A 52,015-nucleotide genomic window follows, 5' to 3' on the forward strand; every position below is an offset into this window, starting at 1 on the left:
GAAGTTGTAAAAGTTTAGAGACTAATTTGATACTTTCTCTTTTCCACGTTTATCTTCGGATTCCCGATCTATAATATAAATTTTTCCATTCATTAGCATCTAATTCAATACTAATTCACTTCACAATTTATGCCCTTCAATTTTCGAAATTATACTTTTACCCTAAAATTTACAATTTAGTCCCTACTCAATTAACACTTTAATTGATCTAATTTTTCTCAATTTACACCTTGTCCAACCATTTTAGACTACTATATTACCTTTGATATTCAAAACCACAACACCAAACCCTAATTCTAAACTTTTTTACAATTAAGTCCCTAAAATCAATTTCTATCAAAATTACTTAATAAGATCATCATATAATAAAATTAAAGCTTTAATTCCATATTAACTCATCATAAAAATCCAGCACTCATCAATGGTAACTTTAAAAATCAGCCATGAAATCAATAACTAATGAAATAATTAGTTGGACCTAATTGTAAAAGTGTCAAAATCATAAAAATTACAAGAAATAATCAAGAATTAAATTTACATGGTTCAAATATATAAAAAATCAGCTTGGAGGGACTCTTCAATGGCGTTTTTGGCTGAGAAATATGAAGAATTGCCTAGAAACTCTTTTAATTAAGATTTTTATTTGTTAACTTTTACAAAATTTCCAATTTTGCCCTTATTACATCACTTTTACAGATTTTTCTTTTCTTATGCCGTCTCAACTATCCTTTATTGGCATATTTATGCCTTAAGTCCCTCCTTATATATCACTTAAGCTATTTAATCACAATTTAACAAATTTTGCACTATTTTCAATTTAGTTTTTTTAATTAATTGACTATCCAAACGTTAAAATTTTCTAACGAAACTTTTATACTAACTCAATGACGCTCCATAAATATTTATAAAAAGATTTATGGCTCGGTTTATGAACTTGAGGTCTCGATACCTCATTTTAGACCCAATTTACCTATTAAATTCTTTTTAAATCACAAAATTCAATAAATCACAAAATTCACTAATTCAAAAATTCTTCTAAATTCACACTTGACCCATAATTATTAGTTTATTAAATTTTAAGACTCATTGGTCGGATTTAGTGATCTCAAATCACTGTTTCCGACACCACTGAAAATTAGGTTGTTACAAAAAGAGCCTCCATTTGGATGGGCAATGAGATTGGCTTCGGTGAGATTGAAAATGTCAGTGGCGATGAGATCGAAAATCACAGTGGCAGACTCAATGTCGAGATAGGAGTTTGGATTCAAATGTTGTGATAGTGATGAGATAAAAATAGAGAATAACCATTAGAGATATTAAATTAAAAGTTGTTAAAAATAATTATCAATATATAATAATTAAATTAATATTAATATTAATTAATAATTATTAATATATAATAAAAATCTAGGTTAAATGATAAATCTATATTATATTTATATTTATGTTAACTAATAATAATTAAGAATTACATAAATAACATTTATATTAAAATTTTAAAATAATAATAAAATAAAATATAGATAAGAGGGGCAAAATAGAAAATTTTCCTCTCACTGGAAGTCCAGTACCTCAATTGCAGCCCTCCCCTTCAGTGAAAATAGAAGGGTGCAGTAAGTTTGAAATTCTCACGGAGATCATCCAAAGGCAGACCAATCTCTACTGCAATTGAATTTTCCATCATTTTAAACAGCAGATGCCAACGCACTGAAAGCTTTGTAACATCAAAGGGACCCTTAGTTTGCCACTTCATTCGATGTTATGTTAGAGTAAGCACTCTAAATACATAAAACTTCTTTTCATTACAAACCACAAGGACAAGATTCATTGAACAGGCTTCTAAATGCACACAACTTCCTAGGAGATTGATTTTGACATTTTTCTAATGTTTAAGGGCTTATTCCACTTCTTTTGCTTGCATATAAGGTATATTCATGGTGTGGTTTTATGTACTTTGTATGATCATCAACGTCAGTTTAAATGCCTTCAATTATTACTAGCTTACCAGAATATCGCATTCCAATTTGGTGCGTTAGTCTAAACATATTGTAAGGCACACAGAGTAGTAGCGAGTCTAATCAAAGCACTACTGAAGTGGGGATATAGGATGATGACTGGAGAAAATGATGTCTATAAAACCCTCATAGCTCTTTTGATGTCAGTGCACCCATTGCAAATAGATTCATATTCAGTTATTTACTTCCATAATCATCGATAATCTTAGTGCAATGGCTACAAATGTATGCAAAAAAATGTGCTTGGCCTATCTCCTTGTTTTGTCCATCTGGATTTCACATGCCCGCTGTCGCCTCTCAATGAGGAACATATGCTGAAGAGGCATGAGGAATGGATGGCTATGCATGGCCACGTCTACACAGACTCAGCCGAGCACGAGAAACTCTTTGCAATATTTAAGGAAAATGTTGAACGTATCGATGCTTTTAATAACGGTGTGGAGAAAGGATATAAGCTAGGTGTAAACAAATTTGCAGACTTAACTAATGAGGAATTCCGTTCCCCACACATTAGTTACAGATGCCAGTCTTTTAAATTGATGTCAAATTCAAAACCCGTAAATTTCTACCATGGAAATGTAACCGCTGCGCCTACTATTGTGGACTGGAGGAAAAAGGGTGTCGTGACCTCTGTCAAGGATCAAAGCTCATGCGGTGAGTGAGAATTCATGGATTATAAGCTAGTCATTTGTTTTATTATCTTTTACTTCATGGCAGGTCAATATATGGTACTTGTTATATCTTGCGTCAAAATACAGGATGTTGTTGGGCGTTTTCAGCAGTAGCGGCTATAGAAGGCATAACAGCACTCAAGAAAGGGAAGTTAATTTCATTGTCAGAGCAGCAACTTGTAGACTATGATATCAATGGTGAAAATGAAGGATGTGAAGGTGGCTTTATGGACACTGCCTTTCAGTTCATCAAAAGTAACTATGGCCTAACATCAGAAGCCAACTACCCTTACTAGGGATCGGAAGGAGCTTGCAGAAAGGAGGAAGCAAATCCTGCAGCAACTATAACCGGCTACGAAGATGTACCGCCTAATAACGAAAAGGCCTTGTTACAAGCAGTGGCCAACCAACTAGTTTCTGTTGCTATAGAAGGAAGTGGATGGTCTTTCCAGTTTTACAAGAGCGGGGTCTTCTTAGGGGAGTGTGACACTTACCTTGACCATGCTGTCACGTTGGTTGGGTACGGAACCAACTCGGATGGTACCAAGTACTGGTTCGCGAAGAATTCGTGGGGCACTAACTGGGGTGAGAAAGGGTATATGAGGCTAGAGAGGGATGTTGCTGCCAAGGAAGGCCTTTGTGGCGTTGCCATGAAAGCTTCTTACCCACTTGCATGAAAGAAGAAAATATTATTGGAATACTGTTATATTAAGCTGCAACCTGTCAATACCAATATCATGTTATTTGTCTGAAGGTGTAAAACTATTGTAAAATTTGTGTTATGGTAGCTACGCTTGTGATAGCCCGAAATAGGGCCTAATTGGAATAGTGGTTTCGTAACCACAAATCCGAAGTGAAATAGTTTTATTTTATAAATTTTTATTAGTTACTGATTGATTGAAATATTGTGTGAAAATATGGATAGAAAATTTTAATGATTTAGTGCCTAATTGAATTTTTAGGACTAAATCGAGAAAAATGCAAAGTGTGTCTAATTAGTGATTAAATGACTTAATTGAATTATTGCATGAAATTGGAAGTGTTTATGTGGCAATTAGACCATAAATTAGTGTTATGGACACAAAAGGGTATTTCTAGAAAAATATTTAAGTAATGGGTCAAGGGCATTTTTGTCCAAATTGAATAAAAGACAAAATAAAGATGAAAACAAGTGTTCATCTTCTTAAAAAGTTGAAGCTTGCTGCCGAAATTTTCATGTTATCATAGCTAGGGTTCTTGGTTTTTCTAAACTCAATTGTAAGTGATTTATTGCCCCGTTTTTAATTATTTTCGTATTTCTATGCTTATTGATGCTTGAATTTCATGTTTCTACTATTTAATTTAAATGAAATTAAAGTTTAAAAATTGACCCATTCATGATATAATTGTAAATTGATTAGTGATGTTAGATAATGAATGTTTGAAGTGTTAATTACAAGTTTTACTAGATGAATTTCAATGAAAATGTTGAAAAAGGGCTAAATTGTGAAAGATGGTAAAGTGTGCATAAAGTTGTGATTTTGTGAAATTGAAGGCTGTTATGAGCATGAAATATGATTTAGTGAAGTTTGAAATTTAAGAATTTAGTGAATTTTATTTTTACGAGCTTAGGGACAAAAGTGAAATTTTTGAAAAGTTTTGGGGAAATGTAAATTTTCCAAAATGTTGTGTATGAATTGTATTTGAATGAAATGTTGATAAAATGTATTAAATTGTGTTAATATAGATCAAGAAAGAAGAAATAGTGCAAGTGATCGGGGAAAAGAGAAAGTTATCGACTAAATTACAAAAATAGTCGTTTTGCATCTGAGGTAAGTTATGTGTAAATAATAGTAATATATTTTATAAATTGTGAATTTTATTTGATATGTGAATCAATATTGAATGTGGAAGGAAAATTGTTCATGAATTATTCAAGTGATAAAGTGTTTAAAATAAAGTGTTAAGTGTAAATTCCCGATTAAACTTAGGAATAGAAGTGGATACAAGTGACATGTCACTAGAGATCAGTGTTACAGTGTTACAGTGAGTACCGGGTGCTAGGTGATCTAGCATGTGTTGCAGACACCTGACAGCTTGTGTGAGCAGGCCCGTGGACATTTCCAGTGTTATTGATCGGTGGTAGCTTCGGCTACGTTTCAGTGGTAGCTTCGCTACATAACAGTGGTACCTTCGACTACATTTCAGTGGTAGGTTTGGCTACATAACAGTGGTAGCTTCGGCTACATATCAGTGTTACACTTATGTGCTAAATCTCTACCTATCTGTGTATATTCCGAGTGTTCAATGGGATTAATAATGAGTTAAAGTGAATATGAAATGAAGTGTGTATGCAGGTACATTTGAAAAGAATGAGCATAGTGATAAAGGTTAAGTGTGAAAATGTATATGCAAGTGAATTGGTAAGATTGTGCATGTATAAGTGATTGAAATTGCTAAGAAATGTTTTGATTATTTATATGTTAAAAGTGTTAATTATTAAATGAGTAATTATTGTTTACATGTAACTTACTAAGCTATTAGTAGCTTACACCTTTCTTCTTTCCTTTGTTTTATAGTGATTTGAACTTGATCGAATTGGGAATCGTCGGAGCTCGTATCACACTATCATAATCATCTCGGTATTATGTGCTTTTCAAAATGTTTAAACTATGGCATGTATAGAGTCTTGATCATTTTGAGCATGTTCAAATGATATGGCTAAGATTAGCTATTGAAATAGGTAGTAAAGATTATGTTTTGGTATTATGTATGTGTAAATGGTAGCTAATACAAAGAAGCAGTTTCTTTGACAGCAGCAGTGACGTGAATGTGAAAAATCACCATAAATAGTAGAAATGGAATTAGAGAGTGAATTATATATGGAATTAAAGCTTATCAAGTCTATTTTTATATGAAAGAAACGGTGTAGGCCAAGGAATTCTGTATTTTGAGATATTTGAATTTTAGTGAGAATGGGTCAGAATGGTTTTTGAAGTCCCCTGTTCTGACTTTTGAAAATCATTATAAATTGTAAAGAAAGAATTATAGGTCATAATTTATATTTCTAGATTCCTTAGTGAGTCTATTTTCAAAAGAAATAAACGGTAACCTTATATGAATTCTGTACAAAGAGATAATTGATTTTTAGTGGCAAGAGGTCAGATCTGTCGAGCTGTGAAACAGGGGATACTTTAATAAATAAACTGTACTAATTGGCTAAGTCAAAAATTCTGAAAATTTTATGGTAAGTAGAAATATGAGTCTAGTTTCAGGGAAAATTTACGGATTTAAATTTCGAGTTTCGTAACTTGAGTTATAATTAAATTAGTGACAGTCGCGCAGGTGGACAGTTTTGTTGTAAACAGTGAAATTTAATTTTAAAAGCAAATTTTTATACTCCGAATTGGTAAGTTAAATTGGATAACATCTCGTACTCGATTCCGGCAACGGTCTCGGGTAAAGGTGGTTACAAACTGTAAAAAAAAAACAGCAATAAAGTGTTTGATTTGATGATCTGCTACTGTTGAGATTCCATTTGATTTTTTTGGTTTAAAAAAACCACTGTTTGCCTGTTGTCACCCTGTAAGTTACTGAAAGATATAGAAGCGACGTTTCTTTTCTTTCATTTGATGCGGGCGTAAAAATTGTTAAAAGCTGCTCCACATCTAATAATGAATATTACGTGTCCAATCAATAGATTCTCTCAAGGAATCTATTTTGCATTAAGGAGTAGCCGAAAAGTTCATAACATAGGATGGTCATTATTAAAGTAATCTCTGTCTTTCAAGGTACACCATGAAGTAACAAATGAGAATTGATCATGCAGATGTTGTTTTATTAGTTAAAACTTATTAGGGGGAAAAGAAAAATGAGATGGTCTGCTAGAATGGTCCTTGCTGATGCCATTAATCAATCTATATATGTGTAATGAGCTCTTTCCCCTCCAGGAAAACAATTGTGACCATTTCTTCTAACTAAATGCTGGTTATATATATATGAGTAGAAAGATCAAAGGAAAGTGAAAGCTTTTCTTTCTGTTTCAAGGCATTTGGTAATAAGTACAGAACAATAATCTTGATGAAACTGTGCACATATACCCTTGTTTCATATAGGTTTGTATGAATAAGCTGATACGAACATAACTTTCTGTCTTTTTTTCCTGAGGATAGCTAATTGGACTTCTAGAATACTTAAAAGAGGACTGTTCACTATACATGCTGCATAGACAGCTTCATAATATATTATGTGTTTATCTTCAAGCAGTTGGGTAAGAGGCTTCCATTGCGATACCGCAAAGACCTTCTGCAGCATCAATGTCTCTCTGCATTCTAATGTATCCATCCTCACCCCAGCTAGTGCCCCATGAATTCTTCACCAACCAATACTTGGTCCCGTCTTCAGCTTCTCCATAGCCAACTGCTGTAACCCCATGGTCAAGGAAGGTGGTGCATTCGCCAGTGAAGACACCACTTTTGTAGTGTTGGAAGTCAGACCCACCAGCATCAATGGCAACTGAAACCGGCTGGTTGGCCACAGCTTTTAACAGTGCTGACTCGCTGTTTGAAGGTACGTCTTCATAACCAGTGATCTTGACAGCATGGTTGGCTGATTTTTTCTTGTTGCAGCTTCCATCAACTCCTTCATAGGGGTAATTGGTTTCGGTAGTAAGTCCTTTATTTAAAATGATAAATTCAAAAGCATCATCCATGAGACCACCATTGCAGCCTTGGTCTTCGCCATTGACATCACAATCAACTAACTCTTGCTCTGATAGTGAGATCAATGTACCAGTTTTGAGCTTGTTAATACCTTCCATGGCGGCCACAGCTGAGAACGCCCAGCAGCATCCTATATCATCCAAAAGAAACAATTAGCATTATGGAATCATAATCATTTAAAGTTGTTTCACAAATTGTTGTTACTTACCACATTGGCCTTGGTCCTTGATGCCGGTCACAGCTCCTTTCTTTCTCCAATCCATTATAGATGGAACTGCACTAACATTTTCATACCTGAAAGAAGTTGTTTTCAAAGCTGCAACAGTGTTGGAAGATCGCATTTTGTACCCATTTCTCATGGCTTTAAACTCTTCATTGGTCAAGTCCGTAAATTCATTAACACCTAGCTTGTACTTTTTGTTGGTATCAGTATTGTGGGATTCGATATACTCCATATTTTCCTTGAATATCTGGAAACGTTTCTCCTTCTCTGCTGCATCCTGATAAAGTCTGCTATAGCTAGACACCCATTGTTCAAACCTGTCAGACATAGATACCTCAGGAACAGAACGGGACGAGGCCTGAGAAGCCCAAATTCCCAAAACAAAGATTAAGGCCAAACATTGACTTATCGAAGCCATTGTTAGGGAGGAGTAAATTTCAGGAATGCTACAGTGAAAGAATGTGAGCTGTGAGGGATGCCAATCCTAAGATTGTATGTAGTTTATATAGAGAGGAGTTCTCGAGCCACACTTCTCCCATACTAGCAACAGACAAAAAAAAACCTCAATCTACGTGCCCTGCAAAATATTCTGACGAGGACTCCATGCTAATTTCGTTACCCGATAAGATTCTAATTCGTATCTAACTTAAATTCTTGGATTTTAAAACTTCTGGCAATAAATTCAATAATAGATTCCAGACATCTTCAGATTGCATTTACATGTACCGTTCATCGTAGTGAAACTAAGAGTCACCCAAGAATAAAGAAATAAATATAGGAATATATTCCTTTTAAACCTGTTTGTTTTTCTGCAGAGTTTTAACATAATTCAATACTTCTTATTTTGATGGAATTATTAGTAGTTATGTTCGTGACAAAATTAGGATCCGAAATATTCAATTTTCATTAAACAATCTTCTAATATGAAACGGAAGAAGTGATGGCTAAATTGTGATAATATAACATCCCTACCTAGTCATAATCAAAGTGCCATTTTTGGCTGTACACCTAGGAGTAGTGTTTTGTCCTGCTTCCTCTACGATGGTGCCGAGGGGAATACTAGTTTGTGCCTTGAAAGAAAAGCATATTTCAAGACAGATGCAGTAGCGAAGCCCTTAGTTTAACTTTTACAACTAGTCGTTTATAGGTTATGATTTGGCTTTAATGAGGCTCCCTATTTCTATTCATATCCCGCATAGGACGAGGTTCGTGTTCGCATTATCCAAAGGGAAGATGGATTAGTGTTCTTGTGAAGCCTGCTAAAAGAGGGTAGAAAATTGAGTGTTTAATCAAAGTTTAGTTTAAACAATTCGTGCAATTTGAGTTTCAACATTAACAACTTCTTTTGCAGAAAAACAAATGAAGAGCTAGCTAAAATATAAATTATTCTCCATATCTATCAAAATTGAAGAGTCATAAGATGTTTTTTTTATGCTCTTGGAGTCTTAGTACCATAATTTAAGCAAAACATTCTAGTTTATATTTAATAACTTTTTCCAAAAAAAAATATTTTTTATTTGAATGGACGGTGAGATTAACATTAAAATTAAAAATAATGATGACAATAGAATTAATTAATATAGAGTTGGGATTGAATACAATAATGATGGAATATGTGTTTAAGTTTAAATACAACTATAGTAATAAGTCGAGGATAAAAAATATCATTAAATTAATATATGTGTAGATATACTAAAAATAAAAAAAAAATAATATTTCTACTAATATAACATAATTAAAATTTACTAGATTACAATAATATGGATAAAATAAAAACAAATAAATAAAAAATAAAATGGAGGGGACATAAGAATATATAATATTTTTGTATGTAGTTTAATGATAGTTGCCCTGTTAAAAAAACCTTAAGTTTTTACTCAATAAAGTATTTTTATAATAAAATTATTTAATAATTTATTATATAAAAAATTAAAAACCTAGAGATTAATGACATCCTAGTTCAAAAACAGTATCAAATAGTTTTACTGGAGCAAAAATTATGAAAGGAGCAACTGAGGTTGCAGACTTGCGGCACAGTTCATATTCTTTTAGGCATGGTTGCAAATGCATCCATATATGTCAAAAGTTAAGGGCTTATCTTGTTATCAGTTAAAGTTTAATGGTTTACTTCGATGTACAAAGTGAAAAGTTTTAAGAGTTTATTTAGATGTAACAAAAGTATAAGGGCTTATTTAAATAAAATAACAATGTTTAAGGATTTATATAATATATTAGCCATTTTTTAAATGAAGGAAATGATAGAATTGTGTTTGTTTCGCCTCGAATTTAAATATATATTTAATATTTTACCTTATGAATCGAAAATAAGAGAAAATTATATTTGGTATTTGAATTTTTTATAATTTAATTCCATTTGAATAATGTATTAGATATAATAATTTTAACAACACCTTTATTAATGTTAGCCTAATTCTCTCTGTTTTTCCCTTTCAGTCAATCAACGGATACATCTCAGCATTTAAATTTGGATTGGGCTCCTCAAAAACACTCTGAAGTTGGGTTTGCATAAATCAAACAAGTAGATATTTGCACCCACCAAATCCTCCAATCCAACCCACCACCACCTCCTCCCTTTGTAAATGCCTGGTTAAGACTTTAAAGCCTTCTATATAGCTTATATTTGCACCATTACCTACCTGACCCCATTCGTTCTAACAGGTAGATGCTCTAGGATAAACAAACAATGCATGATTTGTTGTTTCTACAACCACACCCTTTTTATTACATTTTGATGGAAAAATATTCCCCCCATTCAGAGCATGCCGCATGAAGTCCTTTACTTTTGGAGGTAACCGCAATTGTCACAATTGTAACACCCAAAAATTTGAGTGTTGTTTGTTGAATTTTATCTATAATTAAATTTTTGTATTTGTGGTCAAGTATCCTACTTGTGTGTTAGAGGGTAAGGGTTCAAACTGTAATAGCCTGAATATTCAGTGGTGTCGGAATGGTGATTCGAGATCACTAAATCTGACAAACGAGTAGAAAATATTATAAATTTAGTAAGTATAAGTTAAATGTGAAGTTAGAAAATTTTTTGAAATAGTGAATAGTGTACTAGGAATAAATATTAAAATAATTAAAATAAAAAAACGAGGTATCGAGACCTCGAAGATTTTAAACTGAGCCATAAATATTTTTAGAAATATTTATAGAGTGTCATTGAGTTGGTATTAAAGTTTCGTTAGAAAATTTTAACGTTTGGATAGTTAATTAACTAAAAAGGACTAAATTGAAAATAGTGTAAAATTTATTAAATTGTGATTAAATAGCTTAAGTGACTAATGAGGAGGGATTTAAAAGGCAATTAGGCCCAAATTTTATGGGCTGGACGGTTGGGTAAGAAAAATCAGCAGAATGTAAGTAGAAATAGGGGCAAAATTGGAAACTTAACAAATTAAACATTTAAAACAAAGACAAAAGTGAAAAATCTAGAGATCTCTTCACAATTTATCAGCAAAAACGCCATAGGAGGTCTGAAACAAGCTGGTTTTTCATATATTTGAATTATGTAAGTTTAATTCTTGATTTTTTTCTTCTAATTTTTGTGATTTTGATACTTTTACAATTAGACCCAACTAATTATTTCATTAGTTTTTGATTTCATGGCTGATTTTGAAAGTTTCTATGAATACATGCTGGAAGTATATGATGAATGAACATGGAATTAAAGCTTTAATTTTGTTATATGATGATTTTATTAAGTAATTTTGATAGAAATTGATTTTAGGGACTTAATTGTGAAAAAGTTGAGAATTAAGGTTTGGTGTTGCGGTTTTGAGTATGAAAGGCTATGTAGTAGTTTAAAATAGTTGGAAAAGGTGTTAATTGAGAAAAATTAGATCAATTGAGGGGTTAATTGAGTAGGGACCAAATTGTAAAAATTGTAAAGTTTGGGGTAAAAGGGTAATTTCGAAAAATTAAGGGCATAAATTGTGAAATGGATTAGAATAGAATTATATGCTGATGAATGAATAAATTTGTATTTTAGATCGAGAACCCGAAGCAAGCCGAGGAAAAGAAAAAGTAGTTGATTAGTCCCTGAACTTTTGCAAATTCTGCAAATCGACCCAGGTAAGTTCATATGGCTGAAATTTAATGATTAAATGTTAATTTCATGAATTATACAATGTATGATGAAATGCATTTATTGTTGAAGTGAGAATAAAATAAAAATGTGAAAATCGAATAAATGATCAAATTAAGTGGAACGCCGGATTTGAGTACTTCTGATCAAGTGACAAAGTGATAAGTGGTAGTTTTAGCTACACTTATCTGATCAAGTGACAAAGTGATAAGTGGTTACACTTATCTGATCAAGAGACAAAGTGATAAGTGGCTACACTTATCTGATCAAGTGATAAAGTGATAAGTGGTAGCTTTAGCTACACTTATCTGATCAAGTGGCAAAGTGATAAGTGGTCATATGTCAAAGTGAAAGTGAAGTACTCAATTTTCCGTAACCGTTCCTTAATTTTGATCAAGGATGGTAAGTGACAAATGGGCCCAAAGGAATTATGGTAAAAGAATAAGTAGTAGTGAGTTTATACCAAGGAACTCACCAAAGATTGTGGTTGACAGGTAAATTTAGTAATGGTGTATATTGTATAAGTGTACAAGTGTTTGGTAAGATTTATGTTTTATGCCTATGAACTTACTAAGCTTTTCTATAAGCTTGCATGTGTGTGTTTATTGTTTTTGTAGATTAACGTATTTATACATTCGGAGGATCGGATCTACATCAAGAATCACACTATCCATATATACTCCGGTAGTTTATGTTAAGCAACTTTTTGGATTTATATGGCATGTATAGGGAATTGAAGTGAAAAGTAAATTTGAATGTTATGGTTGCGTTAGATATCGAAATATATACATGTTTTTAGTTTGAAATGGTTGATTGGTTGAACTTCATTAGTATTTAAATGAAGTAGATGAAATACTGGAATTGGTTGTGATTTGAAATTTGCAGGGAAGGTTAGACAATTATAAAGGGGTTATATTGAATTTTTTTTTAAAAATTGCAATGGAGCAGTTCTTGGACAGCAGCATTGATGTAACTTTTAAAAATCACCAAAAATAGTGGAAATAGAATTAGAAGTTGAGTGAGATATGAAATTAAAGCTGAAAGAGTCTACTTTCATATAAAAGAAGTGGAGTAAGCAAAAGAATTATATACTTTTAGATATTTGAATTTTAGTGAAACAGGGCAAGAATGTTTTTGAAGTCCCCTGTTCTGACTTTAGAAATTCATTAAAAATTGTACAGAAGGAATTTTGAGTTATAATTTATATGTATAGACTCCTTAATGAGTCTATTTTCAGTAGAAATAAGTTTAATCACCATATGAAGCCTTTAATAAGAGATAATTAAATTTTAGTGATGAGTGGTTAGGATAGTAGATTAGTGAAACAGGGGAGACTTCAACTAATAAACTGTACTAATTGGCTAAAGAAAAAATTCTGAAAAATTTATGATGAATAGATATATGAGTCTAGTTTTATGGAAAATTTACGGATCTAAATTTTGAGTTTTGTAGCTTGAATTATAATTATTTTAGTGACTGCTGTACAGGAGGACAGCTTTATTATGAATGATGAAATTAAATTTGAAAGTAAATTTTTATGCCCGAACTTTTAAGTTAAGTCAAGTAACGCCTCATGCTCGACTCCGGCAACGGTATTGGGTAAGGGGTGTTACATTTTAGTGGTATCAGAGCCAGGTTTAGCCGGTCCTCGGAATATGTGTGAAGTGTAAAGTGTTTAGAAATACATGCCATATAAATTGTGATAGTGTGATGTGTATGATCCGATCTAATCTTTGTTATTTTTATAGATACTCTCCGATTATAAAGATGTCAAATTTACCTGAACGTACTGATCAAGAAGAAGTTAACAGTAGAGCACAGAATTCTGAACAAAGAGCAAGCAGTGATGTTCCGATTTCCCAAATACGAGAGCATGAATTAAAGAATATGATTTATGGGATTATGAATCAGTGGTATACTGAAATGAGGCAAGAAAGAAATCAGGCTGAACCACCTCCTCCCCCTACTGCTCCATCGATGGTACCCCCGGTTGCTCCTCCACCTCCTACAACGACTGAATCTAGTAAGCGTTCTCCATTGGAAAGGCTTAGAAAACTTGGAGCCGAAGAATTTCGGGGAAGGGCTGATGATGATCCCGTCAAAGCTGAATATTGGTTACAGAGTTTGATAAGAATTTTTAAAGAAATGGCTTGCTCACCAGATGACTATTTGAGATGTGCTGTGTCTCTGTTGAAAGAAGAAGCTTATAGTTGGTGGGAGACGATCGAGGCTGTGGTTCCGGCAGAGAAAATTTCTTGGGAATTCTTCCAAAATGAATTTAAGAAGAAATATGTGGGCAGACGGTATTTGGATAAAAAGAAAAGGGAATTTCTTGACCTACGGCAGGGAAATAAATCAGTAGCTGAATACGAAAGAGAATTTGTCTACCTCAGCAAATATGCCGGAGACATTATACCTACTGAAGAAGAAATGTGTATCCGGTTTGAAGAAGGGTTAAATGATGAAATTAGAATGATGATTGGGGGTAATGAAATACGAGAGTTCGTTGTTCTGTCAGACCGTGCTCAAAAGCTTGAAGAAGTATACAATAGAAAAATGCAGCGGGATCGAAAAAGTAAAGAGCCATTCAAAAGAGGTGCTTCTAAGTCATTTTCAGATTTTCCAGTGAAGAAATCTAGAGAAGAAATTAATCGAACTACATCAGTGTCGGGGAGATCGGGCAGAGATAGACCAAGACAATCTGATTTCAGGGTATTCGATAGACCTGTAGCAAGTGTGAGCAGTGTTCAGAATGCTTCACGACCTAAGTGTCAATATTGTGGAAGATATCATTTCGGAGAATGCAGGACTAAGATGGGGGCTTGTTATAAATGTGGGGCTACTGATCATCTTATTCGAGATTGTCCCCGGCTGCAAAAAGATGAAGTGGAACAGAAAGAGATACAGAGAACCATTCCTCAAAGAAGTAGACGTTCGGGCCAGAGCAGTGCTACAGGGACTACCCGTTCGGGTACGAGGGAATCAGTTGGTCGATCAGAGAATAGAGCACCAGCACGTACCTACGCCATTCGAGCAAGGGAAGAAGCTACGGCTCCTGATGTAATTGCTGGTACTTTCTATCTTTATGATGTTATTGTTTATGCATTGATAGACCCTGGATCTACTCATTCATATATTTGCACTATGTTAGCATCTGAAAAGAATTTATTTGTTGAATCCACTGAATTTGATATACAAGTTACAAATCCATTAGGTCATAGTGTGATGGTTAATTTGATATGTCGTAATTGTCCACTGAAAGTGAAAGGCTATGAATTCCCCGCTGATTTGATGTTGTTACCCTTTCGGGAATTTGAAATTATTCTGGGGATGGACTGGTTAATGAGACATGATGTGGTGGTGAATTGTCGTGATAAGAAATCAGTTTGAAATGTCAAACAGGAGATGTAATCTCAGTTGGGTCTGAAAATATGGATGATACAGTCAGAATTATTTCAGCTCTCTCTGCTCAGAGATTATTACGCAAAGGCAACGAAGCATTCTTGGCCTATATCCTAGATACTCGAGGTTCTGATTTAAAGCTCGAACAAGTGCCAGTGGTGAATGAATTTCCTGATGTGTTCCCTGAAGAGTTACCCGGTCTACCACCTGATAGAGAAGTTGAATTTGTAATTGATGTGATCCCCGGAACAACTCCTATATCAATGACACCGTACAGAATGGCTCCAGCGGAATTAAAAGAGTTGAAGGCGCAGTTGCAGGAGTTATTAGATAAAGGGTTCATCAGACCGAGTATGTCGCCCTGGGGTGCACCTGTCTTGTTTGTGAAAAAGAAGGACGGTTCTTTAAGACTGTGTATAGATTACAGGCAGTTGAATAAGGTAACGGTAAAGAATAAATATCCTTTGCCTCGTATTGATGATCTGTTTGATCAGTTGAAAGGTGCTGCAGTATTTTCCAAGATAGACCTTCGATCTGGGTATTATTAGTTGAAAGTTAAAGAGTGTGATGTGCCGAAAACTGCCTTCCGAACTCGATATGGTCATTATGAATTTTTGGTGATGCCATTTGGTTTAACCAATGCTCCTGCTGCTTTTATGGATTTGATGAATAGAATTTTTCAGTCATATTTGGATAGATTTGTGGTTGTGTTCATTGACGATATATTGATTTATTCAAAGACAGAGTCCGAACATGCACAACATCTAAGGATTGTATTACAGACTTTGCGGGAGAAACAGTTATATGTGAAATTCAGCAAATGTGAATTTTGGCTTCAGGAAGTTGCGTTTTTGGGTCATATTGTATCAGCTGATGGAATAAGAGTGGATCCAAGTAAGATAGCGGCAGTGGTAAATTGGAAAGTTCCGAAGAATGTTACTGAAGTGCGGAGTTTTCTAGGATTGGCAGGTTATTATCGCCGATTTGTCAAAGATTTCTCAATGATTACCTTACCGTTGACTCGATTACTACAAAAGAATGTTGAATTTATATGGTCAGACGAATGTCAGCAGAGTTTCGATCAGTTGAAAAAGATGTTGACAGAGGCTCCAGTGTTGACTCAACCAGAATCGGGCGTACCGTTTGTAGTATATAGTGATGCGTCTTTGAGTGGTTTGGGTTGTGTACTTATGCAGTCAGGAAAAGTGGTGGCATATGCTTCCCGACAACTGAAACCGCACGAGAAGAATTATCCTACACATGATTTGGAATTGGCAGCGATCGTGTTTGCTTTGAAGATATGGAGACACTACTTATATGGTGAGAAATGTTATGTGTATACTGATCATAAAAGCTTGAAGTATTTAATGACTCAGAAAGAGTTAAATTTGAGACAGAGACGATGGTTAGAGTTGCTGAAAGATTATGATCTTGTCATTGACTATCACCCAGGGAAAGCAAATGTCGTAGCAGATGCACTTAGTCGGAAATCATCATTATTTGCATTACGGGCATTGAGTGCTCATTTATCTATTAATGAGGATGGTTCTGTACTAGCGGAATTAAAAGCTAAACCTGTGTTCTTTCAACGGATTCGGGAATTACAAGATGAAGACCCAAAATTGATGCTAAAACGACAGATGGTTCAAAATGAGTTAAGCTCAGAATACTCCATTGATGAAAATGGTATGTTATATTATCGTAATAGAATATGTGTTCCAAATAATTTAGACTTGAAAAATGATATTTTATCAGAGGCTCACAGTAGTATGTGTTCTATTCACCCGGGAAGTACAAAAATGTAGTGTGATTTGAAGAAAATGTATTGGTGGCCTGGAATGAAACGAGAAATCTGTGAATATGTAGCAAGATGTTTGATTTGTCAACAAGTGAAAGCTGAGCATCAAGTGCCGACAGGGTTGTTATAGCCCATTATGATTCCAGAGTGGAAATGGGAACATGTCACGATGGATTTTGTATCCGGATTACCAGTAACTTCGAAGAAAAAGATTCGATATGGGTGATTGTTGATCGGTTAACTAAGTCAGCACATTTTATTCCAGTCAGAACAGATTATCCGCTCGAGAAGTTAGCGGAGTTATATGTGTCAGAGATAGTGAGGTTACACGGGGTACCGATATCTATTATTTCAGATCGAGATCCGAGATTTACCTCGAGATTTTGGAGTAAATTACAGGAGGCTCTGGGCACCAAATTAAATTTCAGCACAGCTTTTCATCCCCAGACAGATGGGCAGTCAGAGCGAGTGATTCAGATTTTAGAAGATATGTTAAGGTGTTGTATACTTGAGTTCGGCGGCAGCTGGGAAAGGTATTTACCTTTAGCCGAATTTGCTTATAATAATAGTTATCAAACTAGTATTAAAATGGCACCGTTTGAAGCTCTGTATGGAAGAAAGTGTAGAACTCCATTATATTGGACTGAATTAAGTGAATCGAAACTGGTGGGAGTGGACTTGATTCGGGAAACTGAAGAAAAAGTTCGTATTATTCGAGATTGTTTAAAAGCTGCCTCCGATCGGCAAAAATCATATGCAGATTTGAAGAGAAGGGATATAGAGTTTAGTGTGGGTGATCGTGTATTTTTGAAAGTGTCACCGTGGAAGAAAGTTTTGCGGTTCGGCAGAAAGGGAAAACTCAGCCCACGATTTATCGGGCCGTATGAAATCATTGAAAGAATCGGTCCGGTAGCTTATAGATTGGCTTTGCCCCCGGAACTTGAAAAGATTCATAATGTGTTTCATGTGTCTATGTTGAGACGGTACAGATCAGATCCATCACATGTAATTCCTCATATGGAAATAGAGCTCCAACCTGACATGACTTATTCAGAGGAACCGGTGAAAATTTTAGCTCGGGAGGTTAAAGAGTTGAGGAATAAACGTGTACCACTAGTTAAAGTGTTATGGAATCGACATGGATCTGAGGAGGCAACCTGGGAAACGGAGGAATTGATGAGATCTCAGTATCCTAATTTATTCACAGGTATGAAATTTCGAGGACGAAATTTCCTAAAAGGGGGAGAGAGTTGTAATAGCCTGAATATTCAGTGGTGTCGGAATGGTGATTCGAGATCACTAAATCTGACAAACGAGTAGAAAATATTATAAATTTAGTAAGTATAAGTTAAATGTGAAATTAGAAAATTTTTTGAAATAGTGAATAGTGTACTAGGAATAAATATTAAAATAATTAAAATAAAAAACGAGGTATCGAGACCTCGAAGATTTTAAACTGAGCCATAAATATTTTTAGAAATATTTATAGAGTGTCATTGAGTTGGTATTAAAGTTTCGTTAGAAATTTTAACGTTTGGATAGTTAATTAACTAAAAAGGACTAAATTGAAATAGTGTAAAATTTATTAAATTGTGATTAAATAGCTTAAGTGACTAATGAGGAGGGATTTAAAAGGCAATTAGGCCCAAATTTTATGGGCTGGACGGTTGGGTAAGAAAAATCAGCAGAATGTAAGTAGAAATAGGGGCAAAATTGGAAACTTAACAAATTAAACATTTAAAACAAAGACAAAAGTGAAAAATCTAGAGATCTCTTCACAATTTATCAGCAAAAACGCCATAGGAGGTCTGAAACAAGCTGGTTTTTCATATATTTGAATTATGTAAGTTTAATTCTTGATTTTTTCTTCTAATTTTTGTGATTTTGATACTTTTACAATTAGGCCCAACTAATTATTTCATTAGTTTTTGATTTCATGGCTGATTTTGAAAGTTTCTATGAATACATGCTGGAAGTATATGATGAATGAACATGGAATTAAAGCTTTAATTTTGTTATATGATGATTTTATTAAGTAATTTTGATAGAAATTGATTTTAGGGACTTAATTGTGAAAAAGTTGAGAATTAAGGTTTGGTGTTGCGGTTTTGAGTATGAAAGGCTATGTAGTAGTTTAAAATAGTTGGAAAAGGTGTTAATTGAGAAAAATTAGATCAATTGAGGGGTTAATTGAGTAGGGACCAAATTGTATAAACTGTAAAGTTTGGGGTAAAAGGGTAATTTCGAAAAATTAAGGGCATAAATTGTGAAATGGATTAGAATAGAATTATATGCTGATGAATGAATAAATTTGTATTTTAGATCGAGAACCCGAAGCAAGCCGAGGAAAAGAAAAAGTAGTTGATTAGTCCCTGAACTTTTGCAAATTCTGCAAATCGACCCAGGTAAGTTCATATGGCTGAAATTTAATGATTAAATGTTAATTTCATGAATTATACAATGTATGATGAAATGCATTTATTGTTGAAGTGAGAATAAAATAAAAATGTGAAAATCGAATAAATGATCAAATTAAGTGGAACGCTCTACAAAGGAAGTACTCAAATCCGGTGTTCCACTTAATTTGATCATTTATTCGATTTTCACATTTTTATTTTATTCTCATTTCAACAATAAATACATTTCATCATACATTGTATAATTCATGAAATTAACATTTAATCATTAAATTTCAGCCATATGAACTTACCTGGATCGATTTGCAGAATTTGTAAAAGTTCAGGGACTAATCGGCTACTTTTTCTTTTCCTCGACTTGTTTCAGGTTCTCGATCTAAAATGCAAATTTATTCATTCATCAGCATTTAATTCAATTCTAATTCATTTCACAATTTATGCCCTTTAATTTTCGAAGTTACACTTTTACCCCAAACTTTACAGTTTTTACAATTTGATCCCTACTCAATTAACCCTCAATTGATCTAATTTTTCTCAATTAACACCTTTTTCCAACTATTTTAGACTACTACATAGCCTTTCATACTCAAAACCGCAACACCAAACCTTAATTCCCAACTTTTTCACAATTAGGTCCCTAAAATCAATTTCTATCAAAATTACTTAATAAAATCATCATATAACAAAATTAAAGCTTCAATTTCATGTTTATTCATCATAAAAATCCAACACTAATCAATGGTAACTTTCAAAATCAGCCATGGAATCAAAAACTAATGAAATAATTAGTTGGACCTAATTGTAAAAGTATCAAAATCACAAAAATTAGAAGAAATAATCAAGAATTAAACTTACATGATTCAAAAATATGAAAAACCAGCTTATTCCAGACCTCCTATGGCGTTTTTGCTGATAAATTGTGAAGAGATCTCTAGATTTTTCACTTTTGTCTTTGTTTTAAATGTTTAATTTGTTAAGTTTCCAATTTTGCCCCTGTTTCTCCTTACATTCTGCTGATTTTTCTTACCCAACCGTCCAGCCCATATAATTTGGGTCTAATAGCCTTTTAAATCCCTCCACTTTAGTCACTTAAGCTATTTAATCACAATTTAACAAATTTTACACTATTCCCAATTTAGTCCTTTTTAGTTAATTAACTATCCAAACGTTAAAATTTTCTAACGAAACTTTAATACCAACTCAATGACACTCTATAAATATTTCTAAAAATATTTATGGCTCGGTTTAAAATCTTCGAGGTCTCGATACCTCGTTTTTTTTATTTTAATTATTTTAATATTTATTCCTAGTACACTATTCACTATTTCAAAAATTTTCCTAACTTCACATTTAACTTATACTTACTAAATTTATAATATTTTCTACTCGTTTGTCAGATTTAGTGATCTCGAATCACCATTCCGACACCACTAAAAATTCAGGCTATTACAACTCTCCCCCCATTTTAGGAAATTTCGTCCCCGAAATTTCGTACCTGGAAATAAATTCGGATACTGAAATCTCATCAATTCCTCCGTTTCCCAGGTTGCCTCCTCAGATCCATGTCGATTCCATAACACCTTAACTAGTGGTACACGTTTATTCCTCAACTCTTTAACCTCCCGAGCTAAAATTTTCACCGGTTCCTCTGAATAAGTCATGTCAGGTTGGAGCTCTATTTCCGTATGAGGAATTACATGTGATGGATCTGATCTATACCGTCTCAACATAGACACATGAAACACATTATGAATATTTTCAAGTTCCCGGGGCAAAGCCAATCTATAAGCTACCGGACCGATTCTTTCAATGATTTCATACGGCCCGATAAATCGTGGGCTGAGTTTTCCCTTTCTGCCGAACCGCAAAACTTTCTTCCACGGTGACACTTTCAAAAATACACGATCACCCACACTAAACTCTATATCCCTTCTCTTCAAATCTGCATATGATTTTTGCCGATCGGAGGCAGCTTTTAAACAATCTCGAATAATACGAACTTTTTCTTCAGTTTCCCGAATCAAGTCCACTCCCACCAGTTTCGATTCACTTAATTCAGTCCAATATAATGGAGTTCTACACTTTCTTCCATACAGAGCTTCAAACGGTGCCATTTTAATACTAGTTTGATAACTATTATTATAAGCAAATTCGGCTAAAGGTAAATACCTTCCCCAGCTGCCGCCGAACTCAAGTATACAACACCTTAACATATCTTCTAAAATCTGAATCACTCGCTCTGACTGCCCATCTGTCTGGGGATGAAAAGCTGTGCTGAAATTTAATTTGGTGCCCAGAGCCTCCTGTAATTTACTCCAAAATCTCGAGGTAAATCTCGGATCTCGATCCGAAATAATAGATATCGGTACCCCATGTAACCTCACTATTTCAGACACATATAACTCCGCTAACTTTTCAAGCTGATAATCTGTTCTGACTGGAATAAAATGTGCCGACTTAGTTAACCGATCAACAATCACCCATATCGAATCTTTCTTCTTCGGAGTTACTGGTAATCCAGATACAAAATCCATCGTGACATGTTCCCATTTCCACTCTGGAATCATAATGGGCTGTAACAACCCTGTCGGCACTTGATGCTCAGCTTTCACCTGTTGACAAATCAAACATCTTGCTACATATTCACAGATTTCTCGTTTCATTCCAGGCCACCAATACATTTTCTTCAAATCACAATACATTTTTGTACTCCCCGGGTGAATAGAACACATACTACTGTGAGCCTCTGATAAAATATCATTTTTCAAGTCTAAATTATTTGGAACACATATTCTATTACGATAATATAACATACCATTTTCATCAATGGAGTATTCTGAGCTTAACTCATTTTGAACCATCTGTCGTTTTAGCATCAATTTTGGGTCTTCATCTTGTAATTCCCGAATCCGTTGAAAGAACACAGGTTTAGCTTTTAATTCCGCTAGTACAGAACCATCCTCATTAATAGATAAATGAGCACTCAATGCCCGTAATGCAAATAATGATGATTTCTGACTAAGTGCATCTGCTACGACATTTGCTTTCCCTGGGTGATAGTCAATGACAAGATCATAACCTTTCAGCAACTCTAACCATCGTCTCTGTCTCAAATTTAACTCTTTCTGAGTCATTAAATACTTCAAGCTTTTATGATCAGTATACACATAACATTTCTCACCATATAAGTAGTGTCTCCATATCTTCAAAGCAAACACGATCGCTGCCAATTCCAAATCATGTGTAGGATAATTCTTCTCGTGCGGTTTCAGTTGTCGGGAAGCATATGCCACCACTTTTCCTGACTGCATAAGTACACAACCCAAACCACTCAGAGACGCATCACTATATACTACAAACGGTACGCCCGATTCTGGTTGAGTCAACACTGGAGCCTCTGTCAACATCTTTTTCAACTGATCGAAACTCTGCTGACATTCGTCTGACCATATAAATTCAACATTCTTTTGTAGTAATCGAGTCAACGGTAAGGTAATCATTGAGAAATCTTTGACAAATCGGCGATAATAACCTTCCAATCCTAGAAAGCTCCGTACTTCAGTAACATTCTTTGGAACTTTCCAATTTACCACTGCCGCTATCTTACTTGGATCCACTCTTATTCCATCAGTTGATACAATATGACCCAAAAACGCAACTTCCTGAAGCCAAAATTCACATTTGCTGAATTTCGCATATAACTGTTTCTCCCGCAAAGTCTGTAATACAATCCTTAGATGTTGTGCATGTTCGGACTCTGTCTTTGAATAAATCAATATATCGTCAGTGAACACAACCACAAATCTATCCAAATATGACTGAAAAATTCTATTCATCAAATCCATAAAAGCAGCAGGAGCATTGGTTAAACCAAATGGCATCACCAAAAATTCATAATGACCATATCGAGTTCGGAAGGCAGTTTTCGGTACATCACACTCTTTAACTTTCAACTGATAATACCCAGATCGAAGGTCTATCTTGGAAAATACTGCAGCACCTTTCAACTGATCAAACAGATCATCAATACGAGGCAAACGATATTTATTCTTTACCGTTACCTTATTCAACTGCCTGTAATCTATACACAGTCTTAAAGAACCGTCCTTCTTTTTCACAAACAAGACAGGTGCACCCCAGGGCGACATACTCGGTCTGATGAACCCTTTATCTAATAACTCCTGCAACTGCGCCTTCAACTCTTTTAATTCCGCTGGAGCCATTCTGTACGGTGTCATTGATATAGGAGTTGTTCCGGGGATCACATCAATTACAAATTCAACTTCTCTATCAGGTGGTAGACCGGGTAACTCTTCAGGGAACACATCAGGAAATTCATTCACCACTGGCACTTGTTCGTGCTTTAAATCAGAACCCCGAGTATCAAGGATATAAGCTAAGAATGCTTCATTGCCTTTGCGTAATAATCTCTGAGCAGAGAGAGCTGAAATAATTCTGACTGTATCGCCCATGTTTTCTGACCCAACTGAGATTACATCTCCTGTTTGACATTTCAAACTGATTTGCTTATCACGACAATTCACCACCGCATCATGTCTCATTAACCAGTCCATCCCCAGAATAATGTCAAATTCCCGAAAGGGTAACAACATCAAATCAGCGGGGAATTCATAGCCTTTCACTTTCAGTGGACAATTACGACATATCAAATTAACCATCACACTATGACCTAATGGATTTGTAACTTGTATATCAAATTCAGTGGATTCAACAAATAAATTCTTTTCAGATGCTAACATAGTGCAAATATATGAATGAGTAGATCCAGGGTCTATCAATGCATAAACAATAACATCATAAAGATAGAAAGTACCAGCAATTACATCAGGAGCCGTAGCTTCTTCCCTTGCTCGAATGGCGTAGGTACGTGCTGGTGCTCTATTCTCTGATCGACCAACTGATTCCCTCGTACCCGAACGGGTAGTCCCTGTAGCACTGCTCTGGCCCGAACGTCTACTTCTTTGAGGAATGGTTCTCTGTATCTCTTTCTGTTCCACTTCATCTTTTTGCAGCCGGGGACAATCTCGAATAAGATGATCAGTAGCCCCACATTTATAACAAGCCCCCATCTTAGTCCTGCATTCTCCGAAATGATATCTTCCACAATATTGACACTTAGGTCGTGAAGCATTCTGAACACTGCTCACACTTGCTACAGGTCTATCGAATACCCTGAAATCAGATTGTCTTGGTCTATCTCTGCCCGATCTCCCCGACACTGATGTAGTTCGATTAATTTCTTCTCTAGATTTCTTCACTGGAAAATCTGAAAATGACTTAGAAGCACCTCTTTTGAATGGCTCTTTACTTTTTCGATCCCGCTGCATTTTTCTATTGTATACTTCTTCAAGCTTTTGAGCACGGTCTGACAGAACAACGAACTCTCGTATTTCATTACCCCCAATCATCATTCTAATTTCATCATTTAACCCTTCTTCAAACCGGATACACATTTCTTCTTCAGTAGATACAATGTCTCGGGCATATTTGCTGAGGTAGACAAATTCTCTTTCATATTCAACTACTGATTTATTTCCCTGTCGTAGGTCGAGGAATTCCCTTTTCTTTTTATCCAAATATCGTCTGCCCACATATTTCTTCTTAAATTCATTTTGGAAAAATTCCCAAGAAATTTTCTCTGCCGGAACCACAGCCTCGATCGTCTCCCACCAACTATAAGCTTCTTCTTTCAACAGAGACACAGCACATCTCAAATAGTCATCTGGTGAGCAAGCCATTTCTTTAAAAATTCTTATCAAACTCTGTAACCAATATTCAGCTTTGACGGGATCATCATCAGTCCTTCCCCGAAATTCTTCGGCTCCAAGTTTTCTAAGCCTTTCCAATGGAGAACGCTTACTAGATTCAGTCGTTGTAGAAGGTGGAGGAGCAACCGGGGGTACCATCGATGGAGCAGTAGGGGGAGGAGGTGGTTCAGCCTGATTTCTTTCTTGCCTCATTTCAGTATACCACTGATTCATAATCCCATAAATCATATTCTTTAATTCATGCTCTCGCATTTGGGAAATCGGAACATCACTGCTTGCTCTTTGTTCAGAATTCTGTGCTCTACTGTTAACTTCTTCTTGATCAGTACGTTCAGGTAAATTTGACATCTTTATAATCGGAGAGTATCTATAAAAATAACAAAGATTAGATCGGATCATACACATCACACTATCACAGATTTATATGGCATGTATTTCTAAACACTTTACACTTCACACATATTCCGAGGACCGGCTAAACCGGGCTCTGATACCACTAAAATGTAACACCCCTTACCCGAGACCATGGCCGGAGTCGAGCATGAGGCGTTACTTGACTTAACTTAAAAGTTCGGGGCATAAAAATTTACTTTCAAATTTAATTTCATCATTCATAATAAAGCTGTCCTCCTGTACAGCAGTCACTAAAATAATTATAATTCAAGCTACAAAACTCGAAATTTAGATCCGTAAATTTTCCATAAAACTAGACTCATATATCTATTCATCATAAATTTTTCAGAATTTTTTCTTTAGCCAATTAGTACAGTTTATTAGTTGAAGTCTCCCCTGTTTCACTAATCGACTATCCTAACCACTCATCACTAAAATTTAATTATCTCTTATTAAAGGCTTCATATGGTGATTAAACTTATTTCTACTGAAAATAGACTCATTAAGGAGTATATACATATAAATTATAACTCAAAATTCCTTCTGTACAATTTTTAATGAATTTCTAAAGTCAGAACAGGGGACTTCAAAAACATTCTTGCCCTGTTTCACTAAAATTCAAATATCTAAAAGTATATAATTCTTTTGCTTACTCCACTTCTTTTATATGAAAGTAGACTCTTTCAGCTTTAATTTCATATCTCACTCAACTTCTAATTCTATTTCCACTATTTTTGGTGATTTTTAAAAGTTACATCAATGCTGCTGTCCAAGAACTGCTCCATTGCAATTTTTAAAAAAAATTCAATATAACCCCTTTATAATTGTCTAACCTTCCCTGCAAATTTCAAATCACAACCAATTCCAGTATTTCATCTACTTCATTTAAATACTAATGAAGTTCAACCAATCAACCATTTCAAACTAAAAACATGTATATATTTCGATATCTAACGCAACCATAACATTCAAATTTACTTTTCACTTCAATTCCCTATACATGCCATATAAATCCAAAAAGTTGCTTAACATAAACTACCGGAGTATATCTGGATACTGTGATTCTTGATGTAGATCCGATCCTCCGAATGTATAAATACGTTAATCTACAAAAACAATAAACACACACATGTAAGCTTATAGAAAAGCTTAGTAAGTTCATAGGCATAAAACATAAATCTTACCAAACACTTGTACACTTATACAATATACACCATTACTAAATTTACCTGTCAACCACAATCTTTGGTGAGTTCCTTGGTATAAACTCACTACTACTTATTCTTTTACCATAATTCCTTTGGGCCCATTTGTCACTTACCATCCTTGATCAAAATTAAGGAACGGTTACGGAAAATTGAGTACTTCACTTTCACTTTGACATATGACCTCTTATCACTTGTCCTTGATCAGATAAGTGTAGCTAGGCTACCACTTATCACTTTGCCACTTGATCAGATAAGTGTAGCTGAAGCTACCACTTATCACTTTATCACTTGATCAGATAAGTGTAGCCACTTATCACTTTGTCTCTTGATCAGATAAGTGTAACCACTTATCACTTTGTTTCTTGATCAGATAAGTGTAACCACTTATCACTTTGTTTCTTGATCAGATAAGTGTAGCCACTTATCACTTTGTTTCTTGATCAGAAGTACTCAAATCCGGTGTTCCACTTAATTTGATCATTTATTCGATTTTCACATTTTTATTTTATTCTCATTTCAACAATAAATACATTTCATCATACATTGTATAATTCATGAAATTAACATTTAATCATTAAATTTCAGCCATATGAACTTACCTGGATCGATTTGCAGAATTTGTAAAAGTTCAGGGACTAATCGGCTACTTTTTCTTTTCCTCGACTTGTTTCAGGTTCTCGATCTAAAATGCAAATTTATTCATTCATCAGCATTTAATTCAATTCTAATTCATTTCACAATTTATGCCCTTTAATTTTCGAAGTTACACTTTTACCCCAAACTTTACAATTTTTACAATTTGATCCCTACTCAATTAACCCCTCAATTGATCTAATTTTTCTCAATTAACACCTTTTTCCAACTATTTTAGACTACTACATAGCCTTTCATACTCAAAACCGCAACACCAAACCTTAATTCCCAACTTTTTCACAATTAGGTCCCTAAAATCAATTTCTATCAAAATTACTTAATAAAATCATCATATAACAAAATTAAAGCTTCAATTTCATGTTTATTCATCATAAAAATCCAACACTAATCAATGGTAACTTTCAAAATCAGCCATGGAATCAAAAACTAATGAAATAATTAGTTGGACCTAATTGTAAAAGTATCAAAATCACAAAAATTAGAAGAAATAATCAAGAATTAAACTTACATGATTCAAAAATATGAAAAACCAGCTTATTCCAGACCTCCTATGGCGTTTTTGCTGATAAATTGTGAAGAGATCTCTAGATTTTTCACTTTTGTCTTTGTTTTAAATGTTTAATTTGTTAAGTTTCCAATTTTGCCCCTGTTTCTCCTTACATTCTGCTGATTTTTCTTACCCAACCGTCCAGCCCATATAATTTGGGTCTAATAGCCTTTTAAATCCCTCCACTTTAGTCACTTAAGCTATTTAATCACAATTTAACAAATTTTACACTATTCCCAATTTAGTCCTTTTTAGTTAATTAACTATCCAAACGTTAAAATTTTCTAACGAAACTTTAATACCAACTCAATGACACTCTATAAATATTTCTAAAAATATTTATGGCTCGGTTTAAAATCTTCGAGGTCTCGATACCTCGTTTTTTTTATTTTAATTATTTTAATATTTATTCCTAGTACACTATTCACTATTTCAAAAATTTTCCTAACTTCACATTTAACTTATACTTACTAAATTTATAATATTTTCTACTCGTTTGTCAGATTTAGTGATCTCGAATCACCATTCCGACACCACTAAAAATTCAGGCTATTACACAAACACCCAAGCTGTGTGAATCCACATGGGCGTGTGGGCCAAAATATTGAAATTTCCCTTAGGGTCGTAAGCATCGTTCGAATCGAACGTAGGCCTTTCGTAAGGTCCGTATGATCTGAATTAGACCATATAACTTGATATCCAATATTTTGAGGCTGAATAATCGATTATCTGTACGTATAATTAATGCGATAACTGTTAAACGATAATAATCTGTATTATCTAATTATGAATTGTATTTGGATAACTATATGTACATTCTTGATATTTGATATCTGTAATATGCATTTGTATTGGGTGGGAATGGTGTAAAGAAAGAAGTGCTGATAGTTTAATGATCTGTCAAATTGAGTGGCTAAGTCACAAATCTGTATCTGATTTTGGCGATTTATCATGCACTGATCTAACAGCTAGTCTGTAATCACTCCGAAATGTGTCACACCGACACTAATTGGTGTGTAGGGCTAGATGAGTACTTGATACCCTATCTGGTGTGTTGGAATGGTCAGAGATGGTGTGTAGTGGATAGGGGTAGGAAACTGCATCTGATTCTAATATGTTCTGCATCTTATCTGAACTATTACAATAATACTGAGTACCATCTGTTTATGATTCTGTATCTAAATTTGGGAAATTACTTTTATATTTATATTGTTTTATTGCCTTTACATCTGTTACACACATTGAGTTATAAACTCATTCTATTTGTTACTGAATTGCAGGTAACCCATAGACTTAGGAGGCTCGATGTGTCAGGAGCTCTGTCATCTTTCTTTTCTAGATATTTTATTGTTTGTTTAAAATTGAACTAATGTATGTTTTATTTCGGACTACAGTTTGTAAGCTCGGATTTCCGCATTGGTTTAATTGGTTAAATGGTTTCTGTATGACGGATTTTAAAATACTTAAAAGGTTGGTTTTCCCCTTAAACGTTTTAATGTGGCCTTCAAAACTTGGTCTTAACGTCTAGGCTGGGTATAGGGTTTTACAACAGTAGCTTCCAATCCAACTCCTTTTTGCCACAATATTTTCTGATGCGATAACACCTTTTGTCGTCTCACTTCGAAAGCAATGCCGACGTCTCAATGGTAAAAGCAAAGGCCCCAAAAAACTAAGGGAAAAGAGACAACAAAAAAATGGAAATAAATAGCAAGTGGTAAAGACAAAGGTGGTCAATGGAAGAGAGAACAGGGGAATTCCATATCTTCCAAGTAAAACCAATAAATTAAAGTTTTATTTTGATATTTTTATACATTTTAATTTTATTGTGTATATTTTATTATATACATCAATTTTATATCTATACTATTATTTAAATCCCTGGTTGAGTTGGTGTCACGAGTCAACCGGACACCAATTTGGTTAGAAAAATTATGAAAATATCCTTCTGTAATTAAAATAAATTATATTATATGAGGGTACTTTAGTCTTTTATTTTAACAAAAATCAATAAAAACACAAGTGTGGTGGGATTTGAACCAACACCAGTTAAATTGGTAAAATATTAAAATTACCACTCAACCAAAATTTTATTTTATTATATTATATACATTTTTTAATATGCACAATTTATTATCTCTACCAATTATATATATTAATAATGAAGTTAACTGAGTTAGTGTCATAAGTCAATTGGACACTAACTCACGATTGATGATAACACCATGATAAACAATTGTAGTGCATTTAGTATTGTTAATATTGTAACACCCCTTACCCGTATTCGACGCCGGAATAGGGTACGAGGCATTACCAGAACACATACACTTGTAAATGTATTAAACCGAGACATGAAACTTCATCCAAATTAAAAATTTTCAAATTTTTATCTTTGAGTCCCTAAATAGGGCCTACGAGGCCCAATACATACTCATTCAACCAAGTCATGCAAGCTTGTACATCCACAAAATACAAAATCATAAACATATAACTTAACTAATATTAGCCAACCTTAATGGCCTTATACAAAATGAACTATCAAATATTATAGGCCAACTCATAATAACATATACACATATAATCAAATCCCTATACATGCCATAGACTTAAAAATACTTAAAGATCGTTGATACAATACCAGTCAATAACTTGTTAGTGTGATAGAATCTCCAACGACCTCCAACTCGAGCTAGCATCTATGACACTATAGGAAAAAAGAAAGGAAGGGGGTAAGCATTATAGCTTAGTAAATAGGTCCGTAAATAATAAGTGATTTATTAACAGGCTTTTGTTAATCTTCACAATATGTTCTCAAGATAATACAATCATAATTGCACATAGTTCCACACTATTTATTCATGTTCATCTCAAGCTATCTACTCAAGTCATAGTCACTCAATTATTTATATCTTGAGCTATGAAACTCAAAATTAAGATCCGCTAATTTTACCTTAAACTAGACTCACATATATTCTTACCATAAAATTTTCAGAATTTTTGGTTTAGCCAATAAGTACATTTTATTCTTTAAAGTCATCCCTATTCTGTTGTCTGTCAGTTTCAACCCTTCTTCACTAAAAATGAATTATCTCCTCATACATGATTCGAATGATGTTCTCGTTTGTTTCTTTTCAAAATAGGATTTTAAACATATAAATTCTAACCCATAATTATTTTTGTACAATTTTTAATGATTTTCCCTAGTCAAAACAGGGGATTTCGAAATCATTCTGACCCTGTCTCACTAAAATTCAAATATCTCATAATATGAATTTCTTTTGCTTACACCGTTTCTTTCATATGAAAATAGACTCAATAAAATTTTATTTCATATCTTATTCAACTTCTAATTCAATTTCCACCATTTTTTTGATTTTTCAAATTCACACAACCACTGCTGTCCAAAACTATTTTATTTCTAAATTTCACTCTTTCATGTTTTCTTTATAGTAACTTTCATTGTAACACTTACTCCGTATCAATCTTACCAAAGTTCGATCATATATCGAGTACATTGCTCATAAGTTTACACACATATACCTGCACTTATTCATCACATGTCATATTCTTTTACACTTAGTCATTTCCCGTTGAACACATCACAATAATAACGGATATCCGGTGGTCTGCACATAGTACCACTTTTGTAGTCAAAGCTACCTTATTCACAAAGTAGCCCTTACATAGTACCACACTTGTGACCAAAGCTATCTCTTCTCAAAGTGGCCTTCATATAGTACTACGCTTGAGTCACTAGTGACATGTCACTTGTATCCTATTCTATTCCTAATGTTCAACCGATAAATTTCTCACTTTTCAATACTTGTCTATTTCATTCAATATACAACCACATTTCATAAAACATAATAAAATATGATAACGTAAGTAAAAACGATGCATTATTTACATGCAAACTTACCTCGATAGCACAATCGATAAAAAGGACTTATTTGTCATATTCTTTGTTTTTCCCCCGTTCTAAATTCGAATCTCGTTTTTCCTTGATTATTGAGCTTGGAAGCTTGAAAACCCTAACCATGGCTTCCCCTTTGCTACATTCGGCCAAGCAGGAAGATGGACAAGGGTTTTTAGCTTTTATTTTGTCTTTTAGTCCATTTAATTACTAATGTACCAAAATGCCCTTTTTACTCTTCTTTAAAATTTTACCCTTTCATGTCCATTTTTGTCCATTAGGACTAGAATGGTCTAATTACTATATAAGGACCTCTAATTTAAAAACCCATTCCAATCAAGTACCTTTATGAACTAGTGTAACACCTCTAACTCATATCCGTCGTCGGATTGGGATTACGATGCATTATCAAATAAGATACAACTTTCAAATAATTCCGAATGCATATATGTCATATTTGTAACACCCCTTACCCGAGACCGTCACCGGAATCGAGTACGAGATGTTATCCAATTTAACTTACCAATTCGGAGTATAAAAATTTGCTTTTAAAATTAAATTCACTGTTTACAACAAAACTGTCCACCTGCGTGACTGTCACTAATTTAATTATAACTTAAGTTAAGAAACTCAAAATTTAAATCCGTAAATTTTCCCTGAAACTAGACTCATATTCCTACTTACCATAAAATTTTCAGAATTTTTTACTTACCAAATTAGTACAGTTTATTCATTAAAGTATCCCTTGTTTCATAGCTCGACAGGTCTGACCTCTTGGCACTAAAAATAAATTATCTCATTGCACAGAATTCATATAAGGTTATCGTTTGTTTCTTTTGAAAATAAACTCACTAAGAAATCTATACATATAAATTATAACCCATAATTCTTTCTGTAAAATTTATAATTATTTTCCAAATTCAGAACAGGGGACTTCAAAAACCATTCTGACCCTGTCTCACTAAAATTCAAACATCTCAAAATACAGAATTCCTTTGCCTACAGTGTTTCTTTCTTATAAAAATAGACTTGATAAGCTTTAATTTCATTTATAATTCACTCTCTAATTCCATTTTTACTATTTATGGTGATTTTTCACATTCACGTCACTGCTGCTGTTAAAGAAACTGCTTCTTTGAATTAGTTACCATTTAACATACATAACACCCAAAACATAGTTTTTACTAACTATTTCAATAGCTAATCTTAGCCATATCATTTGAACATGCTCAAAATGATTAAGACTCTATACTTGCCATAGTTTAAACATTTTGAAAAGCACATAATACCGAGATGATTATGATAGTGTGATACGAGCTCCGACGATCCCCAATTCGATCAAGTTCAAATCACTATAAAACAAAGAAAAGAAAGAAAGGTGTAAGCTATAAATAGCTTAGTAAGTTACATGTAAACAATAATTACTCATTTAATAATTAACACTTTTAACATATAACTAATCAAAACATTTCTTAGCAATTTCAATCACTTACACATGCACAATCTTACCAATTCACTTGCATATACATTTTCACACTTAACATTTATCACATATGCTCAATTCTTTCAATTGTACCTGCATACACACTTCATTTCATATTCACTTTAACCCATCATTAATCCTGTTGAACACTCGGAATATACACAGATACGTAGAGATTTAGCACATAAGTGCAACACTGATATGTAGCCGAAGCTACCACTGAAACGTAGCCGAAGCTACCACTGATCAATAACACTGGAAATGTCCATGGGCTTGCTCACACAAGCTGTCAGGTGTCTGCAACACATGCTAGATCACCTAGCACCCGGGACTCACTGTAACACTGTAACACTGATCTCTAGTGACATGTCACTTGTATCCACTTCTATTCCTAAGTTCATCCGGGAATTTACACTTAACACTTTATTTTAAACACTTTATCACTTGAATAATTCACGAACAATTTTCCTTCCACATTCAATATTGATCCACATTTCAAATAAAATTCACAATTTATAAAATATATTACTATTATTTACACATAACTTACCTCGGATGCAAAACGACTATTTTTGTAATTTAGTCGATAACTTTCTCTTTTCCCCGATCACTTGCACTATTTCTTCTTTCTTGATCTATATTAACACAATTTAATACATTTTATCAACATTTCATTCAAATACAATTCATACACAACATTTTGGAAAATTTACATTTTTCCCCAAAACTTTTCAAAAATTCCACTTTTGTCCCTAAGCTCGTAAAAATAAAATTCACTAAATTCTTAAATTTCAAACTTCAATAAATCATATTTCGTGCTCATAACAGCCTTCGATTTCACAAAATCACAACTTTATGCACACTTTACCATCTTTCACAATTTAGCCCTTTTTCAACATTTTCATTGAAATTCATCTAGTAAAACTTGTAATTAACACTTCAAACATTCATTATCTAACATCACTAATCAATTTACAATTATATCATGAATGGGTCAATTTTTAAACTTTAATTTCATTTAAATTAAATAGTAGAAACATGAAATTCAAGCATCAATAAGCATAGAAATACGAAAATAATTAAAAACGGGGCAATAAATCACTTACAATTGAGTTTAGAAAAACCAAGAACCCTAGCTATGATAACATGAAAATTTCGGCAGCAAGCTTCAACTTTTTAAGAAGATGAACACTTGTTTTCATCTTTATTTTGTCTTTTATTCAATTTGGACAAAAATGCCCTTGACCCATTACTTAAATATTTTTCTAAAAATACCCTTTTGTGTCCATAACACTAATTTATGGTCTAATTGCCACATAAACACTTCCAATTTCATGCAATAATTCAATTAAGTCATTTAATCACTAATTAGACACACTTTGCATTTTCTCGATTTAGTCCTAAAAATTCAATTAGGCACTAAATCATTAAAATTTTCTATCCATATTTTCACACGATATTTCAATCAATCAGTAACTAATAAAAATTTACAAAATAAAACTATTTCACTTCGGATTTGTGGTTACGAAACCACTATTCTGATTAGGCCCTATTTCGGGCTATCACAATATTTGCATAAATAAAACTAATGGCTTATTAAAATTTAACATACATTATTATTCATAAAAAAAACATACATTTCACTTGCATATAATCATAATTATATTTAAACAAACATGTCACAAAGCCATACAAAGAAAATGTACATTAAAAATATTAAGCAAGAATTATGTATTATCTCATCAATTCAATAAAAATCCCTGAGTAATTAAAATCCTTATCCACAGTTATTCACATCAATTTATACCCATACCTTGCCAGTTTCCATGTACTCAATTCGACTAACCTATTTAAGTATATAAAGTTAGGTCTAAAACATGCATCTTCCAATTAATTAACATTACCTAAATTTATCAAGTACATTACTTACTAACCTTAAGCTCATTTAAAAGACAAATATATGTCATTATATAAGACCAAAACAGGCTTATTTACCTATTTCAAGCTTGCGCATGAACTCCTAATGAGCCATTTCCAAATAACCATATTTCAATATCATTACCAAGCTAAGTAATACATGTTCAGTCATTATAACACATTACCCATAACATATTTATACTTTATTGACATTCATCAATTCACATGCTTATCAATATAAATATGAGCACCAAAACCGAATCATATAATCACTTATATTTCCAAATCAAACATATTTTAAATGCACCACATGAATACACAATATTTCTAAATATCTAATTATTACATAGCATAATAATTAAAATTCAACTAACATCCATATTAATCTTATTGCCGAAACTCATAATTAAATATCACCTTAATATTCAACTCATGTATCAAGATTTTAATACTTAGCTTAAACCAAAAATGTCATATACGTGTAACTTCATTCGATTGCAAGCTCAATTCATGCTCCAATATAATCAAATTCAAACATAAAAATTAGACACATCAAACATCCATTCAAAATCACATAAACTCAACTTAAACAAAATGATCATGGACAACTCATTTTTAAACCAAACCGAACCTGTATAACCAAGATACACCCAAATATATTATCAATACAACCCGAATCAATTTAACTATAACCAAGATACACCCAAATATATTATTAATACAACCCGAATCAAATTAACTTACACTTCCAAAATTATAATCATTCAACTCAATTAATTACCAACTCCATACATTCCACACATATTATATATATCAACTCATTCACCACATTATCAACAAAACATAGCTACCGTATACTACATATAAATAAGCCACAACCGAATTTATAAAATCAATCACTTGATCAAGAACCCATAAAACAAAAACCGAAACAAATACTAATGATCAAGGACAAGCCATTTTTCGCATGGCTATATATATATACAAGTCCCAAAATCAATTATTTCATCTAGACTATATATGCCATAAGCTCAAAATTCAACTTAGTAAAATACAGAAGAAAACAGTTGATAGTGTGATAGGCTTGCTGGCGATCCCCGAGCACGTAACAACCTCTAGAAAGAAAAATCTATAAAACAAAGACAAGTAAAAACACAAAGTAAGCTAACTTAGCTTAGGAAGTCATTAGCAAAACACATATATATGTTTAAATCATTTAATTCCTTAGGTAAATTTTTATTAAAACCGAATATGCATTATACAATATCACCAAAAAGTTCATTAATCTCAAGACATTTTAGTCATAACTAATTAACATTATATACTTCCAAACTTAATACGTATCATTAGCATAAGGTCGAAGATACTTACCTTATACATATGCACACATAAGTATCTTTTTGTTATAAATAATCAACCAATGTTCTTACCTAATCATCAAATAGATATGACATATCACATACCTAATTATTATAACTTCGCAATCCCATTTGATATCACATTGACATAGATCTTACTAAGCACATATCTTGAAATGATACACCGGCACGAAGCCTGCTAGGCCTGAAGCCTGATTCAGTACACCGACATGAAGCCTGCTAGACATAAAGTCTAAAATATTTCACCGGCATTAAGCTTGCTAGGCACAGAGCCTGAATATCTCAAATACGAAGTTGATCTTTCACATAATTCTTTATAAGAAATTTCTAAATGTTCTTTAAGATTTGTATAAAGCTTCTCAAATATTGTATCTCAGCAAAAATCAAATTCATACACAAATATTCATAGCAAACGTACATTCGACTAACAGATATATAATTCATATAATTACATTCAACTTATGAAACTCAACACATATATTCGGCTAAATATATATGATTTATACAACTTGTTTCAATTTATAGAACTCAAAACATACATTGACTAACACATATATATACAATTCATACATTTTATTTTAACTTATAGAATTTAAAACACATATATACATAATCGGCTAACATTTATATACAACTCATACCATTATATTTTTGCTTATAGAACATATATATACTAATTTAATGATGTGTATTTGCTATTAGACTTACCTCGGATGGTGAAAATCGGAATAGAGCGGTTAATCGATGATTTTGGTTTTTCCTCGATCCAGCTTCAATTTATTTTATTCTTGACCTAAATATATTCAAAATAAATTAGTTTAAATATTATTCCATTCAATTTGGTCCAAAAACACATAAATGGGAAAATTGCCATTTTGCCCCTGGCATTTTACACTTTTTGCAATTTAGTCCCTAATTCATAAAACACAAAATATACAAAATTTACACACACTATGCTAGGGCCGATTCTTCCTTGTCTTTATACAAGTCCACACATTTCATTTATTTCATATTTTAACCCCTCAAAATATTATTTTTGCAATTTAACCCTATTTACTCAATTTCATCAAAAATTCCAATACAAAACATATTAATCTAAAACATATATTTCATTATTCATCATCAAACATCACATAACACAAATTTTCATTAATGGCACAAATCAAAATATTCATCAAAATAAAAAATTCAAACATGAGTTGGATAGTATTCGAAGCAACGATCTCAAAAACGTAAAAATTATCAAAAACCGAAGCAATTTCATACTTTAATCAAGCTAGTAAAGTGCCGAACCCTAATAAGCTTTAATGGTTTTCTTCTTTGTTGATTTCGGCTAAGGAAGATGATGAAATGACCATTTTTTTTATGTTTTAATTTAACATATATTATTTATTTGTTGTTTTACTTCTTTAACATTTATTAATTAATTTAATAAACATATAATATAAGGGTAATGTTGACTATTGCCACCCACTATCTTAGTTTTGGTCTTATTGCACCTTTAAATCTCTCATTTTAAAAGACAACAACAATTAGGTGCTTTTAGATCTGACCCCTAAATTTTCATTTTACGCAATTAAGTCATTTTATTTAATCGGTCATTCAAACGATAAAATTTAAACACAGAAATTTCACACAATCAAATTCACACATAATAAACACATAAATAATATTAAAATATTTTTTTGACTCGAATTTGTGGTCCCGAAACTACTATGTCCGATTAGGGTCGAAATCGGGCTATTACAACTAGAACACACATTTTTATCTATTTCAATTTAGTCCTAAATATTAATTCGAATACCCAAACAATAAAATTTCGTAACAAAAATTCCACACAGTCGTTCAATCACACAATAAACATTAAAACTTAATCGGAATAAATTTTTCTTACTACGAATTTGTGGTTTCAAAACCACTATTCCGATTAGGCCCTAAATCGGGCTATTACAAATATGATGTATTTATGTGTTTAAATTTCGTTTTACTTACAATTTAATCTAATTTTTTATTTTAATATCGTATGTATTTAATGTATTATTATGATTAATAAGTTTCAAACCATACGTTTCATTATTTATTAGATGTTACTTTTAAACATACATCTGTGTTCTAAATCTATGGTTTTCACATGTATATGTATGTGATAGGATTTCTATTATTAATAATGTTGTTAATTGAGTTGGTGTCACAAGTTAACTTGAACTAACTCACGATTGATGACAACATTATGATAAGCAATTATAGTGTATTTAGTATTGATAATTTGATATATTTATGTGTTTAAATTTTGTTTTACTCATAATTTAATCTAACTTTTTAATTTTAATATCGTACATATTTCTTGTGTTATTATAATTAATAAGATTCAAACAACACATTTTATTATTTATTGGATGTTATTTTTAAATACACATCTATATTCTAAGTTTATGATTTCTACATATATACATGTGTGATAAGATTTTTAATATTTTTGAATCAAGTTAAATAAGGATATCAAACCCAAAATTAAAGCAACAAATGACATATATTATTATTACCACATATCCGAAATATACTGCTGGGAAGCTGGAAGGAAGAAGGGACGGAGATCATCTTGGGTAATGCGTGGGTTCAGATAGGCTGGTCGATGAAGATATGGACGGGGTATAACATACTTGGCGGCATTGCTGAATCATATAATAGGAATGCATGGCGGGCTGTCTCAAGAAGCGATACGATGTCGTATTGCCTTTTCTTTTTTATTTTGGTCATCTCCAGCTTAAAACGGTCCCTAATGTCCACCTTAAACTTTTTTGAAGTTGACAAATACTATACCTAACTTTTGAAATGTATGAATTATATTTAGTTGATAATAATAAGAAACTCATAAAACTATAGCTTAGGTTGGAAAACTTTTAAAAGTAGTCTCATTCAGCACGTGCATAAATCCCTCTATATTCTTACACTAATAAAGCAATACTTTTTTCTTCCTTGATGGTGGGTATTAGAAATTTAATTCTCAAACAAAAAGAACCAAATTAAGACGTAAATCATGGAGATGGAGGAGGTGTCGTTTGGGTGCTCTGAATAGCTACTTCAAGTCATGATAATTAAGACACCGACAAAAGGTATAATCACACCTATTTCTGCCTCTGCAACATGGTCGTTAAGCTACCCCCTTCTTAATGGCCCTGCATAAACACGACAGGTCTGATCCAAAACCCTTTTTTGGGAACCATTTGCTTCGTCAATCTTTATTTTATTTTAGCTCAGCTGCTTCGTCAAACCTGTTAACCAGTATTATAATAAATCTTGAGTTGTTTATAATTTTATATTCAAATAGGAAAGCCTTCATGGTCCAATTTATTTTTAAGCTTATCAATGACTATATTTTCATATGAAAAGATAAAACAGAAGAAAAGCAAAGTTGCTATATGTACAGTAGTTGTTTTTCAGCAAACTTTAACCATCAAGTATCAACAGCCATGAGTTTTGCAGTACTAGACTTTTTTAAGAGGTAAAGGGAGCCGTGGGGTTAAGATTTTTGTCTTTAATTACTTTTTGCATCGATCCTAGTTCCTTTTATCGACCACAATGGATGTAAATTGTGTGCAGAAATATATATATATAAATTGTCTGCAGTTTATTCTGTTCAATTGCATGATGTAAGAAACTTGAATAAAAAGCAGACAGCTGCTTTGTCATTATACTTTTTTTTCTCAGAGTATCTATTAAAGAACGAATTCTTCAAAGAAGATTACACATCATAAGGCACCAAAATCAGACCAAATGTTATGTACCACAAATTAAGACTAAACGTATAACAGCAAACCAAGTCCACCAAGCCATAATCAAAAGCTGCAACCAAATCCTGTAAGAGAAGATAAGCTCATCTTGTTCAAGATGTACCATGTCATAAAATTTAGTGGATCCACATCCACCTCTCCTAATTAGAATTCAAGTCACAAGCACTGATGCTAATTCCTTATAACCAAATACGAAACCAAAGCCACTCAAGCCAAAGGCCTTCTTTAACCATCCAACTTCCATGTTTAACTTCTTTTTAAAGTTTTGTTTTTCATAATAACTATATTTTGTATAATATATATATTTAAATATGTACTAGATGAAATTTTGAAAATGGATTTTCTAAAAAAAATGAAAATCTAGAAGAATTCCTGCAATTAAAAACTACAAACAAACAAGCCTCCTGCACCATTCTTATCTTTGCATTAATTATTCTGATTAACTTAAGTCATATAATTATTTTCAAATTTGGCATTTTATGGTTACATCATTTCAAACGCATCACGTCAACTAGAAGTTGCTTGATTTATGTTTTCACGTATCATATATATGTATAATTAAATGATCAATTCTTCACCAATATTCACGCATTTACATTATTAACCTATTTATGCCATCAATATTGCTTGAGGAAGGAGATCTCCTTCAAGAGTTAGATGACCAATGCAGTTTTAGGGTTAATATTAAGTACCAAGAAGGAAACTCGAGACCCATTTCAACATGACTTCCCATACCCTCAAAGAAGAACCTTAAATTTCCAATAAACTATTGGCAACTGGAAGCAAAGTATGTTGTTTTGCTTTTGTTATTTTTAATTTAATAAATAATACATTTATGGAATTATCTTTCATTTTTTAATGGAGAAATTAGTTGTTCAGACTTCGCCCTCTAACTTATTTGTTGTCGTTTGGCTCTACTTAACAATACATTTCCAAGATATTTATTTATTTATTTATGAAAACAAAAAGTCCATTTAAAGATAATGGGCTAGGTGGAAACTAAAAATTTTACAATAATAGATTCTTTAATATATTTTAAAATTTTCAAAAATAAATAAATAGGACTCGTATTACTATTTTAAATACTAATTGTGTGTGCCACAATAATTTATTGATAATATATAGTTAAGGAACATTTTATTTGAGTTTCTGGTGATTTATTTATTCAATTTGAGAAATAAAGGTGTATTTGAAAATAACATACAATAATTAGTGAAACGTATGGTTTGAAATTGATTAATAATTAATGCAGTGATGGAAGTAAACTAGAGGGCTCTGGTGATGGTTACATATGCAAAGAAGAGGAAATGTGTCTATGAACACAAAAGGGTTAGTGGTTTAGTTTTTAGGTTTCTTTAATTTTCTTAGGAATTAAGACTTTTTCATTTTGTCTTTAATTTTTTAGGAAAGCCCGAGGCACTGTCTCAGTTACCAGTGAGTTGGTGATAGTTGTTAGGACGGCTATTGCTAGCCGTTTATTTTGCGTGTATCACGTTTCCTCTTTTAATTAAACTGTGCATATTAAAATAAAAACTTGGTTGAGTGGTAAATTTAAAATTTTACTAATTTAATTGGTGTGGTTTCAAACCCTATAATATGTATATTTTTATTGGTTTTGTTAAAAAAAAAATCCTCCAATAGTATAATTACAAAAAAACATATATCCATAATTTTCATAAGTGAATTGATGTTCGATTGATTCATGACATTACCTTAATTAAAGATTTAGCATAAATAATTTGGGGTAGAGAAGAGATATGCAAATGGATGTAAATTCTAAGCTTAAATAGTACAAACTAAGTCTAAAGTTGATCTTTCTAGCTTTAGCCTACCAATTTTGACAATGCATAATAAAGAGAAAATTGGACATATTAAACTCTATTAAGAGTGGTTAATAAATCAATGAATAATTCAAATATAACATCAACGCATTATAAATTCAAATTTTCACCACAATATAATGATAATTTTATATGAAAGTTGCATTAAACAAGTTTGTTTCCATACCAAATAGATACTAATTTAACCTTTCATTAAATCACCTTCTCTTTTCACAGTAGTAAATATATGGATGGATCACTTTTTTTCAAAGTACAAAATAGATTAAAAATATCATTAATAAATATAAACGTAACACAAAAATTATAATTTTATTTTAGAAACAAAATAAAACAACTCTAACTATGTACATACACTTGGTGAACAAATAAAATAAGAAAATTAAATATATTTTGATATATGAGTTTAATTTTTATGTTTAATTTGATATTTAATTTTTATCTGTTCAATTTGATGCTTAAGTCAAATAATATCTTATAGTCCAATAAACATTTGACACATGTATTTAATGAAAATTGAAATCAAATTAATATACTTAACTTTAGAAAATAAAAAAAAAAACTCATCTGAAAAAACTGAAATACCTTCTGAATGTTAAAAAAAAATTTATGAAATAATATATTAATTAAAAAACACATCTCCACGTCGTACATTATTTATACAACCCCAGTTGGATGCTGAAGAAATCACTAAAGTATCACCACTAAACCCAGTTCTCTGTTACTTGGATTTGGAACCCGGATTATTTTTGACTCGTTTGTCCATTTCCTTTTGAATATTCATCGAGATCCCAAAAATCCCATCAACAACTTTGTTTTTCCTTTCGGTTTTATTCCGTTTTCTCCACGTTCAAACGTCTCAAAACGAATTACACATATCTCGAAGAATGCAGGAATTCAAGACCATCAAGAAAAAAATGTGGATGTTTTCTTGTTAACCTTTTCATTTGCTTCAACTATCTCCCCTACTCCTCTCGCGTAATGGAAGCTATCATCATAACAGCCATAGCACCGATCATCAGAAACAACGAGAAGAAAGTCGTTAACCAACACAAATTCCCTCTGCAAAAGCTCTCCTTCTGGTTTGCTCCCACCACTCGTCCACCTGGTCTACTCTCTTTCACTCCCGGCTCCTAAAATATAAAAAACGAAAAGGGAAAAAAAAAAAGAATCGTTGTTTTTGTATGGCTGCTTACTCTTTCAACAACAACTTTTCATCTGGGAATTGTTATTCTGGTATCTTTGATCCATTTTCACGCGATTTGGGTCTATGCAATGAAAGCTCCCATGGTGGGTCTTTGTCGGTGCCACAGTCTTTGGTTTTGGATCATGAGAAAGGAGAGCTGGTGAAGGCGCCGGTGAAAGTAAGAAAGAAAAGCGTTTCTGAAGAGAAAATTATAGCGGCTTTGAAGAATCATAGCGAGGCCGAGAGGAGGAGGAGAGAAAGGATCAATGCTCATCTTGATACGCTCCGCACCCTTTTGCCCTGCAGACAAAAGGTACTAATTAATTAAGTATTAGAACGATGTTATGTTAAATTTCGGTTTTATCATTGCTATATGACTACTATAATTGAGTTCATAGAACCTTTTGAACCAATTCCTGGGAACTAATTACGGGAAAGTTGGCTTACATACTGTATCCTGTTTCGATGCTTAATTTTCCTGGAACAGCTTTTTCAATAGTTCATAGATGTTAATAAGTGGTCCCATTAGACCATATGCAGTAAGCTTTTCCTTTTTAACTGATTAATTGCCAAGGTAGAGTGCATTAATTTGATTGCTTAGGAAAGTTGGGGAAAGTAAAGAACTTGAGGTGTTTCCTTAAAGCAACTTAGCTTATAGAATGATATTTTTTGGCCTAAATTTTGCTGAGGCATAACCTTATTGGTTTTCCTCTCCCAAATCTTCAATAATGATTATAACATCTTGAAAATTTAGGCTAATTTACTGGTGTAAAAGTTTCTTTTTCCCCAGTTTCTTTCATCAGTTAACATTTTGAAAACCTAGAGAGGTTGCATAGGACGACTTTGTTGATAGGAATGAATCAGGACATGAATGATGAAATATTAATTATTTTGTGGGATAAACTTAAATCAGAAACTCTTGTAAAATGATGATTAGAACTTTTTGCAATACAGAGTTTTTAATATAAAACTGGCTATCTTGAATGGTATCTGTGTGAAGAGAAAAAAAGAAGTTGCGAGCCGTGATGTCATGAAACTGAGTATTTAATGTTTTAATGTCATATCACTTATTGTGAGTCTAGTAATGCTCTTATTTTCTTGCATTATTCTTTGCACTAGGAAGGTCAATTCTCAATTTCAGAATGCTAGAGTCAACTAGGGGATGCATCAGCTAAGGATTATTTATGGTTGAGAGCATCTTTTTGGTCCCAATTGCAGACCTTCTGCTATATTTAAATCGTGGTACATGAGTTGAATCATGATGAATATTCAGAGTTGTGGATGAGTTATGTTCTGTATTTTCAAACAAAACCAATCATGAAAAGCTTGTTTCCAGGAGTGATCTGCATTGCTATATAAAAGAAAGCTTACAGAAAGAAAAATGAAAGATAGTTTATTTGTTCGGATATGCTCAATTAATCGGAATCGAGTTAAGATGAACCTGTAGACATAGCTTTATACAATATTATTTTTGCTGTCAAACCTTAGAGTTGGTCAGTTGGACAGCATATATAATATATCTATTCGAAATTGATGATGATGATAATGATTGGATTGGTGGGGCAATGTAACAGCTGTTCTGCTATGGATCTTGATGACATGAGGTATATTTCTTCAATATATTAACTACTGTATGTTGTTTTGTTATTTTATTAACTACTGGATGTGACATACATAGTCCTGTCCTGGTTAGATGATGGTTTAAACGTAAGCAAGGATTAGGCATCTTATATTAAATGCATTTTTTGGTTGCTTTTCTCATTTCTCAATTTATTTTTTCAATAATTAACTCAAGTAATTATAGGGTTCATCTGAGTTAGTATTCTGGATCAGAGTCTATGCGCATCATCTACTAGGTAGTTCCTGGTTTGATGCTGATTCATCTGACTATGCTTTAAAATGATGTCTTTGAGCTGACAGTAATGTTTCAATTTGCTCATATATAGATGGATAAAGCGACATTACTTGGTGAAGTAATTAAGCAATTGAAAGAACTTAAGAAGAATGCAACTGAAGCCAGCAAAGGTTTACTTGTTCCAATGGATGACGATGATGAGGTGAGAGTTGAACCATGTAATGTCAACGAAGCTGACGGGACATTTTCTTTCAAAGCATTAATCTGTTGTGATTATAGACCTCAACTTCTGACTGACCTACGACAAGCTCTTGATGCACTTCCCCTTCCAATTACGATTGTCAAGTCAGAAATATCTACGTTGGGAAGTCGGTTGAAGACTGATTTTATTTTCACTGCCAGCTACAGAAGCACTAGCAGTGTTGCAAATGTTGGCAACGATGATGATGGTACCGATGCACGGCGTTTTCTTGCATGTTCCATCCGGAAGGCCCTGAATTCTGTCCTGGAGAAGGCTTCTATTTCACCGGAACACTCCCCATTCTTGACATTTCCGAACAAGAGGCGAAGGATCTCCTACATTGATTCCCCAAGCTCATCTTGATTTTCCAAAAAAAGATTAGCCTTTTCAACGTTTGGGGTAAATGGACGACACATCCATTTATCTCTGTATGGATGTTTGTCTGATATGCCCAAAAATTGGTTTGAAATCAATACTATAAATAGCATGTAATTGTTTCCAGAAGACCAGAACGTTTTCAAATGGCTTGTAATAAAACTGTATTACTACTCGATGTATGTATACTCTTATCATCTAAAATTCAAGTTATGTTATAGATTCCATATAAAATAAGAATCATAAGATTGAGTTTGCTGTGATAATAATAAAAGATAAATAGATATTACCAATGAGGCATTGACACAAGGTGAAGGCAAAAACCTTGGTTTGAATAAGTATCTCTAATTGTACTTTTATTCTACTATATTTGTAGATAAAAAGAAGAAGAAGATATGTTTAAGAATTTTAAGTCTAAATAAACAATCACCATTAAAAATAAATAATATAAGTTCTAAAAAGTTCTTGAAACAATAATTGATAATTTCAAAAGAATATGATAAAGCCAAAAAAGCGATCCAACGTGGCGTGGAGGAATCTTTCTTCAAGGTCTTCTCAACGATATTCTTACGATTCCGAAAAGAATAAATTAAGAAAAAAAAGAAACAAAGAAGAAAGTTTGAAAAAAAGGGAAAAATCTTAAATCGCAGGCATATTGAGTGGAATAGAAAACGGGAAAGGAAAAGCATGGCAAAACAAGGAAGCGGATCCATACTTCAATTTGCGCCACTTCAGAGTTCTGTTGACGAAGGATTTTGGCACCGATTATCTTCTTTGAAGCTCAACAAGTTTGGCATCGACGATTCTCCTATTCCTATCTCCGGTACCAATCCCTTCTCTATCTTTTTCTTTAAGTCTGAATTTAACTTCTCACTCTTAATTCACTCAAAAATCTCATATAGTTGTCTAAATTTTCCTTTTCAAAAATCATTACAATTAACTGTTGATTGGACTGGGTTTGATCCAAGTTTCTGTTGTTAAAGGCGGCAATTAATGCCAAGGGTTTTCAATTTCGAAGCTTTGAGTGTAAATTTAGCGTTTTTATGGTCCAAATTCGTTGTCCTTTTTTTTACAGGTTTCTATGCACCGTGCTCGCATCCTCAAGTATCGAATCATTTAACTCTTTTAGCCGAATCCCTGCCTTCTGACTCAAATGATGAATCAACAATGCCGCCTGTTATTCGGGGTAATCGAAATAGGTGCTCCGTTCCTGGCATTCTTTACAATACTAATACAATGGAAGGTTTTCATGCTTTGTATAAACAAGGCTTGCTCAAGGCAGAAGCGATGAAGGTAAAACAGTTTGAATTGTTTACTATAAGTGTGTTATGCAATTGTTTAATTTGATTGAAATCTTATTTGACAAGTTTATGTTTTGACTCAATTATTCTTATTAGATTTGGGAGGATATTCATAGTGGAAAAGCTGTGGAGGATTGTGCAGTATTATCAAGGGTCCTTCTTATCTCATTTGCAGACCTCAAAAAATGGAACTTTCATTATTGGTTTGCTTTCCCTGCTCTTGCACTTGATCCTTCTGCTACCTTGGTAGATTTGAGGCCAGCTTCTCAATGGTTCACTTTGGAAGAGGTGCTTTGAATGTGATTAACACTTGCGAATTTCTGGGTTATTGTATCTTTCTCAGTGCTTAAAAGGCTTTTATTTGGTACCTTTTTTTACATGCAGGCAGAGTCTGTATCAGCAGCATGTAATGAATGGCGGAATTCAAGTGTGACGGCTGGTAACCTCTCTGCTGTTGCTAGTTCGCATTGAAATTCAAATGTGATTATGTTCATTTTTTCTTTATCCATGATTTTATGCCATTCATAGCCTGACTTTATGAGTCTACTGCAGATGTTCCATTCTTTTTGGTTAGTATTGATTCTGATTCACATGCTGCCGTCAAGCATCTTAAGGATTTGGAAGCTTGTCAACGTGATGGTCAAAAGGTCTGTCTACCTTTCTCTTAATGACTTTGAGCAGTAGTTTATGATTGCAAAGGAGACTTTTCAATGAAAATTCCATATGATAGATGATTTTGATAGGCTAAAAGTGCAAAATCTTGGACATCTTTTTCTCAAAGTTTTGACATGTGTTATTGGCAGTTGCTATTTGCATTTTATGACCCATGCCATCTTCCAAACAATCCTGGCTGGCCTCTCCGCAACTTCTTAGCACTTATTTCTGCCAGATGGAATCTGAAAACTGTTCGCTTTTTGTGCTATAGAGAGATTCGAGGTTTTGCTGATTTGAATTTGTCACTTGTTGGTGAAGCCTTGATTACAGTTCAACAAGGTAGGGTGACCAAATTTTGGGTGACAGATTTTTTTTGGGATCATTATTTATCTGTTCCAATGGTATGAATTCATTTTACACTATCTTTGCTGTCTGCTGACATACCATCTCTCTTTAGGATGGAGAGAACAGCAGTGTGTGCCCAATGCTGTAGGATGGGAACTTAACAAGGGGAGAAAAGTACCAAGGTGTATTAACCTTGCTAAGTCCATGGATCCAACTAGGTACTTCTTTCTATATTGTCACCTCATTAAGCATAATATTATTATTTTTATATATTTTACCAGAGCATTTTGAGATATTTTCCACTTTTTTCCACAGGCTAGCCATATCTGCCGCAGACTTAAACTTGAAACTAATGAGATGGCGTGCTTTGCCATCTCTTAACTTAGAAATCTTGTTTTCTCTTAAGTGCCTTCTCCTTGGAGCAGGTACCCTTGGATGTCAGGTTGCTAGAATGCTTATGGTATGTATTCAGAAAGCAGCAACCGCAATTTCAGATCATATTTCTTCTCTCTTGAGACTGAAGACAGTTTATGTTGTAGGCTTGGGGTGTCCGCAAAATTACACTACTTGATAATGGAAGGGTGGCTATGTCTAATCCGTTGAGACAGTCTCTATACACTTTGGATGACTGCCTTAATGGTGGTGATTTTAAAGCCACAGCAGCAGTGAGAAGCTTACAACGAATATTTCCTGCAGTGGTAATTAATTTTCTTTGAGGCCTATGACACAAAGATCAACACAGAACAGAAAAATCTATCCATTTCCACTCACCATTTATCTTATTATGTGTTTCTTAGGAAGCTGAAGGTATTGTTATGGCCATTCCTATGCCTGGACATCCAGTATCCAGCCAAGAAGAGAAAAGTGTGCTTGAAGATTGTAAACGACTCAATGATTTGATTGATTCTCATGATGTAATTTTCTTGTTGACTGATACTAGAGAGAGTCGATGGCTCCCTACTCTTCTCTGTGCCAACAGTAACAAGGTTCATCTCCTTAATTCATATGTCAATTGCTTTGATGTTTGGAGTTTGTTGTGGCATCATGGATTAGGATTTGTAAAGATCTGTTTCTGGATTTTATTCATTTGATGGTGACATAATTTCTTCATCCTCTCTCCTTATGCAGATAACCATTACTGCAGCTCTAGGATTTGATAGTTTCTTGGTTATGCGCCATGGGCCTGGTCCTTTTAACTCCATCCCTAACTTGAAAGCTGAAACAGAAAACTCTTTAGCTGCTGGCATGGACAACCTTGCCCTAACAAATACAGATGGACAACATAGACTGGGTTGTTACTTCTGTAATGATGTGGTTGCCCCAACAGATGTAAGTTACCTGAGTTTCTAGAGTGCAACAATTGTTATGTAGCATTTTTGTATGTCAAGCTTAACTATTTTTCTGTGGTGGATTATGCAGTCAACTTCAAACCGCACGTTGGATCAGCAGTGCACTGTTACACGGCCAGGGCTTGCACCTATTGCTTCTGCACTGGCAGTGGAGCTTTTAGTGGGCATTTTGCATCACCCTAATGGGTAAATCCTTGGAACCATATGAAAAATGTCTTTCTCATTGTAGTTTCTTTGAAGATTTTGAGCAAGCTTTTAGTTCTAATCATCATGAATTAATCAAAGTCTAGATTGTTTCATTAACCACCCAATTATATATGCAGGATATTTGCTGAAGCTGAGATTGCCAACTCCAGTAGCGGTGGAAACTTTGAGCTTCCGCTGGGTATTTTACCCCATCAGATTCGAGGCTCCCTCCCCCACTTTCAACAGATGACCCTTTTGGGCCACTCCTCTAACAGTTGCACAGCATGTTGTAGCACTGTAAGTTCAGTGCTTCTATTAGTTTTGGATAATTGTGATTTTATTATTCAAGTAAGCAGAATTCTGCTACTGAAACAAATATTTGCACATCTTAACATATGTTCATTTGACTGTACAACTTTACAATAAAACCATACAGAAGTAATTCCCCTATCAATTCATAACTGTTTGTTCCTTGCATCATTAGTGTTAACAGCAACTCCTTGAAGCCTCATCTATACAGTTCCTTTAATTCTACTTAACCAATCATGTTCACTATGACGTTTGCCATCAAACTGTCTATAATTCCTTTCTCTCCAAATCCAATAAATGAAAGCTGACCAAGCCAGCCTTAAAATGATTGAGATTAAAGCTTTTCCCTTCAACTTTGCACTAGCCCACCTCAATTCCCAAATCCAACTCAAAGGTTGTCTACTAAGAGAACATAGCCTTAACACTGACATCCAAATCATCCTGGAAAAATTGCATTAAAAGAATAAATGTCAGTGCTTCTATTATGATTATTATTATAGCTCTTTGTTTTTCGCTTCCTTTTTTATCCCGTCTGTTTCCTCATGCTTTTTAGGTGTCTAGTCTGTATGAATCTTTCAGCAAAACTGGTTTTATGAGTTTACATGTGCGGGTTTTGATTTTAGTTGATATTGAGAGATTTGGAAATTTATGAATTTGTTTGATGTTGGGTAAATTTAGAGCCCTTTGGCACTAGGGTTTCTTTCCCAAAGGGTACAATAAAAGTCACATACCTACATGCAATCTCTGAAACAAAACATGTGCTATGGAAAGTATTGTCATCGAAGAAAGCTTTAATAATAAATTTCAAATATTTATTGCATTATCAAATTAAATTTCTAGCATGCATGCATAAAGTTAGACTTTAGCTTTCGATATTTAGTTGAAAGTTGGAATAAATTGATCAAGGTTCCATGTCCGTCGTTGTAGCAGTTTAACATTCTGTTGATTATGAACAATCCTTTTCAGGTTGTGTCAGAATATCGAAAGAGAGGTATGCAATTCATACTCCAGGCTATTAACCATCCAACGTATCTGGAGGATGTTACTGGACTAACAGAGTTGATGAGATCAGCGAACTCTTTTCAACTGGACTGGGACGATGATATTGAGGTCGCAGATGATGAATGCGTCGAACTATGAAGAAACAAATTGTACTTTTTCAGGTCATAATTATGGCAATTTATTCTTTTGTAATACATGTTAATTGTATAATAACAAACAGAAAAAAAAAAGTCAAATTTATGTCCATGCTCAGTTTCCCACCTTCCAATTTCAAACATTTTAACACAAGTTGATTGGGGAGATACTGGCAAATTTTTTTTGCTGGTTTCGTTATTTAGACACTATTTTTTTAAAAGGTATCTAATAGCTGCATTTGACATATATTCGAGTATATGATATGAAGTATTATCATTCAAATACTACATGAATCAAGTTGACAGATTTTTGTTGAGCGCATAACACTCATCCCTATCTAGATAACATATTTTGCTGCTGTAATATCTTTTCCTAAAAAGTAATTTGACCCAACAGAATGAATCTTGTGGGTGATGAAACTTGTCCGTTCTGTAATTGACAAAAACATGGTCAAATTACTCATCATTCTTCTTTCTTTTTCTTTTTCGTTGTGGGTATAATCATCTATATTTCCAATTATTTTATCTCATCATCTACAATGAAGCGTGAATTTCTAACCACACAAACGACTCTTAGTTCACAAGCAAAGCTTAAATTTTATCGTGTTCGTTGATTGAGACACTCTCACAAGTGTTCTCTTCATTCTCTCTTTTCGTGATTGTGCAGTAGTGACTTGATAGACTCAACAATCAAACATGAGAGAGCACATAATTTTGCATTGGAAATGACCCTTTTTCGCTCTTGTTAGCTTCAGTTTCCGGCTCTGTGATTCTGCAGTGAATTATTCTAGAACCAACAAAGAAAAAGAAGTGGGAAATAATTTATTCGAAGACA

General features: G+C 33.3%; 3 protein-coding genes and 1 pseudogene across 3 annotated transcripts; 3 read left to right on the forward strand and 1 right to left on the reverse strand.

Annotated features, from left to right (window-relative positions):
* The first annotated feature begins 2,228 nt into the window (after positions 1-2,228).
* LOC107944678 (senescence-specific cysteine protease SAG12-like) lies at positions 2,229-3,390 on the forward strand (annotated as a pseudogene).
* A 3,286-nt stretch (positions 3,391-6,676) lies between these two features.
* On the reverse strand, positions 6,677-8,091 carry LOC107944677 (senescence-specific cysteine protease SAG39). Its single transcript, XM_016878497.2, has 2 exons — positions 7,595-8,091; positions 6,677-7,516 (listed from the first exon to the last, which is right to left on the reverse strand). The coding sequence occupies exons 1-2, from the start codon at positions 8,025-8,027 to the stop codon at positions 6,924-6,926; spliced, it is 1,026 nt and encodes a 341-aa protein (XP_016733986.1). The 5' UTR covers positions 8,028-8,091; the 3' UTR covers positions 6,677-6,923.
* A 34,720-nt stretch (positions 8,092-42,811) lies between these two features.
* Positions 42,812-46,143, forward strand: LOC121217741 (putative transcription factor bHLH107). The gene is made up of 2 exons (XM_041093870.1): positions 42,812-43,742; positions 45,376-46,143. Exons 1-2 carry the CDS (start codon positions 43,428-43,430, stop codon positions 45,886-45,888), a joined length of 828 nt encoding a protein of 275 aa, XP_040949804.1. The 5' UTR covers positions 42,812-43,427; the 3' UTR covers positions 45,889-46,143.
* A 272-nt stretch (positions 46,144-46,415) lies between these two features.
* Positions 46,416-51,401, forward strand: LOC121217740 (ubiquitin-like modifier-activating enzyme atg7). The gene is made up of 14 exons (XM_041093869.1): positions 46,416-46,723; positions 46,976-47,193; positions 47,298-47,489; positions 47,586-47,640; positions 47,754-47,848; positions 48,005-48,194; positions 48,313-48,418; positions 48,516-48,660; positions 48,740-48,898; positions 48,998-49,186; positions 49,329-49,529; positions 49,620-49,735; positions 49,873-50,032; positions 51,011-51,401. Exons 1-14 carry the CDS (start codon positions 46,588-46,590, stop codon positions 51,182-51,184), a joined length of 2,136 nt encoding a protein of 711 aa, XP_040949803.1. The 5' UTR covers positions 46,416-46,587; the 3' UTR covers positions 51,185-51,401.
* Positions 51,402-52,015: the final 614 nt, after the last annotated feature.

The sequence above is a fragment of the Gossypium hirsutum genome, chromosome D05 (genome assembly GCF_007990345.1).
Source record: "Gossypium hirsutum isolate 1008001.06 chromosome D05, Gossypium_hirsutum_v2.1, whole genome shotgun sequence".
NCBI lineage: Eukaryota > Viridiplantae > Streptophyta > Magnoliopsida > Malvales > Malvaceae > Gossypium > Gossypium hirsutum.

Bases quoted from the DNA above. Each gene is read 5' to 3' on its own strand.
- LOC107944677 (XM_016878497.2), bottom strand. From the start codon at position 8,027: ATGGCTTCGATAAGTCAATGTTTGGCCTTAATCTTTGTTTTGGGAATT. The intron at 7,517-7,594 runs GTAAGTAACAAC...TGGATGATATAG, and splicing joins CAAGGACCAAGGCCAATGTG to GATGCTGCTGGGCGTTCTCA.
- LOC121217741 (XM_041093870.1), top strand. From the start codon at position 43,428: ATGGCTGCTTACTCTTTCAACAACAACTTTTCATCTGGGAATTGTTAT. The intron at 43,743-45,375 runs GTACTAATTAAT...GCTCATATATAG, and splicing joins TTTTGCCCTGCAGACAAAAG to ATGGATAAAGCGACATTACT.
- LOC121217740 (XM_041093869.1), top strand. From the start codon at position 46,588: ATGGCAAAACAAGGAAGCGGATCCATACTTCAATTTGCGCCACTTCAG. The intron at 46,724-46,975 runs GTACCAATCCCT...TTTTTTTTACAG, and splicing joins TTCTCCTATTCCTATCTCCG to GTTTCTATGCACCGTGCTCG. The intron at 49,736-49,872 runs GTAAATCCTTGG...TTATATATGCAG, and splicing joins ATTTTGCATCACCCTAATGG to GATATTTGCTGAAGCTGAGA.